This window comes from Coffea arabica, chromosome 9e, assembly GCF_036785885.1.
Source record: "Coffea arabica cultivar ET-39 chromosome 9e, Coffea Arabica ET-39 HiFi, whole genome shotgun sequence".
In the NCBI taxonomy this organism is placed as follows: domain Eukaryota; kingdom Viridiplantae; phylum Streptophyta; class Magnoliopsida; order Gentianales; family Rubiaceae; genus Coffea; species Coffea arabica.
This window is the reverse complement of record NC_092327.1, coordinates 28,697,768-28,769,856: the sequence shown is the minus strand read 5'-3', so window position 1 is coordinate 28,769,856 and position 72,089 is coordinate 28,697,768. Positions and strand designations below refer to the sequence as shown.

Here is a 72,089-nt window from a genome sequence, read left to right as displayed (position 1 = left end):
GCAATGCTCCCGAAGCTCTAATCATTTTGGGAGGATGCAGGCTTCTGCCGTGAGGCCTAATTCCGTTACCTTTGTAGCAATTCTTACAGCGTGTAGCCATTGTGGATTGGTCGAAGAAGCCAAGCGGTACATGGAGTCAATGAGCAGTGAGTATGGCATTGACCCGACGGTTGACCATTATGATTGTATGATTGATATACTTGCTCGAGCAGGGCAACTGAGTGAGGCACTCGCCTTGATAGAAGCGATGCCATTTGAACCTGATGCTATGAGTTGGAAAAGTTTATTGGGTGGATGCTCAATCTACCGGAATTTTGAGCGGATTAGGGGCGGGAACAGGCCTCAGATTGACCGTTCCCGAGCTGTTGTCTCACAAAAAGAAAGGTAAGGCCAGAAATAAACCACGTCAAAAGGCTTCAGTTTGGCCCAAAACAACGTCGTTTTATTAAGTGAGACAGTCAAAAAAATGGTTATGCTCTGCTGACCGTAACGGCAAGAAACGGAACGTTATGACCACTAGTAAGCAAAGTCCCGCCCAAAGCGAAATGTCGAAAATGAAAAGGCGCACTTGGACTCCCACCCAAACCAGACGAAGCAGTTGCTTGCGAAAAGCCACGAAGGGAGAAATAAGAGGGGAAAATACGAGATTGGCAACACTCTCCGGCGTGACATTGCGAAAAGCTGTGGAAGTGCAACATTGGATACGGAAAAAAATAGCAAGGAGAAGCAAGAAGTGGTGGAGTGGTGGACAAATTTCTGGTGATTCGGATTTATTATAAGAAGAAGAAAGGTGAACCCAAGGTTGAAGAGTGGAAGATCGTAGGCGCGGGAGTAGTGAACGACCGAAAATCAGTCAGGTATTCAAATTTTTTTGAGTCCTACGATGATGTAGTAACGTGTGTGAATTGACATGCTTGTTGAAGGACCTTACTTGTGGATGTTGTTGGCGTACAGTATGATGATCGCTTAGAGGGATATCACGTGAGCACAATTTTGTGTATAGTAATGAGTAAGTGCAGCATGATAGGAGTATTATGTGTTAGTTTTTGAGCATGACAAAGTGAGAGTGGGAAAGAAGGGGGAAATCGTGCGGCACAACTGCTTGAGAAAATGTGTGCATGGGTTCGGGAGTTAGTATTGAAAAAATGGGTGCAGATTATAATTAGTATGCGGTAAGTAGGTAGTACAACACGTTGAGTGTAGCATACACTGCTACATTCGTTGTTATGCATAAACACAAAACTGGAGAAGTAATGCAAGTTGTGGATCAACGGGAACATGACAGAAACAGAATAAAAATGTTATCATGAAATTGGGATGGCGTTTTTGGGTCTTGAATGGTGTAAGTTTATTGTATTAGTTCGTGTGCACGAACACAGTGTTGGATAATTGTTACATGTTGTGGTTGAATAGGTACATAGAAATAATAGAGTTCAAATGTTTTGTACTGAGTTGTGCGTCTCATACTTGCTAATGGAAATGTTATTTTGAAATTGAGATGTCGTATTTGGGTCTTGATTGTTGTAAGTTTATTGTATTAGGGCGTGCACATGAACACAGTGTTGGATAATTGTTACATGTTGTGGTTTAACAGGTACAGAGAAATAACAGAGTTTTACTGTTTTGTACTCAGTTGTGCTTCTCATATTTTCTTCTACATTGATGTTACAGGTTATTGGTTTAGTTGCATAAAGAGAGACAAGTTTCTAGGTTGGAAGTGAATGAGTACGAGAGTAGGTTATAAGTTGGCAATGTGAGGCAGACGGAATAACAAATCATGAGGTTTAGCATAGTCAGTGTGGAATAACGGTTAAGAATCTTACTAGTTATTGTAGGTGCACATCATGTTGGATAGTCATTACATGCAGTCATTTAGTAGTGACACTAGCAGAAGTGCACTGTAAAATTGGATGAACATACACGTAAAATTGTTTAACGGGTTTGTTGCTTCATTCATATTGTTGAAGAGTGTGATAAATAAAGGAGAAGGTGATTGAATCGAACTTGATAGGCAGGGGAATAGATTATGAAATGACTAAATGAGGGATAATTAACCAGAAAATTTGGTATTGAGACAAACAAATTGTGAAAAGGAAGATGACTTGTACAATAATTGTTCTGGTTGGACATCATCTTTGATAGTTGTTACACGTAATAGATCAGAAGTTACAATAATAGAACTGGTCTATAGAATTTCATGAAGATACTATAAATTTGGATGGCCCCCTATTCTACTGCATTGGTATTGTACAGTAGCATAATAAATAGAAGAAGAAATTGATGGATGAAATACAATCTGATAGGTAGAACAACAGATTATGTAGATTAGTGGCAGTTGGAATAAATAACAAACTGTGAAGAATGAGTTACTGAGTGTGAGAAAAAATGTTACAGGTTGTACTATAACTAGCGTGACTAATATTTGATGCTCATATATTATGTTTAGCAGTACTTCATGATATGTTATGACTGTGGCTGGAAATAAAATTTTGGAACTGAAGTGCAATATGTTTGTTAAAAACATTAGTTTACATGGCAAGAACGCGAGCAGGAAGCACACTTCAGGAAGCAGACAGAGAAGAACTTGCCGAAACAAGTGGTGGTACAGAACACGGTGCAGCACCCACTTCATCGAATAGGTAAGTGGCCAGTGCTTGCGTAAGGTCTTGGCAGGTTAGATTTGGCATCATTATAATGCATTACAATGTTGACTGTTCAGGGGCAGGATGGGAAGGAAAAGAAGCAGTAAAAGGAATGATCGTTTAGGTGGGGAGGAAGAACTGGTTACAGCGGGAACAAGCGAGGTCGCAGAACCAGTCCCACCATTGAATCCATGGATGAAGTTCAGGTAAGATTATTGAATTTGAGAAAAAAATAATGGTACTAAATAGCACATATAACTTTGGAGTTTTGAATGTGGACAGGAAAGAGTATCAACACACGGTTTCGGCGAAGGGTGTTAAGCTGACCGAGGTATGCTGTCCTAGCAAAATAAACTGAAGAATCATTGAACTGATGGGGTGCCTAAGGGAAAAATAGTGAAACGAGCAATTATTTTGTGTTTAGTCTAAAGTGTTTTTTGACTTAATTTATTCAATGCAGTACAATGACATTGCCCGGGCAGCATATAATAAGTTGAGTGAGGAAGAAATGAGGAAGCGAAAGGAGGAGTATTTGAAAGAGAAAGAAGAGTATGAGAAAGAAATGGAACGTCTAGGAAAGCCGATATTGCGAAAAGCACGTGTTCAAATCAAGGTAAATACACGGCATGATTCATCAAACACGGATACGAAACTTATATTAGTCTAATGCATATATCTAAAAAATGGTGTAGAATCAGAAGTACACTATCCGATGCTCGCCAAAGCAGATGTCAAGCTTCGTTTCACGAATCGATGAAACTAAGAAGCAGCAGATTAGAGACATAGGATTTGGAGGGCTGCTAGACATACAGTGTCACTGGATTCCTAGTGGCATAGCCACCTGGCTTGTTGACAACTTTAATCCGACATTGAGCAGTTTAAATGTACATGGAGATGGTGTGCTACCTTTAACGTCAAAGGATATCAGTTTAATCCTGGGGATCCCGAACGAAGGTCCCGTTCCAGTTGAAGACACCGATACAACCGAGGTTGGGGGAACTGGACCAAGTCGTAGGACATACAAATGGAATGAGCTCCCAAATGAGTTGGTAGCCATGAATGCAGGGGAAGAATTCTTAAGACTATTCGTGGCATTTTGTTGTGGATGTCTACTGGCTCCAACCACTAGAGCCGAGCACAAAATAAAGCTTTGGAACTGTACGCAATTGGTTGATAGGGTAGCCAGATTGAACTGGGCTGAGTATGTGAGGATCGTACTATGCAATAAGGTGCTAGAGGTGCAAAAGAAAAGTGAAAAGCAGCACCAATACGTTGGCGGTTGTATCTTCGTTCTGCTGGTAAGATTAGACAGTTGTAGTCATGACGAAAATATGCTGTAATTGTTACACAGTGCACCAGAGAGTCAATTAGTTTTGCGTGCCTTCATAACTACTGTCTGTATTTCCACATTTTATCGAATTCAGTGCGATGGATTGATTAGATTATGCTCAAATGAATGCGTCTACGATGATGTTTTAACAGTGTGGTCAAGTTTATCTACAGTTGAATTAATTGCTGTATTGTATTGCAGATTCATTATCTTGATCGGGTACAAATACTGAAGCATAAAGTGTCGAGGACTACTCCGCGAGCTAAGGCATGGACAGATGCTCTGATCTCTGAAAGGGATGCACTTGAGATTAAAAATCTTGGAGCTTATGGAAAAGGAAAACTGGTAAAATGTTATATATTGTTGACCTCATTTCATATAAAAGGTAGTGGTCTATGTAGTGCGTGGCTTTGCTATTGAAATGGTTGGTTTAATTTGTTGTTAAAGATTGGACAATATGATCCGGAAGATAATGAATATGATGGGCAGAGTACTGAACTACCCCCTGATTTGGTAGGGATGCTGATGAACAGCGGGCACGCCGATATCGGTGTAAGTGGGTCTGTTCCATGATTTAATGAAATTTGTTGTTTGATTAGACGTAATTACTGCATATTGTAAGAAACATTATTGGTTATTGATAGGCCTATCAACTTCATTCATGTTGTAGTATCATGTTAATATGTGATACCAATCCCAATATTACATCCCTGTCCAGAGAGTTATTAAAAATTAAGTCACATGAATGGAAATACAGAAATATAGTGATGTCTTGGCCAATCATGTTATAAATGTATGAAGTTTCAATGATCCCGGGTGACCATTTTATTTTTTAGTATATAAGTTATAGTTATAGAACCTATGGCCGCAATTCAAATGTTAAATTAAGAACCTTTGCGTAAATGTACTATTGTATATGCCTGTATTGTATTCCATTGTTGAGAGCATGTGGCTCATTTATGGATTGATAATTTCATCATCTAACTGCAGGCTGAGCTAAATGAGCTGTATAACATTGCTGTTAGTAGCCAACGAAGGATATTGAAGATTGCAGAAATCCTCTCCTCTCAGCCGAGAGCAAAAGCTTCCACTTCTGGGCCTGAAGCATTGGACAAAGGAAAAAAACCTGTACAGGAGGACTATACAATGCACAAGAGTCCTGATACCGAAGAAGAGCTGGAATTTCAATCTGCCGAAGAAGGGGCCAACGACGAGGATGATGATGCTGAAGAAATTGATGCGGAAGGGTCTGATGAAGACGAGCATAATGCAGCGCAGGCCGAGAAAGACGATGCCAATACGAGGACAAATATTGAAGGTATCCCAGACCCAGAGCTGAATGAAGATGTAATGGACGTGGAGAATCCAATTCCTACCTCATCAGTCGTACCCGATAACATCAGTCGCGGATTGGAACAAGGGACCACCATGACAACAACTGCGCAGGGAAGCATTATACAGCTTCAAGAGCAAGAGCAGGAGCAATACAGGTCAAACGTCATAGAACCTGCCGAAGAGGGTCAATGTACGGTGCAACCACCTTTGCACGCTACTGCATCGACGTCACATCTGCTTGAGCAAGAAATACCACGAAGGTTGCGATCATATGGTCGAAAGCGGAAAGGTTGGTATACTGTTATTATTCATAAGGTTCTAATTCAAGTAGTATGACTGTAACATCTATTATCATATACGGTAACTGTGTTTATACCATCATGATGGTCTGAACTCTCGCTTGTCATCATCAAAAACTTGTTAGGCATACTGTCATACCCTGTCCGATGTGAAACACATATGAAGTTGATGTAACAAACGTAATTAGGCATATTATGAAAGTATGACTTTATTCATGTTAAGAAGTTAGTGTGTTTCGAAAAATGGTAGTTACATTGCGGTGGAAAAATGTTACAAAATAGTTATTGAAAAGTTACAGTGTGTTTAAAAATTGTTACCAAAAAATTTGGTAACTTATAGATTAAAAATTAGTATGTTTGAAGAATGTTTACAGTGTGCTTGAAGTTTGTCACAAAATAGTTACCTGAAAGTTACAGTTTGCTCTATTGAATACAAAACTCCATATTCGGGGATCGTTAGTCTCGGAATTTATTTTACATTATTGTACAATAGTTACCGGAAAGTTATACTGTGTTCGAAAGCTGTTACGAAATAGTTAATGGGGAAGATGCTATTTCATAATTAATGCAAAGTCCGTAATTCAAGAATGTTAGTTACGAAGTGTTTGTAACTTGTTACATTAGTGATTATTTAGACGAAAGTTGAATGTTATTGAAGACTGTTAGTCATTATAATTAATAGATAAGTTACAGTTTCTAAAATTAAAACATAACTCCATATTAAATGATGGCTGTTTAAATGTGTGTTTGTAGGTTGATACTCACTTATTTATTGGTCAAAGTGCATTTGAAAACTCTTAGAAACAGTTAATTTAGCATACTGTTATGGTGTGATTGAAGCCTGTTACAAATTAGTTATTGAGAAGTTATAGTGTGTTTGAAAATTTATCACAACTGTTTGAAAAGTGTTAGTTACAGTGTGTTTGAAGAGTCGTACAAATAGTTCTTAGGACAGTTACATTGCATTTGAAAAATAATCGATTGGTGTTTGATGACTGCTAATTGCATTGTGTCTGAAGAATGAAGCAAAATACCTTATAATTTGTTAGACGACAACAAATGAATGTCATATGAAATGCATGTTATTTGCCTTTTGTAGGAGGCCTTGACGTTGAGGTGAAGCACAAGTCTACACGTGCAACAAAGAAGAGCACCGTTCTGCGGTCAGCAGAGTTCATTCTACCAGCACCTGTGACAGTTAGCCTATATGAAAAAAATGTGGCTGCATATGCATGGGATCCGGACCAAAATCCCAAGTAAGATTCTTGACAAAACTATTAATTCGATCTTGTGATCCATTCACTACAATAAGTACGCGTGTGGTTCATAATAAGATGGCATAGAAAAACAGATTGAATATGGATGAGATTCGAGTTCATATACATTAGTCAGATTTTCGTGTTTTGGAGTAGGAGTAATAATTATTAGTAAATCGTTTAATTGTGTCTTGGATGTGATAGGGACATACTTGTTCAAATGTATCAATTTTCGCTGACTCGGCTTGACTTGAAGACACTGGAAAATGGCATGCATGTGTCTAATCGGGTCAGTAGTTCATTACTTTTAGTGAAAAAGTTTGATTATGTATCTATTGATTGGAATAGTCATACGTAAACTCACCCAAGCAACACTCAATTATATGTTTTGATCACCATTTGCCATTGATTAGGTGATTGATATGTTTGCCCGTCTCATGAATTGGGGTGGAAGAACTGCCAAAATTAGGAAGCTTGAACGCTACATCGTAGAACCTGTTGCAGTTGTGAGTTTGAAATTTGGACTGCATCCTACAGTTGTGTTAAAGTTTTTCATCATCATATCTGAATTGGTATTACGATCCAACGCACCATTATTAATGTCTTCTATGCACCTTTCACTCGGCTATGTTATTGGTTGCAGGAAGGAATTTTAAAAATGGGAAAATTCGACAAGCTCTCTGATGCCAGCTTATCAGCTAAGCTTCTAAAGCTCTTCAAGGTTCGCAATAACAATACGGGGGTTGATCCTGCAAATTGTGATTGGGTATGCAATTATCAGTTTTAATCCAAAACTTCTTATGTGACTGTTGAACATTCAAAACATGTGTGAACTCGGTTATGTAGAATGACCTGTCTGACCTTTTTCATACCTCATTTGGCGCAGATACTTGTGCCAGTATGCATAGAGGGGTCTTGGTTTGTGTACAGCTTTGGTGTCTCAGAGAAAGAAGTGCACGTGCTAGACCCTGATAGCAATCAAGCAAAGAGCAAAGACATTAGTGTACTGAATCGACTGGTATGTTGGACAAATTGCTAAATGCATTACACGATATGACAGTGACACATTAGTGGATTGTAATCAGTTTTACATAATCTTTGGTGATATAGAAACGTGCACTGGGTTTGGTCGTGGCGGCAAAGTTTGGCAAGGAAATTGACTTCTCCAGTTTCGGATTTTCTGTTGCCGATGTCCCTCATTACTCACCCAACAAAGTGTAAATAGTTTGACTTCTCCCGTCATTATTGTTAGAGCGTGTACTAAGTTTTTTGTCCAACATATATACCATAACTGACTAATGAGAAGACAACGTGAACAGGTGTGACAGTGGTGTTTTCGTTATGACATTCCTAGAGCATTGGAGCGGAAGGTTGGCTGTTCGGCTTACAGAGGTATTACAATTGATATCCTTTTCTCCCTACAATCCATCTGAAATTGATTTAATGCTTGTTACCTCGACACTCAACTATACTAATTCCTACCTCTTGTGCTGATAGGAAAATGTTGGCAAGTATCGAGTGCTATACACAGCTCGATTGTGTAACTCAGCGGAGAACTCAAAGTTTCCGGACAGCTTCGCAAACCTGCAAGTACCTAAACGGGCGCAGTTGAATGTTGGTAATGCCTGATTTATAAGTATTGATGACTGGGAGAGAAGGAAGTTCACAAAATTGCATTTGACATGTTTTTGTATATTATTACGTGTATATGACAGCTTTTGGATTGCTGTAACTAATTTTATTTTGGAGTCTACTTAGAAGGACCTTTCTTTTGAGACAGTAGTTTTGTTTTTCTGGAGACATTAGCATCAATACTGATTAGCAATTTGTATCGTGGTGCTGTTTATTTATCATTTGTGGCCATAAATTATGAATTTAATTCAGGTTTTCTGTTGACACTAGAATAATGTCAGTAATAACATTAACGGAGCATTAATTGGTTCAAATGTGTCGTGACTCTATGGTTCAAAGATGCTCGTCGTGACTCTGTGCCAACTATACTGGAACCTACCATGAACAATGTGTAATTATAGAACAAGCGCCCAATTGTAAGGCTATTTGTTCGTTATGCAATTGGATGTAACTTGTCAGTAAATAATTGACATATGAACAAGTCAGTAAATAATGCAACGATTCATTTGACATGGGTATATACAAGTTGATGGGTATATACACCAAATACTTTAAATTTGACAAGTTGTACGCTGAAAATAATAAAGGGATTGACCCTCATCCAAAGGGAGAAAAGGCAGGGACGGTTACCCTCTGTGACAGTTAATGGCCAAGATTTGGCTAACAAAATTTGTTAGGGTCAGAATTTAACGTGTGCTACTCTTGTAACTGATTACCAACAAGGGGCCACCATGACAACAACTACACAAGGAAGCATTATACAGCTTCAAGAGCAAGAGCAGGAGCAATATGGGTCAAATGTCATAGAACTTGCCGAAAAAGGTCAATCAACGGTGCAACCACCTTTGAGCGTCAGTGCATCGACGTCACATCTACATGAGCCAGAAATACCACGTATGTTGCGGTCATATGGTCGAAAGCGGAAAGGTTGGTATAGTTATATTATTCATAAGGTTCTAATTCAAGTAACATGACTGTAACAGCTATATACACACACGGTAACTCTGTTTATACCATTATGCTGCTACCTATATGGGTCTGAATTCTCGCTAGTCATCATCGAAAACTTGTAGGTATACTGTCATAACACACCAATGTCAGCTGCATATAAAGCGGACCTGACAAACTGAATTGAGCATAATAATTAAGTATGATTTTATTCCAACCACATCCAGATAAGGCTAATGTCATATTAAGCTAATTGGGAAGTTACAGTATGTTTGAAAAACTGTTAGTTACATCGTGTTTGAAGATTGTTATAAAATAGTTATTGGGAAATTACAGTGTGTTTAAAGATTGTTACGAAAAAAATTATTTTGGAAGTTACAGATTAAAAATTAATACTGATACTCCGTATTTGAAGACTTTTTACAGTGAATTTGTAGTTTGTTGCAAAATTAGTTATTGAAAAGTTACAATTTGAAAATTAATACAAATTTTCATACATGAAAGCTGGTAGTTACAAAGTGTTTGTAGGTTGTTACAAAATAATTATTAGAAAGTTACAGGGTGTTCAAATACTGTTACAAAATAGTTATTTGGGAAGTCACAGTTTCAAAATTAATACAAAACTTGATATTTGAAAACTGTTAGTTACGATGTGTTTGGACGTTGTTACAAAATAGTTTGATTATCAATTTATTTATTGGATTAGTGATACGTAAACCCAATTGTAACAGTCAATTACATGTTTTGGAAACTATTGGATATTGATTAGGTGATTGACATGTTTAGTCGTCCCATGAATTGGGGTGGAAGAACTGCCAAAAGTAGGAAGCTGGAACGCTACATCGTTGAACCTCTAGCAGTTGTGAGTCTGAAGTTTGGACTGCATCCTATTATGTGCTAAATTTTTTCAGCATCATATTTAAATTGGTATTACGAACCAACACCAACACACTATTACTGACGTCTTCTACACTACTCCCACTCGGGATACCCAAACACATAACCTAACAAATTGGTAGTTACTCGCAAAATTTGTATTAATTACCATAAAAGTACACCCAAAAAAATGTATTCATTATGTGTACTTCGGGTTTTGTGTTTGTTTTCAAAAAACATGTTACTTATTCTATACTTACTAATTCTCCAGAATTATGTTACTACTAGCTAGCTTATATTGTTTCTTGCCACATATAAACTCCCACCTGTGTGTTGGTCCGTGTTAGCTCCTGATCGACACACAACCACTACTTCAACAAAAGGTTAAAACACAAAAGCTTATGTGGCCCAAAAGGAGTTTTAGATCGTTGAAATGTCTTCATCGAGCAATTTTGGTGGCGGATCTACTGAGTTAAGGTACCAATATCGGTACTGTCACTGTGGAAAAAGGGTTGGGCTGAAGATCGTGGAGTCACATAAACCAACGAAGGGGTTGTTGTACTTCGTCTGTGAAGGAAAAACTTGTGCTTTTTTCGCTTGGTGTCATCCAATAGGGAGGAATCATGAGCAAGTTCAGGCTAACTACTGCCCTCCCTCACCTAATCGACAAGCAATAAGTAGAGAAAGCTCCTTCGACAGTCCCGGAATAGTGCAAAATGAACCAAACTCTTTCCCGTATCATGTGCACCGAATCGAACAAGATATTCGACAAATGAAAACCTTCATGACGATATCGGTAGAGGTCGCCTTTTTGTTGCTCCTAATAGCAATTTTTTGCTGACAGCACTTTTAATTTTTCGACCCATATGATATGAACTTCGCCTGTAGTTTGTCGGAGATGTATCCTCTATAGGCAAAGTTACACTGACGTCCTTGTACTGTTGACTTTTCATTTTGGCAGTTGATCTAGAAGATAGAGTTAACAGTAGATGCAGTCGTATAGTTGAATGAAACTGGTGAAGTCACATTGAAAGTTTTTTGTGAAGTTATATGATTGCTCTTTTATCTGAAATCACCTGTGTTGTTCAATTGTTTTGTGTTAATGACTCCAACTAATTGAAACTATGAATTGTATAATGATGCACAAATGGTTACCTTAATTGTAAATTGTTACAATTCGTACGTTCTTACTTACAGCTTTGTTCGTCCTAAGTTACAACATTCAAGGAAATTAGTTGTCAAATTGAAAATCTTTAATAAAGCATCAGGAGCAGAAAGAGGTGCTTATTCAGGTACTATCACATTGTGGGTCATTGAATGACCAAGGCCATTCAGTTTTACACATCTGACTCTGGGCCAAAAAACTGACATTCATTGTGAGATTTTATGCACAATGTTTTACGTATTACTGTGTATGCATATTGTCGAAATTAAGGTCACTGACGTGTAACTCTGTATTCACATCGGTACCCTTAATGTTGCAATACAGGTCTTACCATGATAAAAACTGTAAAATTTATTTTATTTTCTGATGTTGATTAGTGACACGACGTAACACTTATTAAGAGTATCGATACTAAAAATATAGTTCAACATTTTGTCCATACGATTGACAAACTGTTCATATATTGTTACAATTTATAAGTTCTTATTTACCTCTTTGTTCGTTCTGAGTTACAACATATATAAAATTTCTAGTCGAATTTGAAATCCCCTATAGAGCATTGGAGCAGAAGGAGGTACGAACCGCTCATAGAGGTAGTAAATTTGGGTCATATACTGACCAAGGCCATAGAGTGTTACACATCTGACTCTTGGCTAAGAAACTGTTGTTTTGGGCTGTCATACCTCCCTGTGACAGTGTAACTGTGTATGCACACAGTGAAACGTACATGAATCTAATGTGTAACTCTGTATATAGGTGCTCTCTTAAAAGATGGTGTACAGGACCAAAACATGATAAAAGCTGCAAACATATGTTGAAGTCTGTAAACGATTAGCAACAGCACGTAACACGTATATTCACTGTCGGTACTACAAATCTGGCATTTTGTACGTAACAAAACTTATCCGACATGGTTCAGGCATTGCATGTGGGTCTACAGTCTCTTCTCCCGTGATGTACTAGTTGCCCTCTTATGCGTTCGGGAAGATCTCACTATTTTAATGAGATGTTCGAGAAGGTCTCGCTACGCAATGTTTTGGGGTTCGTAACTATTCTCAATAGATACTTAATAAAGTGTCTAAGAAATTTAATGTGTCAGTGGGAGGAATTATCGTTTCTGCCAAGGGCAATAGCACAAACAAGAGAAGAGAAAAGGTTCATCGAATATTAACTAGTTGTATTATCACTAGTTGTAATATCGGGGAATATCTAGTTGGAATATTATTCAGTTTTAAATAGAGCAGACGAAATGCTGCTGATTGCAAATTCATTAGTTATAATAAATTGTAACATACAGCTAACTGGTTGTAACGCAATCCGTACATAGTGAAATGTACAGGTCACTAATGTGTAACTGTTTATCCACATGACCCTTAATATTGGTGTACAGGTCATTTCATGACAAAAGCTGCATAATTTGTTTTATTGTCTGAACAGATGCGACACAGTTCAATGGCATGCATCGAACTCTATAGCTTCCACTGCCATGACAAAATTGTTTGCCCTGGAATGCATTGTCCAGTGATATTTTAGCACATTGTTCGGGTCCGATGGACTATAAAAGGGCGCGAGTGCAGTAGTATATCCCTCAACAACAAAAATTTTTCCGTCCACCTTTCATTTTAAATTACTTCACACTTCCCATATCATTCTACTGAATGGTGGCAATGAACCCGTGCCTGAAATTTATTATTAGTATTCTTCAACCCGCCTCTAACTTCAATTGCAGTGTCATCAATAGAGGGTTCACACAAAAATCAAGTTCTTGGGTGCCAAATAGCAGCCAGTAGGTTGTATGATGTTCGAGAAGATCTCGCTAATTTAATGAGATGTTCCAGAAGGCCTCGCTACATCAATTGTTTTGGGGTTCGAATCGACCATCTTTATGTTCTCATTAGACACTTACTAAAGTGTCTAATGAAATTTTATGTGTTGGGGGGAGGACTTGTTGTTTGTGCCAAGTGCAATTGCACAAACAAGAGAAGAGGAAAGGTTCATCGGATATTAACTAGTTGTAGTATCACTAGTTGTAATATCAGGAAATTTCTAGTTGTAATATCACTAGTTTTAACTAGATAAGACGAAAAACTGCCGATTGCAAATTCATTAGTTGTAATGAATTGTAACATATATATAACTAGTTGTAACTCAAAATGGTACATGGCGTAATCAAAATTTGTGGCATTTTAAATATTAGTTACCCTACTTTCAAATTACTTGTCCCAACGAAGTATCATATTCTTCTGCGAAACTGTTACTTATTATGTGGTCACGTTGAACCAAGCCGAGCCGCCAATTGTAAGTTCATTTCTGTACTGAAGGAGTACTACCTATTGAAGTGCCTGCAATACTATCTATAATACTTATCATTAATACAATTATAAACAAATTGTCTAAGTTTTAACATACAAGCAAATGACAAGGTGCCTGTACAAGCACATCAATAAGCGTTAACAGCTTATTAATTTCTTGTAATGTACATATGCTGGTTGTAACTTCTTGTTACACTTGAAAAGTAAGGTGACTGACGTATAACTGGGTATTCATGACCCAATTGTTATCGGAGTACAGGTCATGATCCAATCGAATTGAACCATTATTTCATCCACACACTATACATTTGACCAAACGTTGAGTCTATTCTCTCGTTAATAGGCGGTTGCCATGCCTTCATCTACTCACCCAGGAGTACTATCCCGTGGAGAACAGCATGAAGTGACGTAGCAAGCAGTTGGTCAAGTTGCCAGAAGAAACCATTTACTATGCATGATCTGAAACAGGTGCTCCGTTAAAAATTTCTACCTCTTTTTTTCTCCCACCTATTTCTTTATCAGCAGATCCTTTCTTTCATCCAACCAAAAAGTAGTAGGTATCAGCATAGTCATGCAATCCACAAACGAAGGATCTCATACAAGCTCACCATCAAATGTTCGGCAAAAAAGACGGAAAGTATCGTTGGGTCCAACAAATGCCATCAGCAAGTACGAAACACCAGATGGGAGGATTTTATATGGTACCAAACGCGAGTTCAAGAACGCTCCACTTAACACCAACAATTCTCTGGGACTAGCTGGTCACATTTTTAAAAATACCGTCAATAATCATCTACCGTCTGGCTATTCCGTTATGGACCATGAACCCATATGGGAGCCTGTTCGTGAGCGAAGAATGGAATTAGAGGTATTTTGTCGCTGGCATGGCCTCCGCGTCCCGAGAACAAGGTAGGCGGATCTTGTTATAGGACCACAAACCAATGATGCAAGCGTATTACATAGACTACAGTGAGAAATTATGCAGATGGAGCGTAGGCTTCACAGGTTTCACGAGATCCAAGTCGCAAAAAGACATGGTATTGGAAAATATTTTGATGTTCAGCACATTTTAGCAGATCCCATGCTTATATCCGATCCGGACCTATCTGATTTTACTGAATCAAGCGACGATGACTTTCAAAGGTACATACCCCATTGTCTAATGCATGACGGCGTTCCCAGGTGTTGTATGGGATACAACTGATAACAAGGGATGTAGTTCAATGTTTGTTAGGGTAGCGGTAAAACTATACTCATTATAATCTCTACTCAAACAAATTGCTTACCATATTTGGATATTAATCATGCATGTTACTCAGTCGTAACTAGTTGTAACGTAATAGTAACAGATCCCTAACTGGTTGTAACCCATTGTGTACTGTTCGTTCTTCCTTTTTGTTGCATTGTAAAACTTCATTTTAACGTTACAAATTAGTTCTCCAAGGAATCATTTTCTTATGCGCACCTATTACCAACATGTGGTCATGACCTGACTTGACCATAATTTAATTAACCTAAAAACTTGTAATACCAATTGATGTGCCTGTGATATATCATGTCAATGGTGCACTAAATTCGTCAAGCGATGCAAAACAAATGGCCTAAATGATAATGTTTTATAAAAATAACCCAATAATAATTCGAATTTATCATCATAACAAAATCAAGACAATTTAGACTTTAGATTGTGTTATCTTATACATCGTACCTTTAACGGTGTGATCTATGCCAATAAATATGTTATTAAGGTATGCAATTGAATGTAGTAGAATGATATACATATCACGACAACCATTCAACTGTTATGGTCGATTTAGTTAAAAATATCCGATCACAAAAAACACGTTCAATTCTATTGTAAAATTGTTACTTCAATTTTCTACCAACTTTATAATTTTCTAACAATTTTATACAACCCAATACAAACTATTGATGACTACTAACACTAGATGCGATTACAATTGTAATCCACTTGTCTAAATTTGAAAAGAGTGAAACATCAATGGTGCCTGTATAACCTCGTCAATAAGTTGTAACAGCTTATTAACTGCTTGTAACGTACATATGCAACATTCTCAGGTTGGGACAACCACTTAATGTCTCGTTCAAAATGTATAGTTACACATCATTCATCAACCTCATTCTGGGGGGAGGCGACGTCAACGTGTAGTTGCAATCCCTGTGCGATTACACTAGATGACTACTATTGATGACTATTGATGACTACTAACACTAGATGCGATTACAATTGTAATCCACTTGTCTAAATTTGAAAAGAGTGAAACATCAATGGTGCCTGTATAACCTCGTCAATAAGTTGTAACAGCTTATTAACTGCTTGTAACGTACATATGCAACATTCTCAGGTTGGGACAACCACTTAATGTCTCGTTCAAAATGTATAGTTACACATCATTCATCAACCTCATTCTGGGGGGAGGCGACGTCAACGTGTAGTTGCAATCCCTGTGTGTTATTTCTTCCCTGAAATGCGTAACGATGGCAAATCAGCAAATATTATTAATAAAACATACGATTAATGATATACGATGTCCAAGTCTCCAATTAATAACATTACATAAATATGTGCTGTAACGATAAAAGTTTGTCACCTGAGGTAATGGTGCAAATACATGATATGCATCAACATCACAGTGTGTTGAAATTGCCCCACGCTCCTCCTACATTATATAGTATAAGTAATCGACTGTCAACAAATCATTACCAGTGCCTATATTGCTCACTTATAAAGTTAAATTGGACTAGACATTATAACAAAAATGATATATCAGACCATTAAGACATTTCTGATGGAGTTATGCTTGGAAAAAATAGAAAATCTGGGATACATCCATTCTGTAGGGACACTTGCAGGAGACCCCTGATTAGCCAAACGGTGGACCTTGGAATAATAAAAAATAATACGTTATTAAAGCGAGCATACGTTAACTATACAATTTGCATGATTTGACAGCCTTCGGGAGCCCACCGTTACAATTAAAGAAAAAAAGGTAGCTCTACTACATGAACAAGAAGGTTTTATTTTAACTACTAAATGTATGCATACCGTTTGACTTTCATCAAATATCGGGAGCAACAACATTTGGAGAGCCATTCACTGTCTGACTCATTGAATGCGTCTACAAGTTTCGTATGGGCCAAATCATTGTATAAGACAAACAAAATACGTATATCAGGAGGGATGACGACCGTAACAACATTATCACACAATGTAACATCAATGTAACTATTTATGCTGTTAGAAACATCCAAATAAAAGTAAGAGTCGTGTCCATTTTATACTAACTGAAACAGAGTCAGTAGATGAACGGCATCCCATAAACATGCATTCCTCAAATGAAACCGATGTCGGCTCCGATTCTGAGACCTACAGTATTGACACGGCAATAATATTATTTCATAATGAATGTTACCTAAACTTTAGTTAATAATATAACAATAACTTAGTTTTAGCATAAATGTTTCCCAAATACCAAAATTTGATCCATACCGTAGTCTGTGTAGTTCTTGATAATCTAGATTTTCTTTTTACTCTGTCAAATTTATCGATCCAACTTCGCATCACTCTACTTTTCTTCCCACCGCCTCATTTTTTAATGCCTCTTGCTACTACTGCCTCCCCCGTTTCATTTAAAATTTCAATTTTATCTCGTTCCTCCATATTCATATTTTTTTTATTTTGCAAAGGTTGCTCTTCGCTTTCTGAGAGGAGGAGCTCAACTCTCTTTGACAAATCGGATATGACAGTGATTGCTACTTTGCTGGTGTCCTCCGACATTGCTGCTCGAGTTGCGACCTTAATCATGGCTGGAGCGAGCTCCCGATAACGAGTTGAAATCATTACTTTAGGATCAGCCACAACTTCCTGTCCTCGCCGATCAAAACAGTCTCCAGCCCGAGCTCTTTTTGTCCATCGCCTCTTAATGTATTCAGGAGGAATTATTTTTATGCCCACGGTATCAAACACCTTCAACGCGTGCCCACATAAAATGCCTTCATTCTCGTATTTTTTGCAACTGCAATGTACACTTAGATCATTCCGATTGAATACTACTATTCTTTCAGGTCCTCCATCATACCTCATGACCGCAAACTCCACAAACATCGCTGCATCTTGTTGTTCAATATAACCATAGCTGTTGACTCGCCATATTCATTTTGGAATGCAACAAATACGATTGGTGAATACGTTTCTGATGCATGCACAAGCATAGGTATTTGCCTTAACCCTACCATGGGGAGCTTTTGCCTCATTTCATATTCCGCAATCAGTTCATTATGTCTCTTTTCATCAACCACCCGATTGAAATGTCTAAAGAACTGCACAAGGTCATGATCCAGTTTCAAATGATTTTTAATTGCTGCATTTAGGCTTTCGCTGAGTTGGGTGCTTCGCATTCCCGCGGTCCATCTTTCTTTCATCATGCACCTTGCCCATTTATCACGAATTTTATACAACCCGAAGAGCCATTCATTATTTTCAAGATTGTGTTTCTTCATCATCGCCTCCCACACCCTATTGAATTGTTCACTTCTTCAAACTCATACATGCAGGCACCAAACATGTATGGAAGATCACTATTTTCCTTGTAGTGATTGCCAAGATGTTTCATAAAATTACGCCTTATGTGAAACGTACATCGACCGTGAAATATTTCAGGCATAACAACTGAAAGAGCGGCTGCCATGGCATGATCTTGGTCGGTTAGTATGGTACTTGGACGCTTTTCGCACATTGCTTCTAGAAATGTACCAAACACCCATTTGAAAGAATCTATAGTCTCATCATACATAAGGGCAGCACCGAATATCACAATTTACCTATGTTGGTTAAAACCCACAAACACTCCAAGTGGCCGGTATTCTTTATTTGTTTTGTAGGTTGTGTCGAATGTGACTACGTCTCCAAAAAATTTGTAGTCAATTAACATTCCTGCATCAGCCCAAAAGATATTCGTTATCTGCTCTTCATAGTCCAGCTGTACGGCATGAAAAAACGATGGATTCTCGAGTGTTTGCTCTTGAAAATAATTCAGCATGCTACCTGCTTCTCCAAATTTCAAACTCCTTTCCCGTCGAGTACGAAGATATCGTTTCAGGTCTTCCCGAGTATATCCCACATTTCCCATCCCACCTGCCTCCTTTCCCATAAGCTCATGGCTCTGTTTCAATGAAAGCCCAGTGTCCTCGCTTATTTCAGCTTGGAATCCTTGAGCCTCGCTCACTTTTCTTTGTGATGGCATCATATGCGCACATTGAGCAATGTGCAACTCATGGTTATGCTCTAAAACAAGATCATGCACACGGTACTTCATTGTTCCTCTAAACAACACAATAACCATTTTAGCTCCACACCCTGTTTTCGTCGGAGCTCGTGTCCTCTTTAGCATCACATCACCTTCGTACTTGCGCTTCACACCTTCTTTGCAGCAACTATATCTCCTAGACGTGGTCACGCCGTCTTTGTCTTTATTCAGATAGTCTTTACGTACACTAAAACCCATTTTAAAGGTATATTTGTTGTAAAACTTGTACGCATCCTCTTCGCTGTTAAACTCCATTCCTAACTCAGGGGTTCCATCTTCTGCCAATTTGCTGCAATCCATTACTTCTGATCCTGCCAATTATGCATCAAACACCCTAATTTGCAACACTTCATGAATTGTATGTACATAAACGACAACATAAATGTATATTACCATTCATAATGTGTTATGAATCATACATTACTCGTATACCAAATTCTATTATTACGCTATCAATATGATTAATGATTCACATCATCTTACTTTTACTCTAAGACAATCTGTGTACAAATACAACTCCATGTACACTAACTTATACGGATTGTAATGTATTGGTCACACGATGTAAGTCTATTTTAACTGTATGTACATCCACGCTGGTGATTATATTTTGATTCTAGATTCTTTAACTCACTGGACCTTATGTCATTCGTTAATGACAACCGCATAAGCCAACTCCGCATTTTCTACTATTTCTATATTTTGAGGGCCAAACAATCACTTTCTACTCATTGTAATATATTTTTTATATCATGTAATTTACTTACAATACAAGGTTCACCCATTTATTATTCACATATATGTCTTTTCCTCAGTTTCACCTCATTCAACTCTACACCTCTATTTTATACACACTACACGGTCAAGAGAGGGACAAACTAATATTACTCCATGAGCATGGACCAATTACTAGATGCACAATGATTCATATCAATTGTAATACGGTGGCTATAACATGTAACTAATTTACAACAAGATGTACATTCATTCACTTGTTAAATGTGACTTTGTTTCTCTCATCTTTCCCTAATTCCGTTCGATGGTTTACTTGAATACATACCCCTAGGTCTTCCAAAAACTACTATCCCTTTATAGTTCATCACTGAAAAACTAAATGGTCACACACACAGATACGGTACATATATTTAATATAGTACAACTTCACTATTCTTGTATCATCTTCATATTATGTCTTCAGTGACTCTAATTTCATCCTTCATTTAACAGATGTGCATTTGGGTGACAAATTATTGGCCACAGTTACTGACATGGTTCAGTCATGTTACCTTGGTCTGCTAATACGCTTCATGTTTCACCGAAGTCGGAGAGCGTAGCTGCATCTGCTATTAAGTTGAAGGACAAAATCTGGCTTCGTGAGATTTTGTCCTTCCTCTGTTTGCTTCTACCTTACTGCCTGCCTTGTGCGCATTCAAAATAGATACAATACTCTTATACCCAGTTGAAAACCACAGCTGCTTCTGCTATTTAGTTTTCTGTCCAAACTTTGGCTTCATCTCTGTTTGCTTCTACCTTGCCGCCTGCCTTTCCACTCACTTTTCTGTCAATTGCTATTTTCATCAGAGTAGACTACACTCACTTCACCTAGAAAGAGCTAGTAAGTCGAATTCCACTCGAACTTCAGCTTTCTACCTTCAGTGAGCGGTCGGTCAGACTGTCAGAGTAGAGCTCCTTCAGAAGCACGCCAAGACTCTTCCCTCAGTTTTGTTTTCTGCGGCTAATTCAAAATTTCAACTTGAATTTCAAAATCTACTTCTCTTCCGTTTGCTCCGTTTGCTCACGTTTGGAAGTCAACATTTTTTTATTTGGAACGGTGCCGTTTTTCTGCCCTGCTTCAGCCTTGCTGACTTGGCTTATTTGTCTCCTCACGTTTTTTATTGTGAGGAGACCGTTCAGGAGCGGTCGTCTGAGGACCGCTCCTGCCCCGTATCCCAATTACACCGATCTGCCAATTCCCCTTCTCTCTCTCTCTCTAAAATTTTAACCTTCCCTTGACTTAACTTTGTCAAAGCAAAAGTGTTTTCTCGCTATAGTTTGGTACATTGGCCTACTGGGAGTGAGAGTGGATTCCCTGAACTGAACTTTGACAGAGTTTAGAAGAGGCAAGAATCCTCTTTTGGTGTTTTCTCTTGGGTTCATCTCCTTGAATGTAATGGTTTTTAGGGGTAATTGTGTTCTGATTTGAGAAATAAGGGAATGTAACAAGTAGGGGTGGCAATTTTCGACACGACCTGAAAACACGACACGAACCTAACACGAAATTAATGGGTTTGGGTTGAGGTTTCGGGAATTCGGGTCAGAATCGGGTTGGACCCGATGAACCCGAAAAAAAAATATGTCGATTTCGGGTCAACCCGTGGTGACCTGATATGACCCGATATGACCCGTTTACGAATTAAAAATAATTTAATAAACATAAAAATAATTTTATCTAACTAAACTAACTTATTCTTTTTTTCAAAAGCATTAATTACTTAATCCTAAATGAATTTATTTAATTTGTGTGAAGTTGAAATTATTATATTTGGACAAATAATATATTATATTATTTTTTACTTTTATATTGTTTTAATTTATTTTATATTTTGTTTGGGATAAAACACTTTTACGGTGTTTAATTTATTTTAGATTTGGTTTGGAATTATTTATTTAAATTTTTATTACTTGATTATGTAATTAGTTTTGTGAGAAATTGATTTTATTAGAAATTACAGTGATAAATTAATAAATTAAAATTAAGTTTCGGGTCATTTCGGGTCGACCCGCCAACCCGTCAACCTGAAATTTTCGGGTTCGGGTCAGCATACCTGACCCGTCACGGGTTGGCGGGTCGGGTTCGGGTCAACAGATTTTCTGACGGGTTGACCCGAACCCGACCCGCCAACCTGATTTGGACCCGAATTGCCACCCCTAGACTAACAAGGAAACAAGCAACAGAAAGAATGAGGGATGGAAATCCCTATTTAAAAGCTATTTCCTTTTTATCCTTTTATTACTTAATTGTGGTTAATTCCTAACAAAGGATTTTATGTTGTCGTCATTAATTGTGGTTAATTCCTTTTATCATGCTCTCAGGTCAAGAAAAGGGTTAAACGTAAGAAAACCTCTATGAACTATTGCACCAGTTGCACTTTGCATGCCAAATTAACTCCATTCAAGTAATTGATTAAGTAACCGATTTATCCTTCATTAAAAGTTCAAATGACAAAAATAGCCTTTTAGTGAGAAAAAGTTTTCACTTTAGATAGACTAATTTTCGCTTCATTATAAAATTCTAATTGAAACACATACATAAAGGGGACAAAAGTGTTATCTAATAATGTAATTGGAATTAGATTTTTGGTTTGTTATTCATGGAATGATAGGTAGGTTTAAAATATACAAAATTCTTAGGATACGATATAATGAAAGAGAGGAATTTTTTAAAAATTGGACAAATTTTTATGAGCAATTGTAAGAATATTTGACAATTAAACACATGTTTTAGATAATTTCATAGTTTTTTTTTGCAAGTTCATGAGTGGAGTTTTTTTTTTGTTCCTTTGCTTTTATTCATAATAAACGTTTTGACAGAAATGCACACCATCTTGAATTTGTGGCTTTTCCATTACAAATAACTTTTTTTGACCAGAATAATTTTACTATTTTGATTCAAAATGTTAACCCAGTACGTTTCAAAATTCTAGTAGGTGTGATATTTAAAACTTTAAGAGCGCAAAGTGAAATAATCAGAAACTTTAAAAGTTTCTAAATAATTCTGTCCTTGAAAGTTTAAATTTCTACGGAAGAAAGAATTATGCGTGCCTCCTAGCAAAATGGCACCCCCCCGGGGGAATGTGTTTTCTGGTTTTCCTTTCTCTACTAACTCTTTTGTTGAATTAATTTAAAAGTCTTAATTGTGTTACCTGTGATAGGATGTTCCTCATAATGGTGAATAAGTGACTAATGTTAAACAGATAATACACAAAACATGTATTAGGCAGTGAAGCCATTGTTACGAATCATTGAATGAATTCCGTACGCCTTTGTTTTTTCCCAATAGAATAATATACCTACTAGAAAATATTTTAGTTTTGAGGAAGAGAGCTTTTAGTCTATCTCTTACTAGAAAAATGGCCATAAAGACGGGGAATAATTTCAGAAATCTCCCTTGAGGTTTCTGACAATTATAGACAGTTTTCTTGTGGTTTTGACAATTACACTTACCTCCCATAATGGTGCAAAATTACTTCAATAATCCTCGCAAAACACTTTAACCCATTTATAAGAAAACAAGGAAATTTATAAAAGAAGATTCCTGATTAGCATTAAACCCGCAAACCAGTTTATTCCTTTCTACTCTATGGTATTCACCAATTTGCTAGTATTTATTTCCTCTTCCTCCTTAGACCAATTTCGAGCCTAATTAATTTACCAACAAATTTTCCTCTTCTCCATTGCCAAATTATCTTCCCCTTTCTCTCTTCTCATGAAAAAATGTATAGAGATTGGTAAATAATCAATTTTTATATGCCAAAAAGACAAAACTCATGTTAAGCACTTAAACCATATTAATTTGATATAAACAATGTCAATTACACAAATAAATTGTTTTGCCAAAAACCCAAATGTGAAATTACTTTTCAATTTGCTTCTAATGTCATGATAATCTTTCTTTTCCTCTTTTTATTTTCTTTCTTGAGTACAAGCAACATATAACATAATTGCCAACATTCTAGGATATGGTATTAGGTGTGGGATATATGGGTAAATCATAATAGGTTTTTAATGAGTTAGATTGGGTTTAAAATAACATGATGTTTTCGATTTTGATTATTTCGAGTATCAAAATAGATTATTGATGGCATGGCCAAAAAGGGGGAATGATATAGAGGCAACTTGGTCATGAATGAATGTTGCTGAATAATTCTTCCTTCTTGCCTTGGGGATGAAGAGAAGTGGTCTTCCAAGCATTGGTGGGCTAGTGATAGACGTTGGTTAGCTAAAGAAAGAGATGAAAGAAACTTTTTTAAAATTTGAAAGAGGGCATATAGGATAGTCAAAATGAAAAATTGGGCTATTGGATCTACTTTGTTACATAAATCATCAAAAGAAAGGAGGTGGTTGTAATTTCTCAAATCTTAGGGGAGCTGTCTGCTATTGTCAGAAGATTCAAAGGAGGTTTCTGAAATTATCCCTAAAGATGGAGTATCAGAGGGTATTCATAGATTAGGTTAGGTATCCTTACTTGTAAATATCAAATTCTTAGGGTTTATACATTAACTAAAATCTTACTATAGAGAATAATATCTATGACTTAATTGATTGATTAATTTGATTGAATGGAATATTAATTAATAGAAGATACTAATACTTTTTTTTTAATAAAAGATACTAACCAATCATCAATTAGTGAAAAATATTAATCAATCATTGATAAAATGTCACTTAATTAATCAGGATTCAATCAAATTCGGATCAATCACATGGGATAGAAGTACATACTCTTCACAAGATATTATAAAGATCAAATTCTTCCAAAAGCACAACAAATCACAAAGATTTGATGAATTGCTTCTCATTTATATTTGATAATCTTTCTGAAAATCAGGCTCGGTGAGTGCTTACCAATTGAAAAGTATTATGAATGTCATATTCTATATGCCAACAAAATGTCGCATTCTATATGCCAATCAAAAACCAATCACACGATTTTATCCATTTTTCGTCATTCCCAAATTTGGTAGAAGCTTAATCCATACTTAATTAGGATAACAAATTTAAAGGGCGTGCAGCTCTTCTGTTCCTTTCTAAGTTATGGTTAGCACCTATGTAATTACAGGCATTCAGGCAAACTATTAATCTATGCTCGCACAACATAACTTATAACCTGGAATACTAACTCGTGAAAATTATGCTTTTTTTTCATTGCTTTATTATTGGTTTAGAATTCTTATTTTCATCAACAAAATTTTGAGTTATTAAAACTTTAAAAAGTGGACAAATGAAAAGAAAAATGCCGGGGATTTATTAAGTTTCTGCCAAAAAAGAGTATTTAGAATAAAATTGTGCCAATTTGAACCTATATAAGCCTATAAAATCAGCACTTTCCTTCGCTGTTTTTAAGTCATTTAATTCAGCCTAAGAGGGGTTATAAGTCTTAGCCACTTCCTGTCTCACATGTTCAATTTTACAATTACTACACAAGGAAAAGGAAATTCTTCTAAGACCAGTTTTAACGAGGTTATACCAAATTAATTGAAATCCCAAGAATGTTGGAGATTAGGCATTTTATCTTACAGCAGATACCCAAAAATCACAAAAAGATTCTGTCACTGCCTATATAAATAAAAAATTAGCATGCTTGACCCATATGCTTTAATTTTTTTTTTCTTTTTGCAGTACAAAATTCACTGTTGTGGGAGTTCTTAGTTTGTTCACCATGGGTGGATTTTTCTCTAAGGTATGTAATTTACCTTTGTCAATGACACAATCTGTAAAGTTCTTTTTCTTAATTAAATTTTATTTTCTAATGGCAGAAAGTTGAATTAGGTTCAAGTTTATTCATTGTGTTTTTTTTCCCTCAAAAGCCATCATCTTGTTCATGCATATTTACGAATCTCCACAAGTTTATACTTAATTATCGATTTTTTTCCCACGAAGGCATAATGCTCAAGTTTATACCTTTAGGAATTTGATTTTAATTTCAACCTCTTAATTTGGTGTATCATCCTATTAAGCTTTCAGATTGAAATTTGAAAGCAATTCTATTTCTTTCTAAGTGAGAGCAGAACCGCGCAAGGCTCTGTTGATTTTGTCTGTGGAGTTCTTAATGACTTGATTATATTTACCACCATTTCTGTAGGCTTTTCTGAAGAATGTTTGTACAATCATAAACTAAAAGCCCTTATGAAAGGACTCAGCCAAGGAATCTTCCAACCTTTAAGAGAAATTGACAATTATGGAAGTAATGCTATACATTGCATTGTATACTTTGCATGATTCACTGTGTATATCTCCCGACTACGTCCAAGAATTAATTATCCGAAGGTATCAACTAAGCATACAAATAGTATTATTATTCCCAAATTCCATAATTAAAAGAGTAAAGGTAGAAATTACAGGTAGATTTTGTTATTCCTTTATCATTTGACTCGAAGAGTATTTGGAAATTATTTTTATATTTTACTATACCATTTTTTGTGCTATGATATGCATCAAAGAAAAAAATCTGAAATTTGAGCATATAACACAAGATATTTATTTTCAAAAAATGAAGAATCGAAGCACATGCTATTTCTTTTTTTTTTAAAAAAAAAATTCTATTTCCCTTATTCTTCGTTAAATGCCACACTCTCTTTTAAACTGTTTCAATCAAAACTTGTTTTAGTGCGCCGGCATGGGCAACATGTCTAGACCCTCAAACTCCCCAAGCACCAAGTCCAAGTCCAAGTCCAGCAACCCTTCACCAGCAGCAGTCGTAATTCGCGCTCCTGCACCACCAGCTCTGGCTGAATCAACTCATTCTTAAGGGCACAGCCAGTGGGCGGATTTAGTATGGTGGCAGTATGAGCCCACGCTAAAATATTACTATTACGTATGTAATTTTAATAAAGCAGTAGTTTTGCCTCCATTAAACTTTTGGAAGGTTAATAATTTTATGTCTAGTTTTGTTATATGATAAGAATTGAGTATTAAATAAAGCAAAATCTTGGTTTTCCTAACCAGTGCCAATTGGGTATTCGTTAACACATTTAAAATTCACCTACCATGTATGTGCACATATTACCAATTATTATATTTTCTTGCATTTATATTCTTTTCCTAGTTAATTTTGCCTAACTTCCATTGCATTTATTTACTTTTTTCAATTAATCTTAGATTTCTAAAAATATGATACTTGAAATATATTTTAATGAAATTGGGTACTCGTCAGATAGACCCTTAGTCAATTTAGTTCATTTGAAACTTGGTGTACTTTATTATTGATTCACTAAATAACTTGCATGGGGTGTTTTTTAAGGAAAAAAAAAAGGTATTACTTCGACACATCATGTGATGGTTAACTTGACTGTTTGCATCCTTAAATATATATATTAATCATCAAAAGTAGGTCAAATGCTATTATTATTTGTTATTCCTATTCTTACATTCTTTGCTCTCTTTTTTTTCTCTTAAGCACAAGGCTCCATTTTTTTTTATTTGGTGAAATTTTGCAGTTGTTCTAGTGACTAGTGATGAACGAATGGGTTATCAAATGTTTCTTCGGCAATAATTATTTTGTTATTTAAGTTAAGAAAAATATACTTTTTGCAGTTGCCAACGAATCAACGATGAGATTATAAAGCATTATAAAAATATGAACATCACAAGTAATTGCAGAAGGTACTGCCCCCACTACAAAACATTTCTAGCTAATGACCTTTTTTTCCCTATTTGGCACCATTAGGACACCAAATAAAAATTAATATCCAATTCCCTCAATTGTAATACTTTCTCAAAAAAAATTATACTTTTGCCTAAAAAATAACTTCTGGCTGAGGGAGCCGAATAAACAAGCCCATTGTTAATTAGCTACCATTATTTTGTTTTTCCCTCTTTAGTTATCAGGGGCTAGTTTAATTTTGCTTTTTTTTTTTTGTCACATGCTAACTTAATATATGGATGGAGTAACATACTTTTTCTTAAGACTTTACCAATTTTGAGATATATCTTCTTTCATTTTTTGAGGTGCCCTAACAACATCTTATGTTTGAGGGATCTATGTGTAGATTTATGGTAAAAGGTTGCTAATCTTGTCTTGTCTTCCGACATTCGTACTGAATTAATGTAAACCAACTTCGAAAGACCTTTGCAGAAAACATAGAAAAACAATCGAGTTTTAAGTTTTTTTTGTTGACAAGAGAATCCGCAGCCGCTACTCGAGAGTTATCTAACCGAGTTTCAAGTTAGATGGAACTGTATTTAGCGTAATTCAACCCCACTTGTTTCTTTTTTTCTTTTATGGGGAAATCAGAAATAGAGGTGGCAAATCAACCCACTTAATTAAATTTACCCACCCATGAATAGATGGGTATGAGTATCTTAAATTTTTGTATGTGGGTATAAATGGATTACCCAATAATACCCATTACCCATCAAACCCAATTAACCCATTTAGAATTCTCTTTCCCTAAATCTCTTCTTTTCCCCCACCCATTTTTTTTTTCAAATTTTTCATTTTATCATGATGTTAACTACTTTTGTTTCATTATTATTATTATTTGTTGGTTTTATTTTATTATTTTATTTTCTCTTAATTTGTTAACTTGCTCATTTTTAGGCATTACCAATTTATGATAAATTTGAGCCTTTTTTCTTATCTTTCTAAAATGAAATTTTAAATTTATATATGGAAAAAATGTTAAGGCATCAAAATTTTTGGATTAAATTTTTATATTAACTTTTATAGTACTTAGTTCAAATTTTTATATTCTTATTATTCAATTATTAAATAATATGTAATTTTGTGAAATAGAGTATAAATGAAAAAAATTGGTAATTAGGCTTATTGAACATTATAAGTAAATATTTAAAACTAATGATGGGTACAAAGAGCGGTATAAATTGATAACTTAGTTTGCATAAATGAATTTAAATAAATTTACAAAAAATTAAAATAAATGGGTAATTGGGTTACCCAATTCATTTTTTGACTTACCCATTTATACCCATCTAATTAAATGGATATAAATGGGTTGACTCATTTATACCCATTACCCATTTTATCCAACCCAAACCCGTCCAAATCACCCATTTTGACATCTCTAATTAGAAACTTCTATTCCGCAATAGTCAGTAAATCAGCCATCATGATAATGATAAGCTGGAAAAGCTTGGAGCATCATAAAATTTGATTGTTGGCAAACTCAGCATGTCTAGCAAAGATAGTGCGCCAACTTGTCATAATTACAATTTAACATCGTAACTTATAGCCTGCAAGTTGCTCTAACAAAAAAGGCTACAATATCACTATAAGAAATTTGGCCTTTTGTGACAACATTCTCTGTGACAAGAGAGAAAGTTGTCACAATTGAAAACTTTAGTGACGACCTTTAATGTCGTCATACTTGATCGTGGGTTCACCTGTCAACAGTGACAACACGGAATAAGTCGTCACAATATGGATGGCGCGCAACTATCTAGTGTGGCGGGAGATCACTATTGTGATGACTGGAAAACATGTTGTCACTGAAATTAGTCCTACAGTGACAACTTGAAATATCGTCACAATATGGTTGCCAGTTCTAAATTAGTGACAACAACTAGTCGTCACTGTCCAAAGCATTTATTCCCATCTCACTTTCACTAATTCTACTATGTCACCCTAATTTTTTCAATATGGCCCATATATTGTAAATAAATTTTATTAATTCTACTATGACACCCTAACTTTTACATTTTGACCCCATATACCACCTTAATTTTTTTAATATGCCCCATGTACTGTAAATAAATTTTATTAATTTTACTATGACACCCTAAATTTTACATTTTAACCTCATATACCACCTTAATTTTTTCAATATAGCCCATGTGTTGTAAATAAATTTTATTAATTCTACTATGACACCCTAACTTTTTTACATTTTAACCCCATATACCACCCTAATTTTTTCTATATGGCCCATATGCTGCAAGTAAAATTAATTAATTATGTTATGACACCCGAACTTTTATATTTTAGCTCCTTATTTGGTAAACTAATCTCATTAACTCTACCATGATACCTTATCTTTTGCAATTTAGCCTCGTATGTGATAAAGAAAGGTTTTGTTAATTCTATTATGGCACCCTATGTTTTTACACTTTAGGTTGTGTTTATCATTAGCAAAATGAGGAAGGTATTGTAAAAAATAATATTTACCTATTTTTTAATTATTCTAAACATAGCTAATACCTTATTATAAAGTTAAAAAAATATCATGAATTCATTATTTAGTTCTTTTGACAACATATTGGAAATTACTGATTAACATAGTTTGAAAATAATGGAAGAGAATAATAAAATTTAATATGAAATTAAGTAAAAATCTTGACTATTCCATGACTGGAATTTGTTATGTATTACAATTTACAGTAATCAAATTGTTTATGGTTTATGAATCAGTACATGTATCAAATAGATTTAGTGTTTCATGCATGTATTAGTAAACCATTTTGGTTATTTGATCAACTAGTTTATTATTAACTAGTAAACCAATTGGATGACTGGAGTTTATTATTAATTACAATTGTCACATTGTTTATGGTTTATGAATCGGTACTTGTACAAAAAACATTTAGTGTGTCACGCATGTATTAGCAAACTATTTTGGTTATTTGATCAACTAAACAGTATTGTTAGGTCTTGTCAAACCATAATTCGTACATAATTAATAAAATTATTAAATTAATACCAAAAATATTAAATCAAAAGATTTTTTTTTGAATCATAAACATATTTTTAATAAGCTTTTTAGTTTTTGGACATTAATTTTTTGTAGAGATAAAAAAAACCTGTGTTAGTAAACAACATTATCAAAAACACTAAATTTTCATATTCTAAAGTTTTAATGCAACAAATAAATTTTTAATACAACTTATGAGCTAAAAACTCAAATTAATAAACAACTTTAATTACACAAAGATAGAGAAAAGAAAAAGTGATATACTAGAGAAGGTGTTGCTTTTGTAAAGAACGGTCCAAATAGTTAGTACAAAAGTCACTTGAAAGCGTTATTTTTTGGCTGAAGCTAAAATGGAAGTGGGAAGCTCAAAATTGGAGTAGAGGCGGGGGAAGTTGAAATTTGGAGTACCGGTGGGGGAAGCTAAAAATTGAACAAAATTGAACGAGTAGAGACAGGTAAACAAAAGAAGCAGAAACGACGTCATTTTAGCAAGAGTTAAACAAAAACACCCATAACACTTAGAAAAATTTCGGACATCATTTTAGGAAGACATTTATCACGACATCTCCAAGAACTCTCACCAACCCTACGCTGTCTCTAGGTCCGCCGGCCACCAGACCTCCGCCGAGTCTTGGGGTGCTGGTCTCACTGTTTTCCGTATCTCTCGTGTTCCTGGCGGTGGCACTCACCGTGCCGGCCAGGGTGCCTATGGCAACATGTGCTGCGGCGGCCGCATGTTTGCTCCGACCAAGATCTGGCACCGTTGGCACCGCAGGTCCCAGTTAACAAGAAATGGTATGCCGTGGTTTCTGCCATCGCCGCCTCTGCAGTGCCTTCCCTTGTCATGGCCCGCAGCCACCGGATCGAGTCTATCCTGCAAATCCCCTGTGTGATCTCTGATTCTGCTGAGGCCATGGAGAAAACCTCCAATGCTATCAGTCTTCTCAAGAAAATTGGGGCTTGCCTTGATGCTGAGAAGGCTAAGGACAGCCAGGGTATCCGCCCAGGAAAGGGTAAGATGTGTAAGAGCCACTACATCTGTAGGAAAGTCCTCTGGTTGTGTATGGTATTGAGGGGGCTAAGCTCGTGAAGGCCTTTCGCAACATTCCTGGAGTCGATATGGCCTACGTGGACCATTTGAATTTGTTGAAACTTGCCCCGGGAGATCACGTTAGGAGGTTTATTGTTTGGACGAAATCAGCATTTGAGAAATTGGATGAGATTTACAGGTCATTTGATAGAGGATTAAAGCAGTCATCTGGTAAACTTGAGATATTAAAGCATTTCTATAATCTTAAGATATTAACTATATTTGTCAGGCTGCTATTTGAGCTGCAAATTTCTTTTGCATCTGTTACATAGAAACTTTCTTCAAGTGAAGAACATTTAACTATTGAACTTTGATAAAGATATGAGTAGGGTAAGGGTGAATATATACATCAACACTGAAAAGCCGGTATTCATTGCATGCAGTCTTCTGGCATCTTAATTTCCATGCCTTGATTGTTAAAATAGTTTGGTTTTACTCTTCTTGCGTTGTTATTAAGATAGTTTGGTTTTACTCTTCTTGTGTTGTTGTTAAGTGGTTAAGTCTATGGCAACCTAGAGATTCTTATGTTATATCTATAGCAAATCCCTGTGTTGGCTACTCTATGCAGAAAAGATAGTTTCCATGAAAGTACAAGTTGTGTGCTTTGACTCTTTAGAGGATTGATTGGGACTTGAAATTAATGGACATGATGTGTATTAGCGTTCTGCATATGCAACAGTGCTCCTAAGCTGTTTTATTACTTTGAATCTGATACAATTGGCTGGCAATTGTGCTTCTAAATGGCATTCTGTTAGCTCGGATCCATTATGTGTAACATTCTTTTGCAATTTGTGGTGGCTGCCTATGGTTCTCATCAATTTTGTTGGCCTGGGTTATAAATGAATGATGGGGCTCAAATCTTTCCTTGTCGAAACTGCTATAGTTATTATGATTTTCTTCTATATTTGTTCAAGGAGTTGACATGTAAAATTTTTTTAAAAAAGGTGTTGACATGTATGATGAATCTTGTTAACAGATGCTGAGGAAGTTAAGTAAACAGCTGAATGGTGAGGATTGGATGTGGAACAACCTAAATACCTTGTGCTGGGCAATAGGATCTATATTAGGATCAATGATGGAGGAACAAGTGTATTGCTTTATGCTGTATATTTTTCCCATTTTTTAGTCTTTCTTCGCTGAGTGACTATTTTCCGGCTTCTTTTTACTCAGAATGAGACCTTGTGTTTGGATAACTTTCAGTTTTGTGGTTCTTTTTCTTTTTCACCATTTTGTTACTTTTATTTTTTTGCATCAACTGTGGCAGGAAAATAGATTTCTTGTGATGGTGATACGTGATTTGTTAAACCTTTGTGAGATTACAAAAGGCAAAGACAACAAAGCAGTTATTGCAAGTAATATAATGTGAGATGTTAAACTGTATTTTCATTCTGATAGAGTAGGTAGCAGTAACTAGGCATTCTTATGTGATACCTTTATCTCAGTTAACTATTTGCAAATGAAATTTATTTAGGCAAATGACCGTGAACTCCAGTTTTCCATGGTTGATGGGGATTTCAAGAAGTTTGAAGGAAAATGGTTTGTCAAATCTGGTAAAAGGTAAATTCTGGTGTAACATATTTTGCATCTCCTTCTTGGTGATGTGTGTTTCTGAGGGTGATTAAAGACTCAAGTATCATTTGGTTCTTAACATTTTTGGCAATCCATGCTGGTTATCCATCTCAACTATTGCATGAAAATGTAGCCTCTTTAGTTTTGGAGTCTTTATTCAACTAAAATGATATTGTTTACCTTTACATAGCACTGGTAAACATCTTTAGTGCCTAGACTATTGTCTACTGCTTTAATGCCTAAAGGAGTCAGATTTTGTCTACAGCCAAAGTGCATTTCCAAATAATGTTGGACATTTTTAGACTAACTCGAGGCACTAAATAGTTATAATATTATTAAAGCAGTGCCTAGTTTTAATTGTACATAGTTTTAATTGCAGCAAATGATGTGAAAAATTTAATAACTGGATTTGTGAAACATTTGAGGTTGTAAGGGTATTTTCTTTTTTTCTTTCAGATAGTCTAAGTAATCAATGGTTGAATGTTCTTGCACTTGATTAATTTTGTTGCAGAAACTCTCTACTTTGCAATGATGTCTACTATTTTCTAACATTTTTTAGTTTGACAATGGCAGTAGTAGCATAAAAGAGTACCATGTTCGAGGCTTTGCAGTTTCCCCCTGATTCTTGCGTTAGTCATATCAGATCTGTCAAAATCTTCATCAAGTTTTATCAATCTGCTATATTGAGAAGAATCAAAGTTGTGATGATTAACAAGGATCCTGACAAGTAACAAAATTCTAGGACTTCTTTTTGTGTGCCTAAGATGTTGTCAAATTTAATAGTTTGATGGTCATATTTTGATCAGCTATTGATTTGTTAAATTAAGTGGCGTTTATTAGATTAGCTATTAAATTAAGTGGAGTTCAAGGATGAACACTATCACACACATGAGTTTTCTTGATGAATGGATTCACCTTGTCAAATTTATCTTTTTGAAACTGGTTGGTTCCTTGAACTTTGTGGCTGTTTAGCTTTTCAAATTGTAGGTTGTAGAAAACCTATGATCTAGACCTTAGTTTCTGTGCCCTTCTGACCCTAGGAATCCATATTCCAGTTTCCTTATCTTGCATCGAGCCTCCAGTGATGAAGAGTCTAGCTATAAAACTGATAAACGCCTATAAAGTATATATTTTCCATTATATAAGCAGCGAATGTCCTAATAATTGGAGTTAGATTTTGGAAGAAATAACAGCATTTTTAGAGGTGGGGACACCTGGGAAAATTTGTGTGTTATTATCTAGAAGTAGTCCCATTCCTCAAGGTCTGAGTAAAGCATGTTAAAGTAGCGACATGTACTGCCTTTTCATGCATAATATAAGTGGTACAGGAAGACATTTTTATTCGGCCGAAGTTGGTTGCTAATCGGTAGTTCAAGACTTTGGCACTCAGATTACACTTTTTCTAGAGGGAATGGAATGGGTCCTGTTTTCGGCTTCAATTAAATAGAAAAGAGCGCTGTCTTCGAGGTCATAGATGAGAGCTGACAAGATAGAAAATGGAACTAGATTATGAATCAGGATGAGAAACTATTGTTTGTACTTTCAACTTCCTTAGTGGGAGATGTCTGTGATAAAAATCATGGAGCCATGTTTTGAAGCATACTTTTGTCTGCAGGTCGTGCTAACTCCGACACATTTAGCAGTTTGCATGGAATATGCTGCTGGTGGAGAGCTCTTTGCAAAAATTTGTAGTGCTGGTGGATTCAATGAAGATGAGGTGTAAACACATGCAAAATATATTTCGTTTGCCTTGATCTCATTTTCTTTTGGCATTGATTTTATAGAGAGATACTTATGGGACTTTCTTATTGTTAAAACGCAGGCTCGCTTTTTCTTCCAGCAGCTAATATCTGGTGTTAGTTACTGTCATTCAATGGTGAGATATTAGAACTATTTATTCTTTTTGAGTCCTCTTATTATTATCTCATTGTTCTCTCAATGCAGGAAATCTGTCACAGGGACTTGAAGCTGGAAAACACACTTTTGGATGGGAGTCCAACACCACGTCTTAAAATATGTGATTTTGGTTATTCTAAGGTTACAAATCTTTGCATTTGGAATTAAAAAAAATTGTGATTCAATTGACTTCATATTTTTTTCTGTGGATAATTTGAAATTTTGTTGGTTTCTGGCATTTACTTGCAGTCCGGTTTCTTGCACTCACAACCCAAATCGGCAGTTGGAACACAGCATATATTGCACCTGAGGTCCTGTCAAGGAAGGAATATGATGGGAAGGTCTGTATCATCAAAATTCTTGAAGAATTTACAGAGATTCTCTCCCTCTGAGCATTAGTTTCCTCTTCTAGTTAACTCTTCACTGTGATAGTATAATGGAATTTCCTCCCTTTTGCTGTGATATGGTATTACTAGATCGACTAGTATCCCCAACTTACATCCAAACATAGTCAAAAGTAGTAGTACTGTTTCTTCTAAATCAGCAATATGGCCCTTGTCTCAAGTATCTTGTAAACTTTGTGCTAGTGGTTATGCTTGTTCAGTTCATTTCTTCCTGCTTAACAGGCAGGCACTGCTGCCTACTTTCTGCTCATTAAATAGTTTTGTCTCAAGAAGGTCTTCATTCATTTTGTAATTGCTGTCTATTTTCTAGATTGCGGATATATGGTCCTGTGGTGTGACATTGTACGTGATGTTGGTGGGAGCTTATCATATTGACTTAATTGGATTTTTGTTCAGTATGACTATTCATTCAAATTCAATAGTGTATGTTTGTAATGGCATATTTTTTGACTGAAATCGATTCTAATGCATATGATACTTTTCTTTCAATGTAGTACAATGCTATTAAATGCTCTTGAGGAGATGAAAAAGGTTGGCTTTTGGATATGCTCGTGAAGATGACTTCAGTTTGACACAAATTGCCGCTTTAGTCTATGTTTTTGTTTGGAAAGAGTACTTTGTTTTTTTGGATGCGTAATGGCTGTTACTAGTTGAACTGAAGTGAATTTAGTACTCTATTGTTTGGATGGATAATGGCTGTTAGTACTTGAACTAATGTGGGCTTTGGAACCCATTTTGGTTAATGTGTGTTGTGATGAATTTAGAGATGTTTATAACCATATATATATATTTGAGGGTTCATTGTACATTAATTACTATCGTTTTTTGCATTAGTCGAGCCACAATTTTCTGCTATGGTTGTTGAAAATGCAATAGAATTGCAGCTCTTGTAGACAAAGTTGTAAGTTCACTAAGTGACGATTATTCTTGTCACAGAATACTAGGAGTGAGAGTGACAAGTTCAAGTCGTCACTGTGCGCGTTCAAATTTGTGACGACTTCTGCTATCTTTTATGACAAAAAAATTTTGGAAACAGTGACAAGAAACTTTGTCACAGAATACCTATTCTTTAGTGACGATTTAGTCTTCGTCATTAAATAATAATATTTAGTGATGACTTTGTAGAGGTTGTCACACGTACCCATTTGTGACATAGAATTAGTGACAACGATGTGACAATGGAAAAAGTCGTCACTATACTCATATAATGACGACTTTCTAATTTTTAGTGATGACTTTCTATTGTCACAAAAGGCCAAATTTCTTGTAGTGTATTATTTGAACAATATTTTCAATTAATCTTCTATCCAAGCTCACTATATTGCAGCGGCGGAGTTAGGACTTTATATGAGAGGTGCAATAATATTAGTTTAGACTTACAATGTGTTGATTTATAGATTTTGGACCAACTAAAATCAAGTTAAGGTAAATGTTTAAATTGATCACTAAATGCTTCAATAGTGAATCAATTTATTCAAAATCGTCTACAGCTTGAGATTTATCATTTTACAAGTCATCTAATTGTATAAAATTGTATAATAAATAAAGATATGCCTAAGAATACCCGATGCAAAACTTTATTAGACATACACTTCTCTAAGGTTTTATGAAATATAGAACATTTTTAAGTACATTATGTTATCATAACGGGAGGAGGGTGGCGGGAGCGCGTGGGGAGGAGGGGAGGGGAGGGGTGGGTGGTTGTAAGATTTATAAAATTTTAAAAATATTCCATTAAAATTTTAAATTTTAAAAATATCCCAAAATATATTTTCAAAAACACCTCAAAAATACCATTAAAAACATCTACCATAAAAGTTTTTTACCTACATTATTACAGTAAAATATTTTAAAAACACCTCTAAAAGCAGCTAATCTAAACAGAGCCAAATTCTAGGAAAAGATTCTGCATTTTCATAATTTTCGGGGGTGTTTGGTTGAAATTTTGCAACTTTGTTCCTTCCTATCCTACCCTCAAAACGGTTACTTTTTATGACTAATCACCGCGACCACTCTGTTCTTTCTTTGACGGCTGCAAATGCAAATAAATAGCAGGACTTTGAGAGACTTGCAATGCAAGTTACAGTTGTAGCATGTCACTAATTGACTGCAAATCCAGTGGTCACTTTCAAGCGACACCCAACCAAAACCCCCTGCCACAAGGACGCTTTTTTTTTTTGAGAATTAAGAGTAAAAGCCTTTTTAGTAGCTCAAAATACAATTTCAGAAGATAAAAGCCAGCCCCCTTTGGGTTGGTGGTGACTATAGGTGGCAAATCAACCCACTTAACTAAATTTACTCTTACCCGTCCATGAATAGATGGGTATGGGTATCTTAAATTTTTGTATATGGATATAAATGGGTTACCCAATAATATCCATTTAATAAATGGATATTATTGGGTAATCCATCAAACCCAATTAACTCATTTAGAATTCTCTTCCCCTAAGTCTCTTCTCTTCCTTCACCCCCCCTTTTTTTTTCAAAATTTTCATTGTATCATGATGTTAACTACTTTTATTTCATTATTATTATTATTTGTTAGTTTTATCTTATTATTTTATTTTTTCTTAGTTTGTTAACTTGCTCATTTTTTAGTATTACCAATTTATGATAAGTTTTAGCCTCTTTTCTTATCTTTCTAAAATGAAAATTTAAATTTATATATGAAAAAAATATTAGGGGTTCAAAATTTTTGAATTAAATTTTTATATTAACTTTTATAGTACTTAGTTCAATTTTTTTTACTCTTATTATTCAATTATTAAATAATATGTAATTTTGCGACATAGAATATAAATGGAAAAAAAATTAGTAATTAGGCTTATTGAGCATTATAAGTAAATATTTAAAACTAATGATGGTACAAAGAGTGTTATAAATTGATAACTTAGTTTGCAAAAATGAATTTAAATGAGTTTAACAAAAATTAAAATAAATTGGTTATAAATGGGTAATTGAGTTACCTAATTCATTGTTTGACTTACCCATTTATACCCATTTAATTAAATGGGTATAAATGGGTTGACTCACTTATATTCATTACCCATTTTACCCAATCAAAACCTGCCCAAGTCATCCATTTTGACACCTCTAGTGGTGATCACCAAGATTAAAAATCAAAGATTCAATCATTGTCTCCCATTAATTTGTCACTATATGTGATTGTCACTTTCGATGGTTTCCTCAGATAATGATTCAACTCTTGTCGGCTTTTCCTCCTTCTAGACTAAATTAGATTAAATTATAGAGATGTTATCATTACAGAGTAAATGCCTTTTTACTTTAGACCACAATGAATGGATCCATAGAAAGAAAGGATTTGGAATTGGAAGGATAACGGATTCCTCACTCCACGTCGCACGGACCTCAATTATCAACATATATAGAATAAGAGCGAGTGGGGGGTTTTGGTCTGAGGCTCTTGTTTTCGTCGGTTGTTTTCGTCGGCCCTCGTGCTGGTCACATGCCAGGATAAGTGACGTCGTTTCGAAAATAAAAATAGATAGCTAGGGTAAAGAATAGAGACCACACGCTTCTCTCTCTCTTTTCTCTCCTCAGAAGCTCCGCCGCCTTCTTCCTCTCCAAAACGTTTCATCTATCATTTCTTCTTCATTCTTTTTCGTTATTTTTCCTTTCTCCTACACGATCGTAGATGGACTTCCAAAATTACTCATGGACGGTTTGCTCTATGGTTGTGCAGGTGTCGTCTCTTTTGCTGTTGTACTTTCGTATCTCTACGTGCAAGACGGGAAGAAGACAATTTTAGTGCTCTTATATTCTCGAATGTGAAGCTTCCCTTTCGCATCGGATTGACGACTATTCCAGTCGTATCTCGTTGGGAATTCTGTGTCCCTATGACAACAGGGGTCAATGATTCCGACTCAGTGGACTCTACTTTGATCCAATCCATGGGGAGGAAGGTAAGATCCACTGAACGCATCTCTTTTTTACCCTTCTTGTATGATACATTCTATATAATGAGCTCCTCTGATCTTTTTTTTTTTCACTTAATCCTTTGTACCTGCGGCAAAAGAATGCAGATGGATCTGAGCTATTTTATTTCTATTATAAAAAAATTATCTGTTTATTTTCGTTTCTGTTTTTTTCATTTCTATTTTTTTCTAATTTTTAACCAATATGTCCTCCTTTTTTGGACCCTCTTAGAGATGATCTGAAAGAAAGTTTCAACTCCAGATCTTCAAGCTAAAGTAGTAGAGTGAGTTATCCGTGATTTTCTCTATTTTTTTCCTACTTATTTCATTTCATAGGATTTTTTTTCTGAATTTTCCTAATTTTTTTTTAAAATGGCAACATTGATTTTATTAGAAATGCCTCTACCAAAAATTTTCTGGCTGCTTTTCAAGTTTATTATTGCTAATTAATTTGATTACTGGAATGGACAGGTTGTTGCAGTTAAGCAATTGGATAGAAATGGGCTTCAAGGTAATCGAAAATTTTGTGTTGAGGTTCTTATGTTCAGTTTTTTATGTCATTCTAACCTTGTAAATTTAATCGATTACTGTGCTGATGGGGACCAGAGGCTACTTGTCTATTAGTTCATGCCCTTGGGATCCTTGGAAGATCATCTTCATGATATCATTTCAGGCATTCTTGTTCATTATCTTGTCAATTCTTTGCGGCTTAGTTATTGCATGTTCAGCAAGAAGTCCATTCCATTTTAAAACTGAATTTAAATGTTTACTGAAATTTATGAACTGCATAAACTTTCTTAAGGAAGACATGATGACAGTGTAAGTTTTGTTTAGAAAGTTAATTGGGTTTTTTCTACTTAAACTAACTTTTATGTTGATTGTTCTTTCTTTACAATAATGCCATTTATAAGGAAAAATAAAATGCAGAAATAATGAAGCCTCAAGGACAGAGCATAGGCTCAAACTTGCTTATTCTAGGTATAGGGGTCAATGTTCGTTCCAGGAAAATGGGAAAGGTGGGGTTGAGGGCATATAAGTGGCATAGTATGGTGAATGGATGGTTTGGTGTTTTGAATAGGAGTGATTGGTATTGTATCATATCATGCCTTTACTCCACATTCTATTGTTTGAGGTTGATGAAGAGCTTGCTTGTTCAAATGGTACTGCCTCAAGTATTAATGCATTTGTTCACTTAGTAAGAGTGGGTTCCTCAGCTGATCAAAATGTTAAGGGATCTTGTGCTTTGTGCTTTAATTGCATTCCTGAAACTCTGTCTCTCTCTTTTCCTGCATGTGGTTACATTCAGGCTACGAGAGTTTCAGTTGAATGATTTTAAGCCTTATCACTTCTCCACCCAATGCTGTAAGTGAGGATTAACATTGTCAACAACTATCAACAAGCTGAAAATGTTGAGCACAGGCATGAAATTTATTTGTACCACCAAATGACTTTACACACCTTGCATGTGAGAATGACTCACTGTTGTGATTCTCTCGATTGTAGTTTAATAACTTGACTTCTTTTGTGGAAAGCCAAAACAAGAGTCATGCCATTTAGTTGATTTATGTTTGTGTCAAGCGTTCAGTAGAGCATTCCTTTTTCTTAATCTTTGAATGAATTTTGGGCTGTTGGACTCTTATATCAGTTTTACAATGGGGGAATAAATTTTGCATTTAACAAATCTTAATACGTGCACTTATACTTTGACTAAATATTTCTCTCAATATTAATGTGTGCCTATGATTTTTCTCAACAGGTACGGCTGTTATTGCTCATTTAATACTCCTTTGTTGGGTTTACGTTAGAATACTATTCTGGTAGTTATCGCTTAACATCAACTTTGGATAATATGCTAATTTCAATGTCATTCAATACTCCTTCGTTGGGTTTATGTTAGAGTACTGTTCTGGTAGCTATCGTACAACATATTCTGTTGCATCCTTATAAACCATTTTAACAATTCTTTTGCAGATTTTCTACCTGATAAAGAACCATTAGATTGGAATACAAGAATAAAGATAGCAGCAGGTGTGGCCAAAGGTTTGGAGTAAGGCAAATCCTCCTGCCATTTATAGGGATTTCAAGTCATCTAACAGATTACTGATGAAGGGTTTGTTCCAAAGCTTTCAGACTTTGGGCTGGCAAAACTTGTCTTACTGGAGACAAGTCGCAGTCTCCACAAGGGTCATGGGAACTTATGGTTATTGTGCTCCTGAGTATGCTATGACTGGACAATTGACGGTGAAATCTGATGTCTACAGTTTTGGGGTTGTCTTCCTGAAACTTATCACTGGACAGGTACTTTTTTCTCCTTTTTTTTTGGAGCATTGGTTTTATGTGTTCAATTTGTTTTTATTTATCAAGTTTAAACTGTCAAGTTACCTTGAGGGATATTTTGTAATTATGAATTTGTCTATAGTACTGGAAGCCAGTAATATGTTATTTCACTTTTTTATTGGTTGAAAAAAGTAAGAAAGTGATCTATTTGGAAAAATCAGAATAGATCCTAATAAGGCCCTTCTGAAACTATGGTTGAAGTTGTTTTTTTTTTTTGAAAATTTTTAACTCATAAGGAAAGTGTTAGGATAATTGGTGTAAAAGATATGATTTGGAAAGTATATATTTGTTAATGAATCTTAATAAGATGAAGCTTTTGAAGCAAGTCTAAGGGATAACGCTGAATTCTGTGAAATACTTTTTTATCTTCTTGTGATCTTGTGTGTGTTTATTTTTAATTAAGAAACTAATGTGTATGAAGGTTGAATGCTTAAGTGGGTTTGAAGGTTTTTCTAAGAGTCTTTGTTGTGACTATTTGGGTTGTTTTTCTAAATTTTAATGTTTGGATTTTTGGTTGGTGGCAGCTGAGACTTGGGAGTGTGTTTCATGAGGAAGAATTACTTGGATCAGGTTTGTCTCTTTTTTTATTTCTTCTCTGTTTGAACAATCTAATCCAATGCTTCCCTATTCAACTAGCTTCTTGTTTTATTTTTAAAACTTGTGTTGCCTTTATTTCGATTGTAGTTATGAAGCAATTGTAGAGTTGTAGATAGTTTTTTTGCCCTGCAAATGCTTATTTGATGGCTCCAAGCAGATTCAAGAACAACACTTAAGTCTCCACGGGTTATGCATAAAAAATGCTAAATTTGAAAATTAATATGGTTATGCATGTAGTCTTCTATTGCATGCTTCTACTTTATCTAGAATACCTAGAACATTATTTAACCTTTTTTCTGTTCATTTTTGTTATGTAGCTTTCTCTAATATGCTTGTTTTCTTTATTTCATCAATTTGGTGATGAGAAAATTTGTGAGAGGGACCCTTGCTCCTAGGTGGTTTGCTTATGTTTTTTCCTAAGATTTTAGTAGCCTGACTTCTCTAAAAATCATTTGAAATTAATCTAGTGACTGTAATTCTTGTACGAGATCTTTCTTTGTTTCTCTTCCTACGATACTTATTCAAATGTTTTAAGCATTGTTGTCAATTGGCTGATATTTTCCCTTTTGTTTGTTTGAGCTTATGGTTTTTATAAATTGAGAAGCATAACTTTTGATATTTTTTGTTCTGTTTCTCTATGTTTTGAAGTCATGTGGTTGGTGTTTGTTGAAGGGAAATTGCAGATGAAGATTGCTCACATTCATGAGAAGATTAATAGCTTTACTCAACTGGTAGTTTTGCTCTACCTTGTCTTTTCATGAAAAAAATCAGTTGATAAGAAAAGTAAAACGTGAAGAGTCCAAATTTTCGAAAGAACCAAAAAATATATAAAGGAAAACAGTCCTATTCGCTTAGGCATGATGTAATTCTAGAAGTAAAAGTTTGAAAGATTAACTTTCTTTGTTGCAAGTAATTATGCTGAGCCTGGTTTCAGTTTGTTTGAATATCAATTCTATGCTGGATTTCATTTTTGCTTGATGAGGGTGTCTGAGCTGCAAGAATCAGAGAAGTCGATGCTGAAGGATCTTAATCATGAATTTGTAGAAAAATTAATTTTTGAGTCATTAAAAAAATAGTTATTAGGTTTTCAAGATCAGGATGTAGCAATTTTTTATTTTCTAAAGCATATATGTCTACATAATCTACAAGGAACACATGGATAAGTGGGAGAAGGAGAATCAAGGACTACGGTTGCTTGGTGCATCAAATGAGCAGGCTAATGCTGTTTTTCACAATGCTAGATATCTACTTCAGAATGTTCCTGGTCAGTCTTGGAGGTAAATTCTGGCATCACTTTGTCTATAAAAAGGAACACATTAATTGGATGAAATTAATAGCTTCTTATTAACATTGGCATCTTTTGAGCTGCAAAATTGTAATTAAGAACTTAAAAAAGTTTTTGAGGTTGTTGGCTGCAACATAATGGTCTTGGTATCAATAAATAGAAGAATGTTAATTTTGGGCAGTTTCTTCTTGTCATTTTTCTCTTTTTAACAGGTACAGCTGATATCAATATCGAATGATGTATTCTGACTTGTGGAATTGACGAATCCATAAAGGATGAAAGTTTTACAAATTAGTTTTTGTCATCTTCTGTTTTGGGATTTGAATCTAGAGTTGAAAAATGTTACATTAGGTTTTAGACAGTAGAATCTAGAATCATGTCTGTCTTTGTTGTTGTAAACTACTACAGTGGTAAAAAAATTATTGTGGGTTATCTTTTTTGACAAAAAATTTCTGCAGTAAGATATTTTGTTGTGTATTATTAACCTTTTAAGTTCCAGTTCTTTTATTAACAGAGCTGTTGGGTTCTTTTCCTTTCCTTCTTTTTTTGGTTGAATTATTGAATGGAAGATTGTGATCGCGTGAATATTTTACATTGTGATATCTACTCAAGTCAATGCATTCCAACAGCATTTGCCAATCTTTGGTGCCTTTCACTTTCAACTCGATTCACTGCCTTGGGAACTCATGCTCTGGGGAAAGTACTTGTGTGCGCAAAATATGTTCCAGTTAAAATGTTTGTGTATGTTATTTGGCATATCCCATAATTTAATATTTCATCTAGAAGATCCATGGGATGGAGGTCTGGTATTCTTTTAACCTCATCCATATTTCTAAACTTTTCATATGTTTGAAGCTACATTAATATTTGAATTAGCATGATATGGTAGTAAAGGCATTAATTTATATATTGATGTTGTGTTATAACAATATTTCTTTTCAAAATGACACCAATATATATATGTACATATGGATAAATTTTTTTATACACTGACAGTGTATACACTATCAGCTGTAGATGCATCTCACATGTAAAAAATTTGATACTTAAATTCAAATTTATAAGATGTGATATTCATTCAATCTCATCAACGAATATATACTGATAGTGTAGAAATCTCACATGTAAAAAATTTGATACTTAAATTCAAATTTATAAGATGTGATATTCATTCAATCTCATCAACGAATATATACTGATAGTGTAGGAATGATTAATTCATACATTATATATATTTCATTTCATTATCAAAGAATATTTATTCTTAATACAAATTATTATCCACCAAACGTTCTTATTTCATAAATCTATGTTTAACTGGGCATGTTTTCTATTCATCTCAACGCGAATCAGTAAAAGAAGACCATCTTTTTAAAAGAGGGGGTTTTATTGTATCAGTAATCTTCCATGTTTTAATGATTCTGTTGAAATGTAATGTAAGGTTCCCGTTTTCTCCAGTAGTATCTTGTTGAGGAATTTATGTCTTTGCTACACCTATTCTGTAGCAATGGATTAGTTTTAGTTGCTTTCAATTACTTTGTGAAAGTACATTAGAAGCCACGGGTGATGAATCCAAAAAGATATAGCATCAACTTACAAAGCTTTAACATGCAAGTTATTAGGTTTTCTGAAAATGTAGAGAATAACTCGCTTTATAGTTTGTGATTTTACTATCCAGTGCAGCAGCCAAGTACATTATCATCATCGTTGCCAAATTTATGTAACGTAATGGATTTGAAGTCTTTGCATTGCCTTGAAGTTTAACGGATTTTGGATTGTCAACCTTAATCTATATAGCTCAGTGATATTTTTCCCTCTGTCAACTGCCATGCATATTCATACTGATATACAAAAAAAAAAAAAATAAATAAATAATTTGCATATAAAAGAATGCACCAAAATTCAGTCATTCCCTTAATCCGCATATTTGACAGGGCATATTCTCTTTAGTCACCTACGCGCATCGCGCGTTTTATACCTCCTAGTTTTGTAATAATCCAACAGGACGACAGCCTGGACGCCTGAGTGACAATTTATTACAGACAACCAAACCAAACCAAACCAAACCAAACCAATTTACTACACTGTGAGTGAGTGAGTCCGTCTCTGTCTTGTTTTGCTACTGTATACTCCATTTACTGCAATGCCATGGTGTTTTGGAAGGCTGGTCGATGAATTGAATTTGATGATCATGCTAATTAGGGGTGGGCAAAATTATTCGTTAATTCAAAAATCAGTTTTATCCGATTCGATCTGATTCGAAAATTAAGATATTTAATATGTATTATTTGAGCAGCTCAAAAGAGGGCCGGGTATCTACTTAAATGTGGGACGGGTTAGAGTCATATAATTAAAAACTCGCGGGTACCCAATTCACTTCACATGTATAATTTTTTATTTTTTTATGCACATACTATAAAATAATATTTTTAGAGCTAAATAAGCAATTTCATTAAACAAATTGCATTACAAATATGAGAGACTATAGTTTATTTATAAAATTCATTTATAGAGGTGATGATCTTATGTTTTATAGAAAAGATTTTACCTAATGTGGAACATATATTTTTAAAAAATGTGCTACTTATTTCAAATTTTTATTGATTTTGAATTCTTTTAATTTTTTTCCTTTTTCTTGTATTCTCTTCGCATGTTCATTTCTTAGTGGGAGGCTTTTTTTGAGGAAAAAATCTTTATTAAACCTTAGATGAATATGTAAAATACATAATTAAATTAGTATAAATTATTTTTTTTAAAAATTAAATGATAAGTGGGACAAAATAGGTACCCATTGATTTGATCCTATTTCAGCAGGTAACCTACCCGCTAATATGCGGGGCGGGTAAGAATTAGAAAACGACTAACCCGCAATGTACGGGTCAATTCAGCCAAATGATGGACAGAATGGGTACTCGACTTGCGCCCACCCCTAATACTAACGTTGGTTCTTTTGTTGACCAAACTTAACATTATTATTGCATGAACAAAAAAAAAAAAAAAATATTATTGCATGCGGTCGGTTCATTTGGAGGACGTTGCTTCAATCACCCACCCGAACCAAATCCTACTATTCATTTCGCCAAACGCTCTCATCACATCATACCAATGCCCTTTTTTTTTTTTTTGAAAATACATTCACCGAAGCACACATTCCACGTCCATTTAATCTAACCCCCAATTCACCCGCTGAATGCATCGAGCATTTGAGATGGCATGCAAATTCATATGCGCTTTTACTTTCACCAAATGTTAAGTACTACTAAGTACCTCTTTTCTGCATTCCTTCCTGTTACACTAGCACATTACTACTTTTTTCTTTTTTGTAATTTTATTTTAAATTTTATTTCTGGGAAAAAATGGAGAGATTTAAGAAATGAAGAGACAGGAAAGAAGATGTGTATCCGAAACCTCTACGCTAGCACATAGTTACAACTTTAGAGGTGTCAAATTAACCCACTTAACTAAATTTACTCATATCCGCCCATGAATAGATGGGTATGAGTATCTTAAATTTTTGTATAATGGGTATAAATAGGTTACCCAATAATACCAATTTATTAAATGGGTATTATTGGATAACCCATCAAACCCAATTAACCCATTTAGAATTCTCTTCCCCTAAATCTCTTCTTTTCCCCCACCCATTTTTTTTTTCAAATTTTTCATTTTATCATGATGTTAACTACTTTTGTTTCATTATTATTATTATTTGTTGGTTTTATTTTATTATTTTATTTTCTCTTAATTTGTAACTTACAACCACTACTAGTACTACTAGAGGACAAAGCGAGAAAATAAAATCCAAAAGAAGAAGAAGAAGAAGAAAGTACATGCACTTTTAACGCATGCATATCAATGATGATCGAAAAGGACTTTTATTATGTTATTATAAATATTGAAAAGAAAATTTGATGTAACAACATTCTTTTTTTCTAGAAACAATAGAAATTTTTATTGATATATTAAACTATACAATATTTGAACAACGACTCAAATATCTTTACAAAAGTGTACCTTGACACTTAAAGAAAGCTTATTCATTTGGGTACAAATGAAAGCTTATTCTAAGTGACTTCCAACTTGAATAAGCCCCCACGTCTCTCTCTCTCTCCATACTCCATTCCCCATAATCATAGAGTACACATTAGTTTTATTTTCTTCTTCCATTTATATTATAGGTCCTACGAGGGGCCTAAGGCCCTTACCACACAATACTAGTATTATTTTGCTTCAATGCATTCGCATGTACCTCTCACCAAACAAAATTAATTGATTAATTTGGACGCTGTTCACATCATATCAGTAGAATCACACTAAGGTCATCCCATCGAATTCTCTACTCTGGTCTCACATAATCGTGCAACCCTCAGTGTTCTCCTCACTAAAATAATCGCAGCAGTTGTACTGATGCCGCTTCCCATACCCGCACCCGCACCCGTATCCATAGCTAACATAACAGGGTGGTGGGGGCATGGGCCGCCCGTAACCATGGTAACATGGTCCCCCGCCGTACCCTTCCGAACATGGGACACAGCAGAACCCCCTTGGAACTGGCGGGTGCAAGCACGGTTCAGGTGCCCTCGGAGTTTTTTTGGGATGCTTTTCTGGCGATGGCTTTGACTTTTCCGGCACTTCGGGCTTTGCGTGTACTATTGGTTTTCTTCCATGTTCTACTACTCTTTCTGGTACGATCTCAATGCTCTTGATGACTTTGCCACCCTTGCAACATAATTTGTCGCGGATTTTCTCCGGGCTACAGCACACCACGGTGATGGTCACCAGATTTTGCTTCTCATCATATACCTGGTCTCGGATTTCTCTTGTCCAAAAAATTGAGCATCACCCCAAAAAAAAAAAAACTCAAATTCTTGTCCACACAAAATAAAGCCCCTAACTGATCACTAGTAGTTTCATAAGCCACACTACCTAACTTCAGCTGAAAAATGACCCCAAAAAGGAAACAAAGAAATTGTAACTCATGGTGGTGCACATGCCTATGTACGTAGTCGGTGGAACGGTGGATGTCCTCCAACCAACTGTACTTGCACTAAAGAACTACTAGTGTACTGGTAATGAAAACATAAGAGATAGAATTGATAATTATAAGGGACTCACGAGGAAATTTGCAGAGGATGTTCTTGACCTTCTTGTAGCAGCAGGGGCATTGAAGATCAACCTTGAGTCTCATTTCAGTGAACTGTGTGGTTGCATATTATCGGAGCAAAATAATCAAACTCGATCCATATATATATATATATAACAATCAAAAAATGTAAAATTGAGATGCACAATTATATGGTACTACTAGTTTACGCTGAGACATGTGGTTAGAGATCTTAACATAAAACGAAGCATATCTCACGTTGTATGTGCTGTTATAGACTTGCAATTAAAATTTCCAGACTGAGCAAACACTAAAAAAGGGGGGAAAAAAAGATGCAAAACAATATCACGAAACATTTGAGGGATGGTTTGGAAAGCTAGCAAGAGAATTGGCTTACCTTCTCAGCCATAGTTGATGAGGGAGGCAGTCAGTGGCGATAGGTGGATCTGATCAAGAATCCGCAGCCCAAATGATAAATGTTGGAAATGGGAAGTTTTTTTTTTTTTTTTTTTTTTTTTTGTTGGGGAGGGGTGGGGGGGGGTGGGTGTGGGGGTGGGATTTGTCGGAGAAGGAAGAGTAAGGAAGTGGGGAAGGGATGTAGGCAGCAATATACTAAACTCGATGCTGATAAATAGCTGAATCAGATAGTAGGACCCTATTAGGTAGAAAAAAGTGCGAGGACTTCATGCAGAAAGATAGCAACCGGATAGCATGCAGTACTAGTGGAAATGAAACGAAAGGGGCGTTGAATTTTGATGCCATCATTAAGATTGTCAGCTTTCTAGTAGTATGACGTAAGGTAAATAGAACAAGCAGCTCGAAAACTCAATTGAAATTGACTCTATAAGGTTTGAACTCAACTCATCAATTTTAGCAAACGAGTTGAGTTCGAACTAGAAATTTATTCGATTAATTATCGAGTCGAGTAAATTGGAATCGTTTGTTATTCAAATAGCTCACTTGGACTCGATAAGAAAGGATTTATATATCATTTCATAAGTCAGAAGAATAGAAACTGGAAATTACAGGTTTCTTGAACTTGTGCGAGTTCGGCTCATTTGTGATAAACGAGTCGAGCATGATTTCGAACTCGAATCATGTCTCATTTAACGAGCCAAGTTCGAACATATTCCAAGACTCGTTCGTTTAGTTAAGCATGAGTCGAGTACGGCGGTCAAATGTTCAGTTCAATTAACAGCGCTAGTTATATATAGTGGGGCTAATTCCTTAGATTATATCTGAAAGAAAAAATCGGTCAAATATTACTCTGGCAAGATGATGTACCAAACTTTACCTGTCGTGTCGACGAAATATGGCAAAGCAAAAAAAAAAAACGACTGGCACTACCTTGCTTAGTCAACATGAAAAAAAAAAAAAAAAAAGTTGTCCTTTGCCGTGCTAAGTCAGGGATGTTTTTTTTAATTATTATGAGCGGGTCAGATGTTGAAGAGGGTGGAGAAACAGTTTTGGAGGTTATTCCAGTAGTTCTGATGGCAGTAGGACTCAACTGATTTTCAAGTGCTGGTCTTTTTTCTTTTTTTTTTTCCTTCTCCTTGTACTACATTGAATGATTGAACATCATTCTCATGAGTTATTAGATGTGTAAATTGTTTATGAGTACTAGGTGTAATTTACTGGGCACATAGTTATTGATATATGCATTTGACTCTCTTCTTCAACATTTGATCGACTTTTTTTTTTTCAGCTACAATCTAAAGAATTAGCCATGTGGTTGCTTTGAATTGCTGAATTGTGCGGAGGAGTGACAACGTATCCTCCCCTCCATCAACATCCATACTCCATTGCTGGCTTTGATAAGCCCACCTCCTCACCTTGCAAAAAATTACCTTATCATTCACATATTGCCCCCCAAAGCACGACTCTAATCACGTAAGGTCTTAGAGTAATGAAGGTGAGGTGCTTGTTATTTTCTACTGATAAGTAGTTTGATTGATTTGCTGATGAAAATTATGAGCGAGCTTAGCCATGCATCTCCCCCACATGGGCCAACCATCCACATGGTGCTATCACTATTTTTTTTTTTTGGTGTTTTGGGGTGTGGCAAATTGTGCAAATGATTTAATTTCTTTCTCTGCGTATGTGTTAAGTAGACTGTTAACAACACATTTCAAAAAAAAAAAAAAAGGGCACTCTGTTAGTGCTAACAATACCCTCCCCCCCCCCCCCCCCCCCCCACCACCACCACCACCACCGAAAGCAAGGCGCTGCGGAATTTAATTGGGACGCTTGTAATATATGCAAACATTCAAAGAGGACGCGTAATTCAATAATAGTCGGACGAGTCAGTACGCTAATCATGCTGAGATTTAATTAATGGTCACAAAATTATTATTATTTTAAAGATAATTTTTTCTGCACTAACAGATTTAAATTATACTACATAATATGAATTCAAATTTTACACATGTGGTATACATTCAAAGTAGTTAGTAGAGGTGGCAATTTGGATTGAGATCCATTTATCCATCCATATAATTCATAATTAAATGGATTTGGAATATCCATTTATAATATTAGTTTTAAATGGTTGACCAAAGTAAAACCATTAAATTAAATGGATTTATTAGGGTTATCCATAAAAATCATATATAGCCATTTACTTAAAAACCAAATAAAAGAAACGGAAAGGAAATGACTAAAAACCATCATATATTTCTTGTTGCATGTTTTTCAACTCAATCCCAGGCAGAGAACCCAACTATAAAAACTCATCTTTCAAATAGTCATTCTCACAAACAGCTAATACGCATGTGACATTTCTATAAATACTCATCTTCCAGTACAAGGAAGAAGACCCCCACAAGGAATGTGCTGTGTGCTTGGAGGGCTTCAAGATCGGTGAAGTTTGCAAATTGCTGCCCATTTGCAACCACAGCTTCCATGTTCAGTGCATAGACTCGTGGTTGCTACAGACGCCTTCTTGTCCTGTCTGTCCAACATCTGCTAATTCTATTTAGACGCAATAGCTAGTGAGAAATATTTAATATCGTACATGGCTATCATCATTTTCTCCAATGGTTTTGGGATTTGGAATTGGGTTTGAGCTAGACTCCTATTTGCTTGAAATTATGTTTTGTTTTTTTTTTGGCCCCTGTGTAAATATGTAAATCCTTTTTAAGTGGTTGGCTCTTTAGTTGTGTTCAGTGTGATCTCAAGAGTATCAAGCAGAATACTCTTAAAACAAAATTCTGAAGCTATCTAACTTGCACTTTAGCGAGCAAGTGATTTGTAGGAATTTGTGTTCACCATGCTCATTTTGATACTGCTTTGGTCTTGATAGAATTATTTAAATGGATTATAAATGGATAATTGATTTTTATTTAATCTATTTAGATCCATTTAATAAATGGATCTAAATGGATTAGACAAATTTCATCCACCATCCATTAAGTCAAAACCAATTATGAACCATTTATCCATATTACCACCTCTTGTTGTTAGTATAAAAAAATTACTACATTTTCAATGTACAAAATATTAATCCTTATTTTAAGTAGACAATGTATGAGTTTGCTAGCTAGCTCCAAAGGCTTTTTGCTTCTATGTTTCCTGATATGCTCCTAAAAGGCTTTTTACCTTTACCGGCAGCCAAAAGAAAAAAAAAATGTAAATCGTACAAAGTACGAAAAAAAGCCAAAAGCAAATGAGGAAGGCCGAGGAAAGACTCTTACATGCACTTTTAACGCATGCATATCAATGATGATCATTGATCGAAAAGGACTTTTATTATATTATTATTATTATAAACAATGAAAAGAAAATTTGATGTAATGACATTCATTTGGGTTCGTACCAAAGTTTATTCTAATTGACTTTCAACTTGAATAAGCCCCAACGTCTCTCTCTTTGTTTCTACAAGAGATTCCTAGTAAGAAATTTCTATTCTCTTAAGAGTTCCCAGTGAGATTTTTTTGTAGTTTCTTTTTTGTTCTCTTATATATTTTGTTGTTAGATCTAAACTTATTTCAAAATAGGCATGTTAGATCCGATCTTAGGTTTATCTTGACACATCTCATTTTCATTATTGGAGTTTAAAGCAATTGATTAGTTAGATTTGACAACTATAACATGTACAGAAGTGAGTTGCATTTATTTATCTTATTACAAGACATTTTGGAATTTCTTTGTATATTTCAGATTTGATCATAATTTTTCAAATGTATTATATTTGTTAAATTGTAGATTTGTTATTTCTAGTGAGTGCATATTTCTGTCATATAAACTAAATCATGCTAGACAATTTTTAGCAATCTCATTAATAAAATTTGCTTTTTAATAAACAATGCATGAGGGTAATTTAGGTATAATAAAAATTAAAATCACAGAGTGTTTACACTCAAGGACGGACACAAGGGGATGGGCAGGGGCAGCCACCTCCCTAAAAATTTTCAAAAGTTTAAAATTCTCCCTATAATTTTAGTTGTCAATTAAAATTATATTATTTTGCCTTCTAAACAATTACCAATAATTCTTTTCATTATTTTGTCTAAATTATCTTAATGAAGCGTCTTACACCAAACTAACAATTAGTTTTCTTATAAAAGTATATCATTAGTATCTATTTTATAATATAATTAGTACTACCTTTGATTAACAATTACAAAAATATTGAGTTTTCTTTTAACCAAATTTCTTACAACAAACCAACACATTTTTCAATCACCTTTTTATCTCACTACATCATATCAAAAAAGTGCTACAGTACTTTTTCACAAAATTATCTCAAATAATTTACAATCCAAACACACTTATTATACATGTTATATAGGAAATCAAAGATTATATATACATACAAATTGAAAAAAGTTTCACCTACGGTTTTGAATGCTTCACCTTTTTATCTCACATACATCATATCAAAAAAATGCTACAGTACTTTTTCACAAAATTATCTCAAATAATTTACAATCGAAACACACTTATTATACATGTTATATAGGAAATCAAAGATTATATATATATATATATATATTCAATTATCATACAAATTGAAAAAGTTTCAACTACGGTTTTGAATGCCTCACATTAATAGTGAATAAAAAAATATAGAGTCCATTCCTTCACATTTTTAATGTTTTTTTCTTTATTTTTAAAAATTTCTTGTTTGTAATTATAGTCTATTGAATTTTCATTTTATATTTATTATGTTTTATGTGCTAAGAATATTTTTGCTATTATATCATTGATCATTCACCTCCCCTCCCAACTAAAATCTTGGTCTAATGCTTAGACTCAACATACTTTTTCTTATACAATAATGACAACGACAATGATAAAAGCTAATGCAAATTGAAAGGAAAAATCACACACTAACTAAAATTTACCATGAAAGAAGTGATAATGGTCAAGTTTGTGATCTTTTTGAATGTGTTTCATATTGTTTTTGAGTCGATTTGTAAGATTATTTGGTATAAATTATCCATTTTATGTCACTAATTTGCACCTTAAGTTGATAAATGAATTATGTGTGATTTTTATCATTTTACTTGCATAATTTCTTTGTTTTTGTAGGTAAAATGATCAAGCTCAACTGGAAGTAAAAATGAGTGAAGACTATAATTAGATTGAGATGTTGTAACAATGGTTAAAAGAAGTGGTGCAAAGAAAAAAAAAAGAAAAGAAGAAACCATCAAGAAACTGCCCGTGGTTGCTCCCATGCTTTGTAGCCAGTGAAGTCATTTTGTAGATGCTCTACACAATCCCTAGGAGAATCCCTCTAGGGATTCATCCAAGGGATTGCTGGCAGCTACAAGTTGCCAACTTTCATGCTTCTTGCTTCTTTCTTTATCTTGGACAAGACACAAAAGGACAATTTGTACCAACTTTTGGAGGATCTAGAAGCTTCTTTTGTTGACTCTTAACAACAAAGAAACACATTATTGAGGAGAGATATTAGCTCTTGCAAACTAAGAATATATACTACATAGTTAAGTTTGAGGGGAGAAAGTTCAAGTTAGCTTGAGAGAGAGAGAGAGAGAGAGAGAGAGAGAGAGTTTGGAGAAAGAAGAAGAACAACCAAAGGGTTGTGTCTTGCCTTTTGAGACAAGACATAAGCCCTTAACAAATGTAACTCTTTTTATTTTCTCTTGATTCAGTGTAGGTTAGTGTAGTATTGTAAGTTAGTTGTGGTATATCCATGTTCGTATTGGCTCAACAAAGAGGTCAAGGGAGATGAAGAAGGAGAGATCAAAGAAGCACTAGTGACAAGGGTTCTCTTCTTTCCATATCTTTAGCTTTGTATTGAACTCCAAGTTTGTTAATGCAATATGTGGATTTTGTGTTTGTGATGTTATTTTAAAGTATATGCCTTCGATATTTGGTTGAACTTTCTATGATTGTTTGATGTTGATTTCTTGGCTAATTGATGCTATTATCTTGATTGATTTATTTAGCACTTTTGCTCTTATAATCATGATTAACTAACCATTGATTATGATCATCTAAAAGTGTTAGATTTACAATGAAAATTGAAAATTGACACTAGTTCATAGAAGTATTAAATCTAGTTACTGCTCATGAAAGTAGAGGTATACCTTTGTGGTTTTTGTGACTTTGTTCCATGTGATTTCATAGAAATTAATGAACTTGTAGTTGATTTTATAACCACAAAAGTAGGTATGAATTAACTATAGGTATAATTGATACATCGGCAAAAACAGGTGTTATGTATATTAAGAAATTACATCATAACTTAGCCGAGATTTTGGTACTCATTTGATTAGGGAGTTGCACTAGCATGAATAGGTAGGAATTCCATTATGCAATGAGCTTTTATTTGCATTTATCTATCCATTTATAGCTTAGTTTATTTCTTTTAATTTGTTAATAGTCTAAATAATAGAGAAACTTTATTAGTGTCGGTAGTTGCTCATCTTCCTTGAAGGATCGACCCTTAATATCTTATACTTGCTCATGACTCGTATACTTGTGAAAAATTGCATATGGGTTATTTAAGAATTTATAAATGTAAAATTTGACTGTGGATTGAGATTAATTGTTATATGCATATCCCGTACTCGTCAAGTTTTTTACGCCGTTGCTGGGGAAGATTTGTGGCAATATCTGCGTGAAGAGCAACTTTATTAGTTTAGACATTTTAGTTATATTTATTGCATGCATTGTGTTTGTGATTTTGTCTCAGTGTAGTCTTTTGCAAGTGTGTTGAGTCTAGTTGCTTTTGTGTGTTTAGTCTTGTGAATCTTATATGTTATAGTATTTTATTTTTATGTTTAGTTTGTGTATATGTTTTATCATCTATTCTTCTTGACTAATCTTGCTCTTAAATTGTTTATAAGCAATTTTTAGAACATGAAAAGGATAGTCAAATAGGCGGACAATGTTTGAGAGAAAGAAGTTGGGGCTATAATCGACAATTTCTTCAATGTGCCATGTATAGTAGTGGCAATCAAGGACGAGCCGCAGCTAAGTCTTTTGATGATGGCTTGAGGAGTTTAAATGTTAAATTTAACTATATCATGCTAAATGCTAAATTGGACAATTTGATTCATTTGATTGAGCTATATAGAAGAATTATCAATGTATACAAGCACAACATGTGGATCAATGTGATGATTTTGGGCTTTACAATTCTTATTTTGATCAATATGGCTATAATTGTGGTAATTCTTCTAAATATGGTTGTGATAATCAAGGTGCTTATAATAATTCTCCATATTTTTATGATTACCAACCCGAATTTATCCAATATGAGTCTAAACCATCTTAAGAATTAGCTAATCGCTATTGAAAGGTTAGCTAATGCACCTTTGTCTTGGGAGTTAGCCATAGAGGAAAAAAAGAATGAATGGGAGCTTGCTATAGAAAAATTTGCTAATCAAGTGAATTTAGATATAGAAAGGCTAACTATTACAATTTCCAATCGTTTTGATAAGGTGGAAGGAAGAATAGAGGAATTAGCTTCACATTTTGAAAAAATACATGACCAATTGCATGGTTCGTATGACGTTATTTCAAATAGTGATATGCAAATTGATTCTATTGTGAATGGTGGAAATGTTGTATATGAAAGTGGATTGTATTTTGATGAAAATTATGAACTTAATTTATGTTTTAATGAGGAAATGTTAATTTCACATAATCATATCTTTAGAGCTAACTTTGAACCTCAAGAGACAAGCATTAAGGGCTCACATTTAACCTCACATTTAACCTCTCTTGACGAGTGTGTTGAAAGTATAGGTTCTAAGGCCATTATTGCCCAAGAAAGCCATGCAGAGGATCCTTTAATAAGCTCTCAAGTGTTGCAAATGCAAGGTAATATCTATAAAACACTTGAGATTGGTAAGCCAACTTCGACTCTCAAATCATATGGTTATAAGGCTCGTGAGGTGGAGTTATCCTTTGTAGATTTACCATGACCTGAGTTGGTGGACTACTCTTTGATAAAACTTCCTTGATAAGGAGGGAATAAAGTCAAACTTAACGACTTTAACCAAAGTGTCTGTTGGGAGGCAACCCAACGATTTAGTGTTTTTCTTGTGTTTTATGTGTTTTTCATATTTATATAGTTTAATTTGCGTCTTATGTATTTTGTAGGTTGCAATATTAACAAGGTCTTGAAAATGGTCAAAATTGCACTTTTCCTCTTAGACAAGGCATAAAGGGAGTTTTCATGCTTATACTTGCGATTTGGGCATTGCATGCATTTTGAGCATTTGATATTAATTCTAGTTTAAAATACATATATATATGTGTGTGTGTGTGTGTGTTTTTTTAGCTCAAAATATGGTGAATGAAGTGTGTTTGCATTGTTAAAGTATTAAAATGACCTTATTCAAATAGGAGAAAGTTGATTTGAAGGATATTTTTTCTAAGTATTGAACAAAAAAAATTGATTTCGAGCCACTGCCTACAATCCCTCAGAGAAACTCTCAAGGGATTCAAACCAGGGATTTACTAGGGCAACAAATATTTTTCTCCAAACGTACTGCCCACAATCCATGGGACAAATTGCTGCGAATCTGTGCGCGGTTTCTTGTTGGGCAACGATTTTAAGAAACAAAAATGGCTTTTTCCCTTTAGTTTCTTCTTCTTCTTTGAACCAACTTCAAACTCACAAACCCACTTCTTCAAATCTCCAAATTTCACCATTTATACCCCTCAAAATCACCACTAAATCACTCAAAACCATCTTATGACCAACATTCAAGCAAAAAAATTATCAAAAACACTAACTTTGGAGGATTTGAGTCAAGAATATTAGGGTTCTAGAACTTCATTTCTTTCAATTGGGAGTTGCTTGGAGCTAAATTTTTGGTGATTCTTGCATAATTTGGCTTACATTTCATCACTCTACAAGACCCAAGTAAGTTTCTTGACTTTATTTGGCTCATTTAAATTTCACCATAGCTGAATTTTCTTAAAATTTTGGACGAATTTCTTGGTGAATTTTGTTGTTATTTTGACGTTTAGTTGAGCTCATTTAACTTCTATAAGCATGTTAATTTGCCTATTGTGGTTGAAATTGGCGCAATGTGAGGAATTAAGCAAAATGGCATTTCTTGAATTCTTTGATAAATAGGCAATTTTCATAAGGAATTTGTTTAGTTTCATTATACTTATTGGTGGCCTTATATAGCATTTTTTATGATGTATAATTGCTCATTTTTAAATATATGAAACTAATTGTGAATTGCTAACTTGAGGTATCATGGTAAATGCAAATTCTAGAATAATTTCGGAGCGTATGAATTTCTCTTGATTATGATGTTTTGAGGATATAATGTATATTATTGGAGTTATTTAAGCCATTTGGTGATGATTTTCTTTTGGGGAACGTGCTTCTCTTAAATATTTTGAAATTTTCTTGGCAATGTTGAATTGATGTTTTATAGTTTATATTCTTCAACTAAGATTGTTATGAAATCAATACAAATATCATCTGAAGGAGAAGAGAAGCAACATTGCCAATATCATCAGTATAACATTGCCAACACTGTGGGGTATACGTGTATATTCCCCGAATTTAGGGCCTATCTCATCAGATAATAAAGTTTACATCATAAACTTAGTCCTATGTATCAATTTATTGAGCTTTATATTGGTCCCCCCTCCCCCTGTGACGCCCCCACTTCTTCCAAGATCGAACCCAAGGGTATCCGCGGGATGCTTGCTTAGCTCTCGCCAGGACTCAAATCAATTCAATTCAAACTTAACGATACATACCGAATTAATACAAGTCTAAATAAAAAAAAGTCGCTTCCTTAACCGAATATCCAAATCTTACATCAGGTTCTCAAAAGATACATCAAGTCCCAAAATACAACCATTAAAAGGTCGACTAAATAATTACAACCAAGATTACAATAAAAAAACATAACCTAGTCGGCTTTTCATAATCTTCCAATCCACCTGTTAAGGAAAACAAAGTAATGGAGTGAGCCAATACTCAGTGAGGCCCAGAAACACACATGTAAGCACGTTGTCCAAGTAACAATCCCATTTAACGAATACACAATAACATTCAAGTAAATAAAAATTCTGGCAAGAAAAGTAAACAGAAACAATTCAAGGATATAAGAGCTCTCAGGAGCTATTTTCCACTTGCACGATCAAGAACCTCCACGATTTGACACTCCGGCAATCGGGTAAGTTATAATCCGTAGACCTTCACTTACTCGTTCCCCGATCACCATTACATACCCCTGTACCGGACCCACCTATCTTTTATTTAAGACGATACTACTCAAGTATGCCAAGCAAGATCTCCCCATTAGATCAAGCTTATACACGTTTCTCATGGCTCACCAAGCTTCTCGACCGTGCCCATGCCGGTTCGAGTTGCAAGGTCGGCCGATGAGATTTGGGCGTCCCCCACTAGTATTAGTAGGAGTCTAGGAGATTCACTCCAATCGACTTATGCAGTCATAGCATAATTAATCATTGAATCACTTCACTTAATTCACTTGACAAGTCACTTCAAGTAATTCAAGTATACTTCACGTAAATATTCACTTCAAGTATTTCATGTCAAGTAATTCAAGTACACTTCATTTTAATGAGAACGAGTGCGGTAAAGTACACACTCTTCTCAGCATTTTCAAAATACTCAATTTCCAATAACAATTAAACACGTAACACGTTTTCACACACTTGACACTCACCTAGTCAAAATGAGAGAGTGGGACTCAATTCAAGTGTTTAAGCATCCGTTGTGAGGTCCTCTTGAATGCCTGAATAAACAATAATTATCTATCACATACTATCGCTTAAGACCCCCCAATTATCAAGGAAGATTGTACTCTTGTATAATCTAAGAAAATATCATGAAAATGAGCCTTAACTATTCGTAAATCGAGACTCAAAAGTAGGGTTTAATAATACAAGGAAAAATTGATTTTCATCTTTGAAATCAAGTGTAAAACGGTCAAGCAATATCGAAGGAAAATGGAGAGTTCTAAAAATTTAATTTCCTTTAAGTTCAGAAATTTCAGATTTGAGGTGCATTGTTTGAAAAATCACATCTCACTCTTTGTAGGTCCAAAATTAAAAAACTTGGTACCGTTGGAAACTAATTCCAAAGTACTAAAAGTTCCTAGAAGACATTTTTCCATGATTCTAAATGGAAGACACTCAAATTGTGGTTTAAAGCTACTGACTTGCACTTCCAAGACAGATTCGGGGTTGATTTTTGGTAAACTTTGAAAATTTGGCAAAATTCACAGAATGTGAAGTTACAATCAAAGTTTAAAACACATTAAACAGAACAAGAATCAGAGTTTTGAGCCCCAAGATATAGCAGCTCAAAATTGGTTCAAAATGAAGACCATTGGGCAATTTTCCAGATTTGAAGGACTTCAGTTGGGCATTGAAATGGACTTGGAATGGCACAAAATTTGGTATGATTGCCCTACCATATAAGGGCTACTCCTCTTCAAATTTCATGCAAAAATTCGTACGGGAATTCAGTTAACAAGACCACTAAAGTTCCAGGAATTTTCAAGGCATTTCTGCCTTATGCTTCCGTTTTCCCTTTTTTTTTTTTAACCTTTGGCCAATGAAATCATCTCAAACATGGTTATTTATAAAGAAAAGGTCTAAGAAACATCCAACATACATTTGATAGGTGATTGACACCAAAAGTTTCAAAATAACAAGTCCCAATTCGAGCTAAGCCATTCGGCTAGCCAAAATTAGGGTTTTCTATCACTGGTGCAGTTCTGTAATTTGGCCATAACTCAATCAATTCAACTTGGAATTGGACATGGTTGGTGGAGTTGGAAACTAAATTCATAAGACTACAATTCATCAGAGAAATCATTTTGAAATTCAGTTCATAACTAGTTCAAATTCAAGCAACAAATCCCAACATATCACTGACTCTCGAGCAGAGCAACAAAACAGAACAGGTAACTTTGAAGAACTGGTATGGCTCACTCAAGTCGAATCAGGAGATATTTTTATATCGTTAGAAAACTAGAAGTGTCTAGTTTCAAATGCCGTAAACGGCACTTGATTTCGATGTCGGAGCAAGGAGTTATGATCGTTCAAAGTTCACTGCCAGGTAACCCCTGTTACCCGTTTTCCAGCTTTGAAGGATTTTCGAAAATGCAACTTTCACCCAACCAAATCAAGTGATTTTTTGTAAAAACTTTTCACACAACCTATACAACATATCTACATCAAAATCAAGGTCATTTGGTCACAAAAATGCACCAAGTGCTCTGCAAAAATAGGGTAGAATTCGGCCCTTTCTCTGCAAGTTTTCCTTTGATTTTTTCCCACTTTTTCAACTTATATCCACTAGTTTAACACTTAATCAACATAAATAACACCCAAAATCATTATATCAGTCCAACATGTCCATTGTGGGATTTCATAGAGCCCACTTAATGATTTTCAACAAAATAAAGATACCTACATGAAGTTACAAACTTCCAAGTGAAATCTAACTCACTAGAATCAAGTTTCAAAAGTTGGATGATTTACTACCTCTTGGTTGATGAAACTCAGAAATTTCAGTCACTAAGAGCTCCAAGAAAACCGTGGAAGTGATGCTCTCTTCCTAGTCCAAGTGAGTCTCTAAGTTGTTGTGAGTTTACGTAATGAATTTGGAGTGAAAAGGTGCAAGATTTGAGTGAGATGAGATGAAGTTTTGCTCCTTCTTCTTCCTTGAGGGTTTCAGCAGCTTTGAGAGAGAAAAGAGAGAGATGGTGCTGATATGGGAAGCTTCTTGGAGAAGCTTGGTAGTTGTAGTTCAAATTTTGGCACAAAAGTCAACTCTTAATAGTGCGCGTACGCGTGCGTTTCGTGCCCGTTTCCTCTCGGGTTTGTTTCACTTGTGCACTAAACCTCTAATGTACTTCCTTTAACACTATTATTATTCACTCTTAATAGTCCACAATAATTTTCTAAAGTCCCTCAATTAATTGCGCGCGCGAAAATGCGAACTTCCGACTTGTGCGTGATAAAGTGAAATTTCTAAGAAATTCTTGTAACGATAGTATAACTAACTAACACTTGGGTGATTAATCATAAAAATACCTATTTTGGAACTAACGCATGAGTCCTCATATCTCCAAGGTCACTGTACTCTCAAATCAACTATTGCTTCCAAACGCAATTTCACTAAATCTCGCTAAACGAGCTTCCAAAATTAAATTTATTAACGAAATATTTTAAAAATATATATGCAAGTGATAGTTCCATGTAAATGGTTCTAAAAGGGTTAAAATAAATTATTCAAAGAAAATGGGCAATTAATTATTTAAATAAACCAATAAATAAGTGAATAAATCGATAAAATAAATAAATAAGATAAAATAAATTACGAGTCCTCACACCCGCGCTGTCTCCAATATGGTCAGTTTAGCTGTTGATCTACTAAAAAAAAGGAGAAAGGATACATGTGCAAAAATTGGATTTCAAATTCAAATTTTGCATAGTTATCACACTATTAATGTAGAAAATATTAATCCTTCGATTTATAGTATAATACAATATTAATGAATTTGATATCTATTTCAAAATACATAGTCGTTTTATTTTTCTCCTTAAAACTGAATTAAAGTAAATTAATTTCCTCAACTTTTCTTTTTCTTTTCCTTACTAGATTTTCCAAATGAGGGGCATAAATTTCAGCACGCAAGAGTTTATCATCTGTAGATGACGCTAATTTTTACTACAACAAGTGGAAAAACAACAAAGAAGAGCACGATTAGACAGAGATAAGAAACTGAAAGACTAACAACAATTGTGGAAGGTGAAATTATAAATAAGATTAAAATAAAAAATGTGGTATATATTCTTTAGCTGATGATAGGAAGTGAATTATAAAAGTGGTTGAAATATCCGGTAACTATAGAGTCATTATGTCAGAAGTTATAGGAACGATCTTAGAAATAAAGGAAATATTTTGGTAATAATTCACACTAAAAAAGATTGGATTAATCTTTTATACACTAATAGTGTTTATACCATCACCATTGAATGTATGACAACTTATCTGAATTTAAATTTAAAATTCAAATTTTGCTCATGTGTCATATATTCAACCGTGGTAATATATACACTATTAGTGATATAAGATTTACTCAAAAAGATTCGTCTAAGTTATACTACTACTAAGTTCATGACAATGATTAATTAATCTTTGTAAACACTAGTGTTATTTTGTAGTTTGAAATTTCACCATGACAATGTTCTTATAAGAGGGGATCGTGTGCAAATCTTTAATTACGGTATAAATAATATTATATGAACACCAAATCATTGATGACAATATTGATGATTTTTTATCCAATCTTGACTCTACTCTCAATTCGTCTCTTATAATTATCTGTTTACATCAATTAACCGTAATGGGTAGCAAAGGGGCATACATTAGAGTGGAGCTTTCTAGATTAGATGGAATGAAAAGAAAAGTCGAAGTTTATTTATTATTCCTCGTCTATAAATGACTATTCAAATTTTTATGCCTAATAGCCGCAAATAGTTCCAACAGTAAAATATTAACGTGATTTTCCATGAATTTTAGATTGTTTTAGGAATTGTTTTTACATTGTGATGGGAAGAACAGTGGAGATCTCAATGTAACATCTCAATCAAGAGTTGCAATTTGTGGAGAAGACAACTCGAGAGAGAGAATCAAATGTATTATTGAATGAGGAATGAAGAAATGGAAAAGTTACAGATTCAGAATGATCTCTAAAGCTACTTGCGCCTTTTCCTTGCTGCTTATTTATACACTACTTGCACCGCCTTTCTATTTCTGTAACTAACCTCCCCTCCGCCGCCTTTCCATTCAAGTCCTGCGTAACAACTTCAGGCACACGTAACAGACTGCAGCTGGCCTAACTAACATGCCAGCTGGCTAACTAACTCTGACGTGGCGTCGCTAACTCCTCCCATTCGCTAGTCAATACTACTAACCAGTCCCTTAGAATTATTCTGGTCACACAAGAATTAATCCAGATACAAGAATGAATTCAGATGCAACAATACTCCCCTCCTCAAACAGTTCTTGTCCTCAAGAACTAAAGTGAGGATATTGTTGATGAAGATCGTACCAGTATTCCCAAGTCGTATCCTCTGGAAAGCTGTTGCTCCACTGCACCAACACCTGAGTAGCAGCTGTTCTTTCCCTTTTCACCAACCTCCTATCCAGAATAGCAACTAGCTCCATAAGCAGTTGACCCTGATCAGTGAGACGGGTAGGAATGTGTTGTTGCACTGGTTGACTGCCCACATGTCTCTTCAAAAGAGAGACATGAAAAGTAGGATGGATCCTAACATCTGCAGGAAGTTGCAGTGTATAAGCCACAGAACCCACCTTGGCGATGATATGGAAGGGTCCAAAGTATCGTGGGGATAGTTTCTGTCACGAAGTGCTCCGGAGTGAGTGCTGCCGGTATGGTTGAAGTTTAACATACACCCAATCCCCTTGCTCAAACACACTTTCATACCTGTGTTGATCGGCATGTTGCTTCATTCGATTTTGAGCCTTTTGTAGATTATGCTTCAATAGGTGAAGAGCAGCTTCTCTGGCCGCCAAACTCCTGTCCACACTATCAACAGTAGAACTTTCAGGAACATAAGGAATGTGCAAGGGAGGGGTCTGTCCGTAAACAACCTCATAGGGAGTGCTCCTGATAGCTAAGTGAAAGTTGGTGTTGTACCAAAATTCTGCCAAAGGTAACCAGAAACACCATTGCTTCGGATGATCGCTACACATGCACCTCAGATAACCTTCCAGACATCTGTTAACAACCTCAGTTTGGCCATCCGACTGAGGGTGGTAGGCAGTGGATAGGCACAACTGCACCTTCAACAGTCCAAACAACTCCTTCCAGAAATGACTAATGAAGATTCTATCCCTATCACTGACTATGGTGGTAGGAAGACTATGGAGTCGATAGATATTATCCAGGAATGCCTAAGCAACTGATAGTGCAGTGTAGGGGTGTTTGAGAGGAATGAAATGAGCATACTTACTGAGTCTGTCCACCACCACTAAAATGGTGTCCTTACCATTAGACTTAGGTAAACTGTTCACAAAGTCCATAGATATCGCAGACCATACCTTGTCTGGAATAGGCAATGGCTGCAACAGTCCAGGATAAGCTACATTTTCAGATTTATGCCTCTGACAAACATCACATGCAGCCACAAATTGTTCCACGTCCTTCTGCATGTTCCTCTAATACACCACCTCCTTGAGTTTCTTGTAAGTCACCTGCACCCCCGAGTGTCCCCCAATGCGGGTATCATGCCACAGTCTGATGATTTTTTGCCTTAATTCAGCATCACTGCCTACGACCAGTTTCCCTTTCCTCCTTAACTGCTGGTCTTGATAGGTGTAGTATAAGTGCTGAGGGCCATTGGTAGGATCTTGTAAGTGTTGTATAAGAAGCTGTAGTTGAGGGTCTTGTACACAGCTGTTCTGGATCTCAGTAATCAGTGCTGATCTGATAACTGAGATGGGAGCTAGTATTGCTAAATTGGGGGTAGGTTGCCTGGACAACGCGTCAGCCACTACATTATCTATTCCTTTCCTGTACTGAAGCTCATAATCATACCCCATAAGTTTAGCCACCCATTTCTGCTGCATAGGTGTAGATACCCTCTGTTCCAACATATATTTGAGACTCTGATGGTCAGTCTTAATGATGAAATGTCTACCTAACAGATAAGGCCGCCACTTTTGTATTGCACTTACAATGGCTAACATCTCCTTTTCATATACAGAGAAGCCTTTGTGTTTGGTAGCCAGACCGTGGCTGAAATAAGCCAAGGGTCTTCCCTTCTGGCTCAGAACAGCCCCAATGCCATCACCTGAAGCATCCGTCTCCACTACAAAAATCTGGGAAAAATCTGGTAAAGCTAACACAGGAGGTGTACTCATGGCTAACTTCAGTTTGGAAAATGCTTCTGTGGCCCTGGCGGTCCATATGAAGTTGTTCTTTTTTAGTAGTTCTGTCAAGGGTCTGGCCAACTTCCCAAAATCCCTTATAAACCTCTTATAGTATCCTGCTAATTCCATAAATCCCCTCAGCTCCTTTAGGCGTGAAGGTATGGGCCATTGTTGAATGGCTTGCACCTTTTGAGGGTCTGCCTGCACTCCCTCTCCTGAGATCACATGCCCCAAGTAAGCCACTTGTTTTTGAGCAAAAGAGCACTTGCTCTCTTTCACCTTCAAGCTGTGCTGCCTCAACATTCCCAAGGTGATTTGTAGATGCTTGATGTGATCAGACCAGGTCGAACTGAAGACAAGAATGTCATCAAAGAAAACCAGGATAAACTTCCTCAAATACGGTCTAAACACAGTGTTCATCAGACTCTGGAAAGTGGAAGGCGCGTTGGTCAGTCCAAATGGCATTACCACAAATTCATAGTGCCCTTCATGGGTTCTGAAGGCGGTTTTGGCAATGTCATCAGGACACATCCTTATCTGGTGGTAGCCAGATCTAAGATCCAGTTTAGTGAAGAAATGTGACCCAAACAACTCATCAATCAACTTTTCTACCACAAGTATAGGAAACTTGTCCTTTACAGTGGCTAAATTTAGCTCCGTATAATCAATGCACATCTTCCATGTTCCATCTTTCTTCTTTACTAATACAACTGGAGAGGAAAAAAGACTTGTACTATGTCGATAACTCCAGATTGTAACATCTCCTGAATCAGCCTTTCAATCTCATTTTTCTGGAAAACTGAATATCTGTAAGGTCTTACATTTACAGGCATCATACCTTCTCTGAGCACAATGTGGTGATCGTGGTCCCTGTGTGGGGGCAGTTCAGAAGGCTCACTAAAAACATCCTCAAACTCCCTTAAAAGTTCACTTAATTCCCTTGCTTCACAGCCAGGGGTGGGACTGGCTGTCTGAACTATCCCCTCCACCTGACAAAGACTGCCTACATGCTCTCCTGCTGCTACCTGCACAGGCATAATGAAACATAGCTGAGCAGAAGCAATCTGCTCTGGCTTATGTAATATTTTCTGCATGGCTCTTCTCTTCACCAATTGAATGGCCTGCTGGCCCCTGCCCCTTAACACTGCTTTGCTCTTCCCCTTTAGGAATTCCATCGTCAACTCTCCAAAGTTTCATTTAATGTCCCCCAACATTGAGAGCCATTGGACACCTAATACCAACTCACATCCTCCTACAGGTGGTACCATAGCATCAGCCTTGAAAATTTGATTATGCATTTTTCAAGTAAAACCAGCACACAATGTATTGGTTGTAATCTTGTTGCCATCTGCCACTTCTACCACCAGAGGGGGTACTCCCTGTACTCTCAACCCCAATTTGTTGACTAAATCTGGGTGGATAAAGTTGTGAGAACTCCCACAGTCTATAAAGATGTTAACCGGTGTTTTTCCCACGTAACCAGTCACCCTCATTGTTCTGAACTTAGGGACAGCAGTCAAGGTCATAGCATTTAAGGAAATGTGAGCTAAGTTACCTTGTGCGACCTCCTCCTCTTCCTCAGCTGCTACTTCCAACTCCTCATCCTCATCCTCTGTACATACTTCCAGTCGAAACAGTTGCCTGATCCTGCACCTATGGCCAACTCCAAACTTCTCATCACACCAGAAACAGAGGCCTTTTGCTCTTTTTTCATCCATTTCAGTGGATGACAGTCTTCTGAATGGTTTCCTGGTGTATCCTTCAGCAGTTTTTCCACCTTGGTCCTGGCTGGGGATAGGTAGTAGTGCCTTACCGTCTCTCCTCCAATTTCGTTCAGGATTGCCTTCCTTCTTCCACTGCATTTCAAAGTTCTTTTCTCCTCTCCACCACTCTTCCATGCTAGCGGGGAAGCCTGATCTGGTCACTCCCTTCTTCTGTTGAGTTGAAATCTTGGCCTCCTCCAATTTAGCCAGTGTTCTGGCATGCTGCAACGTTCTCGGCATGAACATTCTTACTGCCAACTGTATCTCTGTCTTCAGGCCACTGAGGAAACAGCTTGTGGCATAGTCTTCGGGAAGATCTACTCTGTTCAATAGCCCCTCGAACTGCTCCTGGTACTCAAGCATGGATCCTTCCTGTTTTAAAGCTTTCAATTCTCCCATCGGATCATCATACAAACAACCTACAAACCTTGACGCCATTTCTTTGATGTATTCTTCCCAAGCCGGCAGTTCTCTGGTGAGGCGAGATCTCATAAAGATCTGGTGCCATTGGAGAGCCTTCCCCTTCAAGTTCATCGCAATCATTTTCACCTTCATCTGACTAGGTGTCTCGTCCATCTCAAAGAGCTGTTCAATTTTGAACAACCATCCCTGGAAGTCTTCTCCATGGAATCTGAGGAATTCCAAGCGAGAGAAGCACGTAGGAGCTTGATAATTCCTTCCCTGAGAGGCTTCCTTGTCGGTAGAAGAACTCCTTGCAGATTGCTCTCTCTGAGAATGTAGTTCCAATACCAAATTTCTGAGAGCCGCCATCTCTTGCTCAAACTGTTCCTTCAGTTCCCTCATCATGGCCTTCACGCTCTCCTCTAGCCTCCTGTTGTCCTGAGATCTAGTACCCTCCGCCATAGTTGATTGAGCTGGTCTAACCCAGCTCTGATACCACTGATGCGAAGAGCAGTGGAGATCTCAATGTAACGTCTCAATCAGGAGTTGCAATTTGTGGAGAAGACAACTCGAGAGAGAGAATCAAATGTATTATTGAATGAGGAATGAAGAAATGGAAAAGTTACAGATTCAGAATGATCTCTAAAGCTACTTGCGCCTTTTCCTTGCTGCTTATTTATACACTACTTGCACCGCCTTTCTATTTCTGTAACTAACCTCCCCTCCGCCGCCTTTCCATTCCAGTCCTGCGTAACAACTTCAGGCACACGTAATAGACTGCAGCTGGCCTAACTAACATGCCAGCTAGCTAACTAACTCTGACGTGGCGTTGCTAACTCCTCCCATTCGCTAGTCAATACTACTAACCAGTCCCTTAGAATTATTCTGGTCACACAAGAATTAATCCAGATACAAGAATGAATTCATATGCAACACATTGTACTGTGAATAATATAACAACCGATAAAGGACTCGATTTCTTACTTTCTATTGTTTGCAATAGCTTTAATTCTATCGGTAAATTCAATGTTAATGATGGCGGCATATTCCGTTGTTTGGATCGATGAATTTGGATTTAAGAGAGGAATTGAAATGGATGAATTTAGGGGCCCTTGGTTCGAGGGTTTTGGTACAGGGAATGACGATAATTCCGATACTTAGTACTTGGTAGATTGTAATAGGAATTGGAATATTGGAATCGTGTCCAAAATTTTGGAAATTTGAGATTTCTGACTAAATTTGGAGGAACCATTCAAAACTCTCAACTTATTTCTGACAGTGAACAAATAAAAGAAAATATATAATTTGTAAAAATACTTTATGAAGGGCTTTAACTGGATTGCATTGGATGGTGTTTCTAGTAGGAATCAGGATCAATGGACGACGGAATTTGCCATTTTCTTTTGAAACGTTTGAAAGTTCCAATTGCAATTCTTTGAGAAAAGGAAAAATAAAAGATAAACAGCCAGATCTTTTATTGATTAGTCATGAGTTTTTGTTGGTAATTTATGGACAAAGAAGAAAAAAAGATTTGGATTTTTTTGTGGTTGTGTAGTGGTCCAATGGTGGTCATGATTATTAGTCCAGCAAATACAACAATAATTTAAAAAAATAAAAATTAATTTTGATACCTTTCCAATTATATTTATATAAAGTACCAGCCTTTTGAACGATACCAAAAATTCAAACCTATATTGATATTTTATATATTATTCCATTTCCAATTTCAATCTTAGGGTGGAAATGATGTTTAAGTTATTTGATTATTTTAATCAATTTGAAATTTTGTTCATAGTTAACGTCTTTTAACGAGTTTAAATACAAAACACTGGTTAATCACATGTTGACTAATTAGCAAACCAAATTCAAACAACTGTTATCAAGTCGAGTTTGATCAGAGTACGTGTTATTTATTCATCTTACCAATTCTAGAGCACGAAATGCATATCAGTTTGAGGATAGAAAACTGAATAAGTGAAAAACTCGAGGATTAAAACAACTTTTACAATTTTGCTTCCTTCTTCCCATCAGACTATCAACGCCACCTAATTGATCTTTCTCAAACACGAAAGCCATATCAGTTTGAATTCCTCAAATGACACCCAGAAACTAGTCACTGTCTTCATTCATAGTCAGCTTTGCTGGCAACCACCAAATCTGGGATGGCGGTTCCGGCCCGGCGATAGGAGACATTGGTACCGGCGGCAGGGAAAGGCAATACAGCCGGCCAGTTTTCAATATCTATAGAAATGTGATTAGATAATGGGAGAAATAGGGAGGTTTGATGGAAGGGATTTGAAATGACATGTAGCTAGAGTGAATTTGAAATTCATCGATTTCAACACTTGAAATTTCTCCTGTGGCTTGAAAGATTTCAAATTCTCAACCAAATCTCTTCACCTGTTAGGATAAATTGTGAGAGATTTGGATTTGAAAATTCAGCAATGGCAGCAGGTGTTCCAGTACTGAACCTAAACCCAATTTGTGACAAAATCTCAGCCACAAATTGCTATCAAATCCCATCTTGGGTTTCTCTAAAACCCAGTATTGCCCCACTCCAACATCAATATAGCCCCGCCCAAATTCAACTGGCTAATGCAGGAAAGCTCGAAAACATTCACTTGATTTCGCTCTCAAAACAGGGTAAGCTCAATGAAGCCCACCAGTTCCTCAATGAAATGGACTCTGCTGGTGTTTCAGTCGCACCCAAAACCTACCAACATTTGCTTCAAACGTGTGCAAAGTTAAAAGCTTTGCGCGATGGGAAACTTTTTCATAACAGGATATGGAGCAATTTCGATAATCCACCGGCGTTTCTTCAGAGTTCTGTTATGGGAATGTATTTCGAGTGCGGGAGCATTTGGGATGCTCAGAAATTGTTTGACGAATTGCCAGAAAAAAGTCCAGGAAGCTGGGAGACCGTCATATCTGCTTATGCTGATAAGGGTTGGATAGGGAAAGCACTAGAAATGTTTTGGAGAATGATGGGCACAGGAATCAATGCTGGACCTTCAATTTACAAATACTTTTTCAGAGCTTTGTTAGATTTAGAGCTTGGGAAGCAGATACACTATCTTATGGTAAAGTCAGGCTTTGATAAAAATGTGTCCATGAACACTGCTTTCTGCAATATGTACGTAAAATGTGGGTGTTTAGAGAGTGCACAATGGGCTTTTGATAAGATGGTTGAAAAGAATGTGGTGACGTGGACTGGATTGATGGTGGGATTTACTCAGGCTGAGAGGCAACATGATGCCCTGAGACTTTTTGATATGATGCTGAGGGAAGGCGTTGAGTTGGATGAGTTTGTGTTCTCAATCATCTCAAGGCGTGTGCTGGATTGCTGGATGTTGGCATGGGGCAGCAAGTCCATGGTTTGGTTGTGAAACTTGGGTTGGAAAGTGAGGTTTCAATGGGTACCCCTCTTGTGGATTTTTATGTCAAGTGTGCAAATTTGGATTGTGCCGTTCAAGCATTCGAGAAGATATCTGAACCAAATGATGTTGCATGGAGTGCCATGATTACTGGCTATTCCCAAGGAGGTGAATTCGGAAAGTGCTTTAGAGTTTTTTGGTCTTTGAGGAGTCAAGCTGGTGCTTTGAACGAATACACATACACTAGCATCTTTCAGGCATGCGCTGCTCTTGCAGACTTGAATCTTGGAACTCAAGCTCATGGAGATGCAATTAAACGGGGTCTGATTTCCTATCTTCATGGTGAAAGCATAATTATTTCCATGTATGCAAAATGTGGTCAACTGGATTGTG

The 72,089-nt window shown here is 35.7% G+C and overlaps 4 protein-coding genes and 2 pseudogenes across 18 annotated transcripts; 4 read left to right on the top strand and 2 right to left on the bottom strand.

The window, feature by feature from the left end:
* Window positions 1–16,207: 16,207 nt before the first annotated feature.
* LOC113709914 (protein FAR1-RELATED SEQUENCE 5-like) lies at window positions 16,208–19,422 on the bottom strand. Its single transcript, XM_027232757.2, has 6 exons — window positions 18,638–19,422; window positions 18,039–18,332; window positions 17,574–17,952; window positions 17,103–17,183; window positions 16,408–16,476; window positions 16,208–16,279 (listed from the first exon to the last, which is right to left on the bottom strand). The coding sequence occupies exons 1-6, from the start codon at window positions 19,420–19,422 to the stop codon at window positions 16,208–16,210; spliced, it is 1,680 nt and encodes a 559-aa protein (XP_027088558.2).
* A 4,900-nt stretch (window positions 19,423–24,322) lies between these two features.
* On the top strand, window positions 24,323–31,910 carry LOC113709916 (large ribosomal subunit protein uL4-like). The gene is made up of 5 exons (XM_072065728.1): window positions 24,323–24,337; window positions 24,731–24,735; window positions 25,522–25,582; window positions 31,324–31,527; window positions 31,593–31,910. Exons 1-5 carry the CDS (start codon window positions 24,323–24,325, stop codon window positions 31,908–31,910), a joined length of 603 nt encoding a protein of 200 aa, XP_071921829.1.
* LOC113710371 (serine/threonine-protein kinase SAPK1-like) lies at window positions 31,018–36,319 on the top strand (annotated as a pseudogene).
* A 2,559-nt stretch (window positions 36,320–38,878) lies between these two features.
* On the top strand, window positions 38,879–44,122 carry LOC113709640 (cysteine-rich receptor-like protein kinase 27). Of its 15 annotated transcripts, none has more exons than XM_027232446.2 (10): window positions 38,942–39,098; window positions 39,211–39,430; window positions 39,675–39,726; window positions 39,914–39,953; window positions 41,199–41,259; window positions 41,414–41,740; window positions 42,304–42,349; window positions 43,025–43,107; window positions 43,526–43,653; window positions 43,874–44,122. In XM_027232446.2, the coding sequence occupies exons 6-10, from the start codon at window positions 41,546–41,548 to the stop codon at window positions 43,881–43,883; spliced, it is 462 nt and encodes a 153-aa protein (XP_027088247.1). In that variant the 5' UTR covers window positions 38,942–39,098; window positions 39,211–39,430; window positions 39,675–39,726; window positions 39,914–39,953; window positions 41,199–41,259; window positions 41,414–41,545; the 3' UTR covers window positions 43,884–44,122. The 15 variants fall into 15 exon arrangements, with proteins under 15 accessions (XP_027088239.1, XP_027088247.1, XP_027088238.1 ...); XM_027232448.2 differs by having other exon boundaries at window positions 39,028–39,430; window positions 41,414–41,470; window positions 41,573–41,740; XM_027232447.2 differs by having other exon boundaries at window positions 39,028–39,430; window positions 41,414–41,470; window positions 41,566–41,740.
* Window positions 44,123–47,653: 3,531 nt separating this feature from the next.
* Window positions 47,654–49,296, bottom strand: LOC140003913 (uncharacterized). The gene is made up of 3 exons (XM_027232095.2): window positions 49,163–49,296; window positions 48,777–48,858; window positions 47,654–48,478 (listed from the first exon to the last, which is right to left on the bottom strand). Exons 1-3 carry the CDS (start codon window positions 49,172–49,174, stop codon window positions 48,009–48,011), a joined length of 564 nt encoding a protein of 187 aa, XP_027087896.1. The 5' UTR covers window positions 49,175–49,296; the 3' UTR covers window positions 47,654–48,008.
* Window positions 49,297–70,634: 21,338 nt separating this feature from the next.
* Window positions 70,635–72,089, top strand: part of LOC140014540 (pentatricopeptide repeat-containing protein At5g13270, chloroplastic-like) — a 2,483-nt pseudogene continuing 1,028 nt past the window's right edge.

Coding starts and splice junctions, on each gene's coding strand:
- LOC113709914 (XM_027232757.2), bottom strand. CDS start 19,422: ATGGATTGCAGCAAATTGGCAGAAGATGGAACCCCTGAGTTAGGAATG. Junction 17,184..17,573: donor TGTCGGAGGACACCAGCAAA/GTAGCAATCACT, acceptor TCAATACTGTAG/GTCTCAGAATCGGAGCCGAC. Junction 16,280..16,407: donor TATTTGCACCATTACCTCAG/GTGACAAACTTT, acceptor TACGCATTTCAG/GGAAGAAATAACACACAGGG.
- LOC113709916 (XM_072065728.1), top strand. Junction 25,583..31,323: donor TGGGTGGATTTTTCTCTAAG/GTATGTAATTTA, acceptor TTGGCACCGCAG/GTCCCAGTTAACAAGAAATG. Junction 31,528..31,592: donor CTTGCCTTGATGCTGAGAAG/GCTAAGGACAGC, acceptor CTACATCTGTAG/GAAAGTCCTCTGGTTGTGTA.
- LOC113709640 (XM_027232438.2), top strand. CDS start 41,546: ATGAAGGGTTTGTTCCAAAGCTTTCAGACTTTGGGCTGGCAAAACTTG. Junction 41,741..42,303: donor TGAAACTTATCACTGGACAG/GTACTTTTTTCT, acceptor GGTTGGTGGCAG/CTGAGACTTGGGAGTGTGTT. Junction 42,350..43,024: donor GGAAGAATTACTTGGATCAG/GTTTGTCTCTTT, acceptor TATGTTTTGAAG/TCATGTGGTTGGTGTTTGTT.
- LOC140003913 (XM_027232095.2), bottom strand. Junction 48,479..48,776: donor CATCCTCTGCAAATTTCCTC/GTGAGTCCCTTA, acceptor TTTGGACAAGAG/AAATCCGAGACCAGGTATAT.